The sequence below is a fragment of the Ostrinia nubilalis genome, chromosome Z, assembly GCF_963855985.1.
Source record: "Ostrinia nubilalis chromosome Z, ilOstNubi1.1, whole genome shotgun sequence".
Lineage (NCBI taxonomy): Eukaryota > Metazoa > Arthropoda > Insecta > Lepidoptera > Crambidae > Ostrinia > Ostrinia nubilalis.
This window is the reverse complement of record NC_087119.1, coordinates 18,373,935-18,446,023: the sequence shown is the minus strand read 5'-3', so window position 1 is coordinate 18,446,023 and position 72,089 is coordinate 18,373,935. Positions and strand designations below refer to the sequence as shown.

At 36.6% G+C, this 72,089-nt stretch overlaps 5 protein-coding genes across 9 annotated transcripts; 3 read left to right on the top strand and 2 right to left on the bottom strand.

Annotated features, from left to right (window-relative positions):
* Positions 1-15,627: 15,627 nt before the first annotated feature.
* Positions 15,628-21,740, top strand: LOC135086665 (macrophage migration inhibitory factor-like). Its single transcript, XM_063981439.1, has 3 exons — positions 15,628-15,786; positions 19,898-20,073; positions 21,598-21,740. The coding sequence occupies exons 1-3, from the start codon at positions 15,679-15,681 to the stop codon at positions 21,674-21,676; spliced, it is 363 nt and encodes a 120-aa protein (XP_063837509.1). The 5' UTR covers positions 15,628-15,678; the 3' UTR covers positions 21,677-21,740.
* Positions 21,741-22,234: 494 nt separating this feature from the next.
* Positions 22,235-54,741, bottom strand: LOC135086650 (probable 3',5'-cyclic phosphodiesterase pde-5). 3 transcript variants are annotated; one of them, XM_063981404.1, is made up of 15 exons: positions 54,627-54,741; positions 34,764-34,912; positions 34,434-34,580; positions 33,945-33,983; positions 31,450-31,577; positions 31,265-31,342; positions 31,007-31,165; positions 30,432-30,602; positions 30,009-30,229; positions 29,412-29,696; positions 28,689-29,253; positions 28,445-28,603; positions 28,069-28,247; positions 25,514-25,706; positions 22,235-23,053 (listed from the first exon to the last, which is right to left on the bottom strand). In XM_063981404.1, exons 2-15 carry the CDS (start codon positions 34,834-34,836, stop codon positions 22,529-22,531), a joined length of 2,922 nt encoding a protein of 973 aa, XP_063837474.1. In that variant the 5' UTR covers positions 34,837-34,912; positions 54,627-54,741; the 3' UTR covers positions 22,235-22,528. The 3 variants fall into 3 exon arrangements, with proteins under 3 accessions (XP_063837474.1, XP_063837475.1, XP_063837476.1); XM_063981405.1 differs by having other exon boundaries at positions 33,945-33,980; XM_063981406.1 differs by lacking the exons at positions 33,945-33,983; positions 34,434-34,580; positions 34,764-34,912.
* LOC135086567 (uncharacterized) lies at positions 36,431-38,365 on the top strand. Of its 2 annotated transcripts, XM_063981319.1 has the most exons (3): positions 36,431-36,500; positions 36,611-36,882; positions 36,978-38,365. In XM_063981319.1, exon 3 carries the CDS (start codon positions 37,329-37,331, stop codon positions 38,187-38,189), a length of 861 nt encoding a protein of 286 aa, XP_063837389.1. In that variant the 5' UTR covers positions 36,431-36,500; positions 36,611-36,882; positions 36,978-37,328; the 3' UTR covers positions 38,190-38,365. The 2 variants fall into 2 exon arrangements, with proteins under 2 accessions (XP_063837389.1, XP_063837388.1); XM_063981318.1 differs by having other exon boundaries at positions 36,457-36,882.
* Positions 54,742-56,419: 1,678 nt separating the features above from the next.
* LOC135086624 (mitochondrial thiamine pyrophosphate carrier-like) lies at positions 56,420-61,837 on the top strand. Of its 2 annotated transcripts, none has more exons than XM_063981374.1 (5): positions 56,420-56,785; positions 56,859-56,950; positions 57,279-57,474; positions 58,129-58,356; positions 61,510-61,837. In XM_063981374.1, the coding sequence occupies exons 1-5, from the start codon at positions 56,552-56,554 to the stop codon at positions 61,732-61,734; spliced, it is 975 nt and encodes a 324-aa protein (XP_063837444.1). In that variant the 5' UTR covers positions 56,420-56,551; the 3' UTR covers positions 61,735-61,837. The 2 variants fall into 2 exon arrangements, with proteins under 2 accessions (XP_063837444.1, XP_063837445.1); XM_063981375.1 differs by having other exon boundaries at positions 58,129-58,360; positions 61,510-61,600.
* Positions 61,838-61,942: 105 nt separating this feature from the next.
* LOC135087145 (uncharacterized) lies at positions 61,943-71,874 on the bottom strand. The gene is made up of 4 exons (XM_063981983.1): positions 71,719-71,874; positions 71,286-71,347; positions 62,547-62,868; positions 61,943-62,112 (listed from the first exon to the last, which is right to left on the bottom strand). The coding sequence occupies exons 1-3, from the start codon at positions 71,857-71,859 to the stop codon at positions 62,580-62,582; spliced, it is 492 nt and encodes a 163-aa protein (XP_063838053.1). The 5' UTR covers positions 71,860-71,874; the 3' UTR covers positions 61,943-62,112; positions 62,547-62,579.
* Positions 71,875-72,089: the final 215 nt, after the last annotated feature.

The window sequence follows — 72,089 nt, the reverse complement described above, 5'->3', positions numbered from 1 at the left end:
TTTGGTCCAACTGTAATATTTGCCATCTTTTCAGTCTTGTGGTGGTCTTGTGGGTTTGTTCCACTATTTCTCTAGCGAGTTGGTTTGTGTGATGTTTCAGCCTTTCCTTATATTTGTAGATGTAGTAACAGCGACATATGCAGATGACACCGCATGTCTTGCAAGCCATAAAGATCCGGCTTTGGCATCAGAAAAACTACAAAATCACCTGTATGAAATTGACGAATGGCTGGAAAAGTGGAGAATAAAGCCAAATGTTACTAAATCTCTACAAATAACGTTCACACTCCGCAAAGGAGACTGCCCAGCTGTAACGTTACGGGGGCAACAACTGCCTACAGAAAATTGTGTAAGATACCTGGGACTCCATCTGGACCGGAGGTTAACCTGGGCAACCCATATAAAAACAAAAAGAAAAGAAGCAGATTTACAATTTAAGAAGTTCTACTGGCTGATTGGGAGACAATCATCCCTCAGTTTAAACAACAAAATGCTGGTCTATAAATGCATAATAAAGCCTGTATGGACTTATGGGATTCAACTCTGGGGATCTGCCAGTAATTCCAACCTTGAAATTCTCCAAAGGTTTCAGAATAAAACACTGAGGGCAATCTCAAATTCACCATGGTTCGCTAGAAATGTAGAGATACACGAGTACTTGGAGATGCCGACAGTCAGGGAGGAGGTGAGCAAATACTGTACCAAATATAAGGACGGGTAAATCTCATAATTTTCCTTAATGTCCTGAAGTTATTTGCGTTGCAATGCAGGAAACCAGTTACAGCTTGATCAAACAGGAGCTCGCTGCACAGTGTAGTAGGTACATCAAAGGGAATGCAATATCACTGTGAGAACAGCAGTCACTGTTTGCTGTTGCGGTCTTTGACGACATGGACAGCGTTATGCATATAACATACCTCATGGTAATGTACGTACCTATACACCGTGTTACTTTGCATTCTTGCCATATTCACAGAGATAAAAGTAGGGAACAATACTTATTATTTAAGATAAACAAGAGACTCCCATAAAGAAAGTACACTAAGATTTTAGTAAATTTGATTTTTCAGTACAAATTGGAATAAACCAATTTTGTCTCGCACGTTCTACAGGTGCAAGTGGAATAAACCTAGTGGGCGTGATCTAGTTCTTAATAATCTGTTGTTTTATGGCTCTGTGTACCAGCCTTTTTATCCAGTCATAATAATTATTTTATAATACTCTTCAGTTGATTTCAGATTTTCCTTTCTACTTTACGGGCTTAGGACCGTCAAAAATACGTAATAATTATTAGGGTTTTAATTAATTTATAACATTGTACCCTATTTTTACAAATTAATAAATTAAGTATGAAATGAAATCACCTTATTCACAATTAATTATTTATTTATAAGTTCCTACTTACAAAGTTTACGTACTGCGAAGCAAGTGTTCAAAGTGTCCTCCGTTCTGATGAAGGCACAGTCTAGCACGGCGAAGCGTAGGTTTTTCGCTTTAGTTTTCGCAACACATAAACGTTTTGTCTCACAGTTTCACTAAAACAATCCTTTCATGTAACGCGTTTAACACTGTTTATCTCTTCTGCGCATACCAGTCGTTTCAAGTCACTCCAAAAATCAATTGGTGTTAGGTACGAGGGTCGTGGTGGCCAAGCTACTGGACCCCTCGTCCAATCCACTGTTCACCAAACGTATTATTCGCGCACTTGACGTCCTTATTGTGGGGGAGCACCATCCTGCTGGTAGATGTCATTGGCTGGTAGTAGAGCATTTGGTGTAACGCTAAGGGTACGTCATCAAGCATTTCGTCTAAGACGTCTTGCAGACACTCCAAGCACCATTTTGATTAACACGTTCACTGCGTTACGGGGCCCTTTAAGCCCCATGCACGACTTTTCCCCAGTGCGGGACTAGAAATAGTGTTTGTTCACTCTGGTGCGGGAGTTGTATCTCTGGTGTTTACAGCAGTGTGAAAGAGATAACTATATTTTTGTGTTGTTTGTGAATTATGAAGCTTTTTGACATTATAAAAATATACGGGGTCTAATGAACCCCGTACCGACCAGACAGTAGAAATTACCTTTTAGTGCGATACGGGGCTGAAAACCCCCGTACGAATTTATCGTGCGCCCGTACGGGGTTGTCGACTTATTTGCATTAGTGCAGTGACAGACGTGACGTCAAATATCGATAATGAAGCGCTCACGACGTATGTTAGAAATGTCACGTAACGAAAACGATGACGAAACTCCCGTTCCACCAAGGTCATCCCACCGACAGTCAGCTTCTTCACCAATGTTGCGAAAAGTTTTCCAGCGGCATTCAACACCTGTTCAATATGATATTATCACGAGCTAAGTAGTACCGAAAAAAATTATCAAGAATTACGTAATGTGAATCAGAGTGAAGGACAAGTCTCAGAAGTCAATTTTCCGAGAAGTCCAAATAAAGAAAATTTTAAGCTCACAATTTTGAAGAATGTCTGTCATAAAACCAGCAGACTCGGCTTTTCAACCGCTTTTCAACTTGACCCATGTTGAATACTGATTAAACTTTTTTTTTAATAAAATTTATCGTTCGTATTTACTCACATCACTACTATTTTCATCGATAAAAAATATTTTTGTTCGCTACGGGGCACAAAATACTCGTATTTTAAATATGAATAGTGCGATACGGGGTTCAATGTGTCCCGAATTTTCTTTGGTTTTTAATTTATTTATTAAACTTCGTATCTACTTACGAAACGAGATTAGCATAGCCTATGTAATAATTTATTGAATAAAAAAATATAAATAAAAAAAAGTAAAATTTCATAAAGTTATAGGTGATTAACACATTGTAGGTGTACGGGGCATTTTAATACCCGTAACGCACGTTGAAGTAGTAGGTACATTAAAGGGGTGCAATATTCCCCGTGACGCACCAGTTTGAAGACCTTAGTTTGAAGCTCCCGCAGTAAACGTGTTAAATTATTCGTTGTTTGAATACGCTTCAGACATTTTTGTATTATTTAAAACGTGATTTGTGATTGATGGATTTCTCAGTTTTTTACAAGTGTCAAAAAGACATTTTAAAGACAATAGATTGCAATAGATATTTAAAAATACAATAAAAAGTAAAAAAGTCTCCATCGCCATCGCCAATAAGTGATGTGCATGCATTACGATAATTAGTGGTGTGTTTAACAGATTGTCGATAAAATAAAATACTCAAGATTAAAAAAAATTTTTTTCGGGCATTATTTTTTTACGGATTTGTGTTCAGTATCAGTAATATAGTAACCTCTGTAAATATGGCAAGAATGCAAAGTAACACCCTGTATAAATAGCCAGGCACTTCGTAGGTCTGCGGATATAGGATGCGTCTGTAGGGCACTATGTAATGTAACAAGTGGGACGGCGTAATCGGTTCTTGACAGTATTGTAAACGATAAAAGAGCTTTATCCCTAACATCCATCTACATATTCGATTTCTTCTCGGCTTTGCCGGCTAATTCCTAATAAGCTGGTCGGAACATCTTTAAATGTACGTTGGGGTCTGCCTTCTAAAATATCTTTCGAATTCGTCAATCTTTTAACGCGAGACACACCACAACTGCTTGAAACTACTTTTACTAAAGTACTTAAATATCGTTGCTTTTGCACTTAACTGTGCTGCAGGCTCAAGCCTCAATACACTTACGCATTATCATTATACGACATTTCAACGCTCTTCACGTCTGAAACGATTTTATATAGCCATTTAAAAGATGCGTCAAGCTATAAAAATACTATTACGTTCGTGATTTAACATATTTAATTTCCATACAACTACTTTAGACGATTTTTCCAACCAATTGATCATTATCATCATTTGACTGCTCTTTTCTTTCATCCTAGAATGACGCAGGATGTTTACCACTTACTCAAACTGAAAAAAGGTCTTGACTTGATTTTATAGTCGGACACTAATCCTCTTTTATGACTGCTTTGATTGATGATAGGACTTATTTTTACGTGATATGTAATCATAATGTGTTAAAGGATTTCTTCTGGGTTTATAAACTACCAATACTTGTAGGTCGTAGAAATCATGATGTCAGAAATATTATTATCTCAAGCTTTAGTCTCTGGGATAGAAAACACAAGCTACAGTAAGCGATTCCTATGCAACATCATTATTTGTTCTCCGCTGCTTAAAGTTTAAACCTCCGGTACTTACACTACATTACGCACTGAAATTTAAACTCCAAAAGATCTATGATATTCTTACTTATGTTTATTACAATGTTTACCATATTCTGTTGGTGTTAAACAGACGTTAGTGGTTTTGCGGTTGACCAAAAAGGTGCTGCACCAATGTTACTTTATGTAAGTAACAATTGCAACCAGTTAGAAAACTGCGAGTGATCTCTGCACTTAAAGTATAGCTAGTAACTTCTACACGACACTTCCCTGATTACCAAAACCACTTGTGGATCGGTCACACCTAGTGGTTCCGTAATTATCGACACGAAAAATGGACAACAGACCTTAAGTTACACATTTTAGATAGGTATTAGCTTTTGACCTTTTTTTAAGTCAATGTTGATATGAAGACTCGAATCTAGAACAGCCAGAGACAGGAACGAAGCTGAGTCTAAGCTGAATTTAAATCAGTTAAAGCTATTTGATTGTTGAACAAATTGAAATCGATTTACAATCTAAATTCATTGTCTTAAGAAAACCTAACTTGGTATCTCCGTACATTCCAATTAAACAATCAAGTTGGATGTATAAATAAACATCGGTCACACAATACCAGATCTCACACATTACGTAAACTTTCGATCGCATAGAAACTCAAAGACCTAGGAAGTCTAACATTCTTGACCGCGTTCTTTGGACCGCAGACGCGCGGGATTATGCACATTGACATGAAGACAGGTTTAGTTTAAATATCATCTGCAAAAAGCGAAGCTGTACTGAATTTTATCTTCATTGACTGAGTAGTAACTGATAACGAACGTACGACGTTATTGCTATCAGTCACAAAATGTCATCGCAAAAAATTTGGTCACTATCGCAGAATGTCACTTTCGCAAAACGTCACTTTCGCGAAAGGTCACTTTTGCAAAAAGTTATTACTGTTCAAAAAATATACAGTTAAAAAAAATTTGAATGACATTCTGCGAAAGTGACTAACTATTTATGACATTTATTGGTTATCTACTGCTAGACTTAATCATGTCATTCGTCCCATGGGTGATGGGAATGGGACGCCCGGACGCCACAAATCACAATCTCCTGCTTTTTACATCCAGCCACTGCCAGCGTCATCTTCTTAAGGTCGTCGGTCCATCCAGCAGTAGCAGCATCCATAATCTCCATTTCTTTATTTCTCGAATACCCCCTTACAGTCCTATCAACTGAGAATTGCATTTGTGTGAGTGATCGCCAAAAGTACCGTTAGTAAAACACATACAAATAAAATTAATGTTTTATTAAAAGGAAGTCTATAAAACACTTGCTACCAATTGGGCCGATGTAACGACACTTGACACATCCTTTTAAATAAATAAATAAATAAAAACAGGTCCTCGCTCAGCATATGCCAAGGCACGAAGTACCTCGACGCTGATATTCTGCGAGCACCGTTTATAGAGAGGGCGTCCAGCCAGCCTTACAAAATACAACAAAAAGACAAACTTTATAAAATTACAAAATAAAAACAGACTAAAAACTTTTCATTCACACCTTTAAAATACGTATTCAATTTGCATAAAATTTCTTTCACTTGGCTGCTTAATGGATTTCGTACAGGAAATTCACTTACAGTAGGAGCCATTTCACTAATATTTGGAACACAATTACATAAAATTACACGTATCTGCTACCAGTACCGGGGTGAAGTAAAGTATGTGAGCGACAAGGAAGCGGTGCGTGGCGGACGCGCCGCGCTTCAGGCCGCTTGCTATAAATAAACCATGCGCGGGACGCGCCGCGCTTCAAGCCGATTGCCACTCTAAACTATCGGTGTGCACTCACACAAATGCAATTCTCAGCTTAAGTTGAGAGGACTGTACTCTATCTTTCGTCGATTCTCCGAAAGATATAGATGTCCACGAATGGACACATTATTGTAGCATTTATACTTTTTGTCTATTATTATTTCGATGTTCTTTTTTTATTGCCGTCAGCTTGCTGAATAGAAGAAAATACGTTTTCGAAAATTGCGTTTTAATTTATTGCTACGATTGGAATAGTTAGTCAATAACATCATAGACGATCCACGACCACTTGAGCTTGCTACATTTATAATAAAGTAAATTTACAAGTGGTAAAAGTCATCCAATGTATGGCTCTTGAACTACATTTAGTACCCGAATGACTCCATTTGCGCTTCGAATACAAACATGGTGTTGGACATGTCATAATACGCAGAATACGTACATATTGCCAATTGATCGAAATCAAAATTAGTGCAGCATTGCATGCAATATTATTTAATTAGGGCAAGTGACCCGGTTGTGGCCACCGACCCCTTTGTGGCCATTTAGAACTTCAAATCGTTAAAACTAAGGCAAAGACAAAATATATTCCCTGTGGTTTACGGGAATAAAAATATCTAATATTGGCAACACTGATAGTGTTGATAGCTTTGATGTGTAAAACTTCACTTCAATCCAACAAGTCATTATTTTTTGACGAGCACCAATTGTTTTAAGTCTTAGCAAAAAGGCTAAGGCGAGCGGGTGAGTAATCAATCATTATTTTGTAATGCTTCTTATTTTTTTAATGTTTATGTTACTCCTTCATATAGAATACACTGTCTATGTGGTACTATTTATCGCTATTTGTTTATTAAGTGAGGTTATGAGAGGTGGCCACTAATGGAGCCAAAATGAATGAATTTTCCCATCTTTGGCCACATGACTGGCCAAAATGGTGCACGTAGAACCCCACTTTTGGCCATTTAGATTTTATCGTGATTTTTTAACTTAATTACTTAGCTATTTTGATATAAGTAATCTACTTATTCATTTTCAGAGTTACGATTATAATGCCTCCAATGGCCTCCATCGAAACCAAATACTAAAAAAATCGGTGTCGTGAAAAGAAAATTGTTCCAGACTGGTCATTATAATATTATACATAGATATCTACCTCATATAGGTTAATCTTGATCTCGTTAATTGTAATTTTAATTCAAGCTGAAATATTATATTTCTTATTAAATTTGTCGTCAATATTATGTTAGCTATTTTTCTCTAAATAAAGACTTAAAATATGCGATTTTCGAATAAACTTTTTATTATTTTGAATTATCTGCTTTTTATTTTTGATGAATTTTGATGGCCAGAAATGGGGTAAATCTGGCCAAAAATGGCACAAATTCCAATTTTTTTTCTATTCTACAGGATTATTTATTTTCCATTGATTCATTATGAAAAAAAATTATCCTTAGGCTAGATTTATAGATATTTAATCACTTTTTACAAGAAATATGTCCGTGATAAAAAAAACTGTATTAAAATGATATAGCCTCGAAAGTCTACAAAATTCTTAAAAAGGCCAAAACCGGGTCACCTGCCCTATATGACTACGCCACTTTAATTTTTAGATTTAAGAGACACCGATTATATAATTCGTTGGACTTAAAGGTAGACAGAATTTCTTCTCTATTCAAGCTTGAAAAAGATACCTATGCCGTAAAAGTTTTATTTATATGACTGTTCGTAGGTTCCTAACGCCGTATTTTTGGATCGATTTATTTCTTTCACTTTTAACGTGACATTAGCATTAGCGATAGCGACAAACAAAACAGAAATGCAAAAACAAAAAATATGAAGAAGCTGAAGATATCTGTGTCACTAAAATATCACTAATTACTTACACTTATTATATTTATCAGACACTTCAATACCTTGGTTCGATATCGTGAAGTAAATATGAGTACATCGTACCAAAACACTTCAAAATCTATGATTTCGTTCAGTTACATATTTGTAAACGTATGAAGTTACTCTTACTAAGCTACTACTAAAGCGTATGTAAAATAGTCGATCCATTGACTGGATCATGGTAACACCGTCTGGTACTTCAAAACCGGTTAGACCTCAGATCATATCTATGATCTGAGGGTTAGACCGACCCTCTTTTCGTTTGATGGGTCATTCTTAAAACGCGAGACGCCTCAAACGAATTGTAATGGATGGCTAAACTAATCAAGTTTTTCTATGACAGCAATATTGCAATAACAAGCATACGGTCTTCTTTAATTGTAGGTCGTGACAAACAAACAACTTGAGCTCTCTGAGGTCAGACTGTCGACATGACACGATACGATCGAATTTTCTACATTTCTAGCGCTAGAACCGAACTCAGTACTGTGTAAGTAAACGAGTACGTAACAATTGACTGTCATATCTTCGCTTTTAATCATCATATAATTATGAGTACTTAAATGTACGCCTGTTGTCGTGACCAGGACTTGAGGCGATATTCTATCTATTACAGGATGTTCGTGTTTTAAACCGGCATAATAGACCGGCGTTTGCATGGAAGGTAAAGGTTCCAAGGATTTAACCAAAAAACTGAGATAGAGTAAACAAAATAGTATGGTACTCGTAAGATACTGTCAAACTAAAAATTGTATTATAGTAGTTTCTTTTTGATTCTATAGTTTATAATGTTGTATTTGAGAAAAGTAGAGAGCTATATTTTTGTTATATGAAGAGAAGAAATTCTTCTGATTTTAAATCTAATTTCGGTAGAACGATTAATCAGTAACTAAGTGATAGGTTATCCAGTAGTTCGTTACACATTTTTAATTCATTCAAAAATAGGTGTGCGCCCTAAAGCCACCTTAATGGTTTAGTACATTATTCATGGAGAGCTTATAACAAATGGCTGGTTGCGATTACGTAATGCGACTTTCTTTGCAAATGCCACGGGTTCGATGCTCGCGCAGTGCGATCCGCGGACATTGCAATGATGGACATTAACCTTTGTACACACTTAATGCTAGATATACACTTTCTTCTAACTGTTAGGCCTCTTTGAAATCTTTTGCAAATCCTTCGGAAATATTATTTGATTAGTTTACATTGTCATGAATAGAGCTTAATGTCTTGTCAGTTTTAATTGGCCTTTAGATACTTACTTAATACAGTATGTCACTTTGGCATAAAGTTAAATGTCACGTAGATGGCAGTTTTACCAATGCACTAGTGATACAATACAATACAAAGGACCTTCCATGGAAGGATTTAATTTGTTAAGGATCGTGAATTAAAAACTAATGGCAAGCAAGTACCTACCTAGATACGCCTTTTCCGTTCACCTTCCTGCACTACACTCCTCCTTACCTATGCCTGACTAGAATCCAGCACTTTGAGCCCCAATTTGAACCACCACGTTCATTAAGTTTTTTGGTAGCCCATTTTAAGATCGATCGATGATCGATCGATCATATCGACCCGTTCTCTCTCTTTTCCCGTGATATTTATATTCTATATTGTTGAGAGAGAGAGAGACAAATAATAATGTTACGAACGGCCTTTTTTTGATACTTTATGGTTTTACACTTTTATATTTTGTTTTATGTCAATTCCGTCTTCCTTCTGTTGTCTATTAATGTCTTTTTCTATGTAAATTCCTTAATTCCTTGAATATATCGCTATCCCATTCCCAAGAGCCTGGTGTAACTAATTATCAGAGTCATTGTCATCTTTATACTTTGCTGTTTGTTAGTAAACATAAGCCTTATTGTGGTATTATATTCTGTCGATCTCATACCACTCTATCGTTTCAAACTCTCATAAATACACTCCACATATCGTCATTAACATTTTGGTCTCCAATAATTTATAAATTATTTTAAACCGTTGATACGAGTAGTATCATGTTAGCGCCTGCAATTATTAAGTATTGTGCTATCATTTTCACTTTCAGTTGATAGCACCTCCAAGTTTTTTAACACGGGAAATGCTGGCGCGGTCAACATATTCATCATCTAGCTAGGCAGCCGCTGCTTCCTACTCGCTTTGTTCCCACAGTTAAGATTAACTGCGCAAAGAATAGTTTAACAGAAGTAACACATTAAAACTCTGCCAACATTTTTGGTTGGATTTGTTTAGCAGGCGTTGAAAAACTCGTAAATTTGCAACCGAGAGCAACAGCTCAGGAATCTGTAGACCATTCAGTTAGATGAAAGTGTGACTTTAGGGATTTATTATCCAAAATCAGATAATATGCCTGCCTATAATTGATTTTGTGTGAGACAATGTCACTATTCATACTGCCAGAAGTTTAAGAAACTGATTCAATCAAAATCAAGCACATTTATGTATAAAACCTATTTCTTGGCCTGCAGAGTACGAAATGCAGATTTAAATCTAATTGAAAATCTTGAGGGCTTTATGGTCCAACCAAAGATGGGACAATCAAAATGAAAGAAAAGAACTACGACAGAAACACTCATTGATCATCATAGAATCTGGTAAGAATGTCGTGGCACCGACTTAAGTCGCATTCATGTCTCTGTCATGTTGCGGCCATTATTATGTTCGCGCGTAACTTAGCTTATAACCCGAGCCCTCTTTGATGTCTATGTTAACGCTGCTTAGTAACAGTTAAATATAGTTCTTATGGTGCCAGCCAATTATTCAATCTAAAGGGGGTCACGAATTAATTCCTAGACTATACATTAATATAATCAAATTTAAACACAAAGGACTGGTGTATCTGCCACGCGTACTGTAATAATCTATGACCGACTATGGGAAAAGATTATACCCACTCGTACTTGAACTTACACTTGTTATTGTCATCGACACAATGGTGTGAACACAGATCATCGCGGGGATCGGTGGAAAGTAAATTGGTCTGATTTGCATTTTCGACAGTGAAAATGATAAAAAGTAACGTAATCATCCGTAATTGTCATTAGGTTAATTGAGGAGGTTGTTAAATAGCTGTTGGAGTAAAAAAAAAGTGATAACTGTTACTGGTGTTACTTGCAGCAATAAATGATACGTTAATGACAATCCAAGCTAAATATATTATTTTAATTGGATGCTACTTTTGATTCCAATTTTACCTGTGAAGAAGAGTTTTAACAGGTATCAAAAAACCTTTTAGGATTCGGCACTAAAACGCGTCTAGAACGCGTTTCGAAAGGTTTCTTGAATTGTTTGTCATTGGTTTGCAATTTATTTGGAAAGAGAGAATAATATTTAATTCTACAATAGTTCTAAAGTAAATAAATAAAAATAAATATGAGTACCAATAAACCAACATTTCAACCAATTGTTTCTGATCATTAATATTACGCGTATATATAACGTTCATTCGATGCAATTGCTTAAACATTGAGTCATCATCATCATTATTTATATGTTTGTGTTTTTTATCTCAGCTTTAAGGGCTGGTAATTATAAGATCAGCTACGGGCATGGCCAAGTAACTGATCCCTAGTTGATTTTAAAATATTTGTATTACGATGGGCCCCCTGAGGCAGCAGGCTCATCTTGAAGGAAACGCCGTACTATTCTGCAGGTGTTTAGTATAGCTGCTTATTGCATTGTGATAAAACTATTTTCCGGAAGATCCAATAAGTTTGAGGCTATGGTGTAAGTGTTTGCGTATAACACCCGTACTAGAGAGAACCAGGGGTACAATGTAGGCTTTTTGTAAGTTCCATATTCTGAGTATTTCTTCTTTTAATTCGGAGTATTTATTATTGTCATCATCGGACTGCTTCCGGTCTGTCCATTGGTACACATAACCACTGGTTAAGCAGACGCACAGTTTTATTTTTATTTTGATTCCCAAGTAGTCTTCACTCCTCCTTCTATTCGAGGTATTTTTAAATTTTGTACACCCTTTAGGTCATAAGTCGTACGTAACGTAATATACTATTTAGCAATCGAGACGTCCGCTAGAAAGTGATGAAATCAGTATGTTCACGTTGTTATTTCAACGTTTAGCAATTAACTTAATAACAACATGAACATTAAAGCCCCAAAAATACCTATGTTATACAACATTACACGATACCAAAAGCAACAGAGAATAATTTTGTAAGGGTCATAAATAACAAACGCACACAAACTTTGGACTTTGATCGCGAATGCAATTAATCGTAAAATGGTTGATTTCTTTGCGCATACGATCATCGGGTTTTGGTAATATCTTTGTGCAATGTTACTACTCTCATTTACTTTACAATTATGTTGAGTAAGGTCAGGTCATGCTTTGATGTTAGCCTGTGGTAATCTTTTTTTATGTAATGCTCTTACTAACATTATTATTGTGTTGGTTAGGGTCAGTTTAGACCTTTATGTTAACGCGGACGAATGCTTGAAACAAAATGCCGATAGTGATCTCCTGCTTTCCTGACCAAAACCCAAAAATCCTGGGGGGCACCAGACCATTCTGGGGTGCCTTAGCTCCCCGCTATATGTATAGTATACCCATCTTAAATTTTATGGACTTGCCTTTGGATGGGGGGAGTGGGGGGGAACCGCCCCAGTGCCAAATCAGATAACTACATAATTATAACAAAATCGACAAAAGCGGGCATTTGGTGACGTTTTAAACAATACGGAACAGCTACAAGTAAAAATCCAGTTTCCAGATACGTAACATATTTTATGAGGTTAATGGAACATATTCTGTGCTTACCTCAAAATGAACTAAAGTTTTGTCGATTGCGATACTCCGTTCCCGCCCACACTTGCATTGGCATCCGATGAATTCTTTGTCAATGACGCGTATGATGTTACAATAGCAATAAAATATTTTTATGACCATTTATAACTCAACGATGCGTTTTGTAGACGTTGATAAGTTTTGTTTTGTTTTATCTCTAGGAGTTTCCCTGCGTGATCGAATCAGAAATAAGGAGATCCGTAGGATAACCAGAGTGACTGACATAGCCCACAGAATCGCTAAAATCAAGTGGCAGTGGGCAGGGCACATACGGCGGCTGACAGCCGCTGGGGCAGGAAAGTTCTTGAGTGGCGACCACGAGCCGGAAGACGTAGCGTGGGCAGGGCTCCCACTAGGTGGACCAACGATCTGGTGAAGGTCGCGGGAGGCGCCTGGATGCGAGCGGCGTAGGACCGGTTTTTGTGGAAATCCTTGTCCAGCAGTGGATGTCTTTCAGCTGAAACGAACGAACGATCTCTAGAGATGAGACGGGAGATGCACGTTATTTTAGGAGCGATGTTATCATCAAGCAATGTCAAGTTACCAAATAAACAATTGTATTTTTGCAAAGTGGCAATATTAACGACAACAAAATACCATACCATAATAAACATTTTTCAGAAATTCAACAAGACCAAGTTTCAGATATTAAGTATACTGTATATGTTCGTTTCAGCCAAATGACGTCCACTGCTGAACAAAGGCCTCCTCCAAGGTTTTCCACAATGAACGGTTCTGCGCTGCCCGCATCCATGTATATGTTCACTAGGAACAATTTCCTATTTGCTTAGCACAAATCACAAGACCTTAGCCTTGAGAGTGCTCTTCTCGACATAGGCTCCTCTATATTTAATAAAGGGCAGGCTTACGTTGGACTCTCCAGAGTTAAAACCTTAGATGAAGGACATCTTATCATATCAATCAAGGCACAAGAGAACTCTATTGTAGAGTACAACCGGTAGGAACACAATTGAAGACTGAGAGTGAAAAATTTAGTAATGAAACAGAATTGTTCGGATGTAACTTAATCTTTAACTAGTGACACGTAGTCTCACAGGCGTCGCATGTTTTACAAATTCTTAGAATTGACCACTTCCCTCGCTTGCCGCGACCCAGCGTCTTTAATAGCTTTTGTTTTAGTGCTAAAACGACCACAGAAGAAGGCAGACGTGTTATCGGTTCGGTCGTCAAGGTTCAAACGGGAGGGGGGAATTGTCATGTCACTAGTTAAAGGTTAAATTTCAGGAGAAGACTCAATAGCTGAGGAGGAGCAGACAGCAGATACTTCCTATGAAGAAGCTCCGGAATTTCCTATTCTGGCCAACTTAGTGGAACTGGTCGACGGCTACCCCTGATGAACTTCAGACGACAACTGAGGCGCTGAACGGACCAGATTCAAGCAGCTAGCGGAAGGCCATGACAATAAACTAAAATGTTGGGACTCTAGGGAAGCCTGAATAAGCGTGCCATAAGCCCATTCAAAGCAAGTGGATTTTAAAGAGGAACTTTTATCCCATCATACTACCCAGTCATCATACTATCCATTAATTCTATTTTAAATTTTGGATATGGAGATAAGAGTGCAGACGAGAAACCATGCTCAAAAGTAAACATTTGCAGTTATGCTGCGCCTGAGTAGAGTGCACTATGTAGTGCGTATTGATGATGGCTCGATCTGGACGCGCCAATTGAACCAGCTGATGTCAGCGCGCTTGTGCCGCAGCCAGGAATCGCGGCGGATATTGAAGATAGAAATTTATTATATCTTCAATAATGCGAAATTTATTTTAGGCAAACAATAAGTATGTATAACTAATGTTTGCAGAATTGCAGATAACAACAACACAACACAACAACAAAATGTTGTATAGACGCATCAATCAGGCCAGTAGTCTGCCAAACTGGTCAGGTGGCCAAATTTTAGGTTTTTGGGGTTGTATGAGCTCTATGGGCTAAAAAAAAGTCACGGCAGTGAACTGCAGACTTAACGCACTTCAATATTTGGAGTTATTTTGTTATAGCTACATTGAGCAGTATCTATCGTGTGGCTATTATTTATTTGGCCAAGGACAACAGATCATAGGTCACGGGCGGTGCAAGAGTTCAATTGTTACAATGGCCAGCTAGTCTTCTTGACTTGAACCCAATTGAACATCAACCAATGTATAAATAGGAACAATATACAAGTCGACAACTTTTGTTTACATATCCTTGTAAATCATTAAGGGCAGCGAAATGTGCTGGAACATAGTGTAGTGACAACAGAAATGAGAACTAGAATGGCATCTACATTGGAAATTATCGGTGGGCACATTCCTTATTAATTCCAAATTGGATAAGATACTCGTATAATGTTCGCGCTACTATGATGGCCTTTTATTCTCTCTTTTGACCATTACCATAACCCAATTTCATTACTTCTAACTGCTCTAGAGTGAGTGAGACTGAGGAGTATGAACAATTTATGAACGTATGACTGAGGGAAAGATTGCTCAGAGATGAAGGACAATCAGCGATTGCGATATTTTTAAAGACGAAAATAAACCTTTTCCGATAAAATGTGCCTTTTTTGCAACATTTTATTATTTACATACTAGCTGTCCCCGCGAACTCTGTTCCGCCTTAAAGGCAATAAATAAGCCATCGCAATTTTTCCTTATTTGCTCACCGTTTAGACCTACCCTGGACTACGACAAACATTTTAAAACCAAAATCAGCTCAATCGGCCCAGCCGTTCTCGAGTTTTAATCAGACTAACGAACAACAATTCATTTTTATTTATATAGATAGATAGATAGATTTCGTGCACCAGTATAAAATTATATACACGTGATACTATTCTTATCAGGTTGTCTTATCACTAAGTGCTCATGCTATACGTAATACTATGATAAATATAGCTTGTTTTTATTCAAACAAACTGATAACTCAATCAATATCACTTAAACACGGTGTCTCGTATCAAATTGTCTCAATCTAACTCCAGCTGTTAATCAAGAAAGATGCCTTGCTTCACAATTCTGACAAATGTACCGAAGAGCAAAATACCAGTTGATTTTGCTCATAAAATTATTCCTGTATTATCAAGAGTTGTTGGCAAATCTGCTGATGTGAGTACCATTAGAAAACTATCACAAATTGTGCATGAAAAATTGATAAATATTTGAGAAATAATCATTTTGAGTGCAAGTGATAAAAACAAAAGCATGTACCTAGTGCCTGTGTACAAGATCTTTGAAGTGTGTTTGAAATTTTCGATACCTACGATCGTGATTTGTAATATCTTAGCTGTAGGTAGCATAATATTAGTCTTGCTAGGTTTCTTTTTTTTCTCTTCCAATAGTCTTTGATATAATATTTAAACTGTTTGTTAAAGTGAAACTACATTTAATAAGAAAAATGTGTTTCCGTCTTATTACCACGTAGACTAAATAAAAGCTTGGGCGAAACCATGGAATTACTATTACTGCCTATTCCTTAAAACCCCACATCCTAAACTCTTCTTGTACGATTATTTTGACGTTTTTGAGATTTGACCATCAACACACGTGCCACTTTTTAAACGTCATTAGTGTCATTTTAGCGAATTTTGGTGATTGCCGCAACGTAAAAATAATCGTATTATCGTACTGCAATCGCAAAGTAATCGAGTGATGTCGTGTGACTCGATTCGATAATTAATTAAATCCGATAAAACTGATATTTTGATAAATTTATAGCTAGTCGGAATGTGGATCGAAATAATTTTGTAGCGGTAAACGTCATTCTATAGGGTCCTTCTAAATCAGCTACGTTCCGTTTAATGGGAGCATGTATACGTCACACTGAATACGTTCCCAAAGTTTGAGCCAAAAATTCAGGCTAGTTTCCGAGATAATTAAGGAAACAACTTCATTTCTTATCAACCCAATACAACACCCTGTTCAGCTGATTCACTACTACACTGACAAAAATCCGCACGCACACGAGCTTACGTAATGGCCGCCATTGCGCTTGTGCTGCCGTTGGGCCACTGGCCGCGAACACAAGAGTGCCGCCGGACGACGGACCGGGCGCCACACAAGCTATTCTAGGGCTACTACTAGTTATTTAAGGAATTAAATTAAGCAGAAAATTAAAGTTTATTTATTTTTGGTAACATAAAAAAATCTTATGTGGTAAGTACTTATTTAGTGGCCTTAATGGAATGATGTTTATTCAAAAGTTCGTTAAAATACTTTTGCGCTTGTAAAAATCTTTTATTTCAAACGTAGCAACGAAACGAAGCAAAAAAGTTAGTTGCCGAAATCAATGACTTATTTTTATGCCATACACAAATGGGATAGTTACCATGACTATGAAATTTAGAATTACGGTTATTATTACGATAAAGCAGGCACATTTTTCATGTTAATTTTAATCGCTTAATATCCCCTTAGCAAATTAAAAATGTGATTCGTAATTGACTCGATCATAGCAGAAACTAAACGCTATCGAATTATCTACCTGTGATTATCGGTATTCCGAAGTAAATAAGTAAATAATTGTTCCCAACTATCAATTTTAAACTGAAATAATAATCATTAAAATCATCGTAGAAACAAAAAAAAAATATAAAAGTAAATAATGATAGTTTTATTATTATTAAGATTAGAAAGAATTTTGGAGTTGACATCCTTATTTATGCGTGGCGGAGTCGGTGGTATCAAAGACAGCCGTCCCTCACAATAGCCGACCGCGCTAGTGTTGTAAGAACCTCGAGTCTTTAAAGTCTTTATTTTGAGACTTGAGTTTATTTTTAAGACTAGGACTCGTTAGTCACATGAATAAGGGAATAATTGAGTCTTCCGAGTCCTTTCGAGTATTTTAAGTTCTTTGAGCTAGACTGAATCATGACATGAACTTGAGTTGGTGTATACTAATAGGCAATAATGAGTGATTTCATATCATCATCCGTATGTTATATCCTTACTAATTGAAAATAAAATAAATCGCACAATACAAATGTAATATCAATAAAATTGCATTAAACGCAAATAATCGAATCAGAAGTATCCATCTAAAGACTGACGATTTTCGTAATCAAAAAGTTAAAACGGTCCAATAAAATAATAAACACACAGTCTTAATTCATAGCTATTTTATTTTCTTCAAACTTTTAATAAGTAAGATTCCAAGACTCGAGTGTCGTATCGTACAACACTAGCCGGCGCGCAGCAAACGAACTTTTAGACACGTGCCGCCGCCTTTTGACACGTGCCGCCGGCCGCCGGCTAGCGCAATGTACACTCACCAAAATAAAATTAAGAAATGCAACAAACTTTTTTTTACTATTCAAATTAAAATTGTGTTTATTGTTAAATCACAGGTACATAAGATAGGTCATAAATAAATACCAAGTTGGAACGGAAATGATTCGGAAATTTTATTTAACTAATTAGGTACCTACCTACCTCATCTACTTTTCTATTGTAATAGAAATGATGACATTAACGATTAATTTAAGAATGGACTTTGATTTAGGATAAATGGAATATCAATACAAACAAATTGAAGAGTTTTATTTGCTTCAATAGTCTAATTTCATGTTTCTAAATAATTGACTAGGCCATTGAATTACCTTCACAAAACAATAAGTTCGATTAATTTTTAATTATTATCTGTTATAGGATATTTTACCATGAAATACTCAACACCATAATTTAGATTCGAATCAATTGAAATCGAAAGCAAGCAGATAAAATAATAAACAAATAAGTTTCTTTTTTGTCGACTGTACGCTTATGCCAACTTTTCGGCTCTTGCTTTGGCGGCGTCGGCGTCTTTGTGTCAACAAAAGGCGTGCGGCTTGTTTGTCGGCATTTGTCGGCGCGTGCGCTTTGATTTAATTCAGTTTTTGACTAGCTTTCTTGTGTGAAGGTGCGTTTTGTAGTGCTCGTGAAGTGAACTATGACGCACAGATGCACAAATGCAAATAAATTTACTAAAACGCGCCTTAAAAATCATGGCCTTTGCTGGTTGATTTTTCGATGGTATCGTGAGTCCGTTTTACTGTGATTAACATAAGATAATAAGGATAGACAACGATATGAGAGTAGGCCTGCAACAATCAGCTGTGACGACTGCTGTGAGTTGTTATGACGTGAGTGTAAACAACAAAAAAGTGTGCAGTGGTAGTGAGCGTTGTGTGTGTTGTGTCTCGTGTTCCTGTGCAGAATGAAAACACTACAGCTTTGTTGTGTGAGTAAAAAATACAGCATGTTCCATTATGTAAGACGAAATGAATTTTTATTTTTGTTAGAAAATGTAACTTTGTAAAATCATTATTAAACACATACTCAAATTTGGTGAACTTGTTCAGTGTACCGTATAGATGCCCCCATTAAAAGGAATGTAGCTAGTTTAGAAGGACCCTGTATATTATTGATTTTCTTATTGATTTGCAAATAATATTTTTTATTGTGCTTCTATCAAAGTAATGTTCGTTATTCCATTGTGCTAAATAGTACTAGTGGCGCCCTCTTTGTCAATGTTTTGTCTTTGTCAATGTTATGTTTTTGTTTTGTTTTGTATAATGTTATTTTTTTATTTTTATTTATAATGTTGGTTGGAGAGGCGCCCGCTGAAAACCAGCGTCGGGGCACGCGTGCATGCACGCGTGGCTCGATTAATGCTGAGCGGGCACCTTTTTGGCACAAAAATATGCGTGTATAGTTTTAAGTCCCTTTGTTCTGTTTTTTATTTTTTTCCTTTTTTGTGTCAAATAAAGTTTTTCTTATCTTATCTTATCTTAACACCATTTTTATTAAGTGAACTCATTGACAGAAGGTCGAATTAATATGCTCGTTTTAGTTCTGATTACTTCTTATTAATAACTAATGGCCGATTCAGGCCAGCAATCGTCTAAACTATTGAGCTACAAACTAGTTAATAAAAGTAATTATAAATAAATACATCTTCAATTAAAATCGATGAAGTATCTCAAACGCCTGTTGTAATATTTTAGCACCTTAGTCGTAATCAGAAATAGTGCTGAATGAACTTCAAAGTTTTACACTGACAGTGACATAAGTATTTGGTAAATAAAAACCTACCTACCAGTGCTTTTAAGACTTTAACGTATTTGTAAAAATGTCTATCTTTGTAAATGGCTAATAGCGGGTGGACAAAAAGGTCTATTAATACACAAGTAGATGGAAAACTCAAGCCAGGCTACTAGTATCACAATTGATCTTATTTCAGAAATTCACATGCATTATTTCCGGTGACTGCATAGCATCTTTTGGTGGGGACTCCACTAGCCCGGGAGCAGTTGCGACCCTGGAATCCATTGGAAACCTGAACTCCAAGCAAAATAGAGTCATTGTCAAGGAATTGTCAGACTTCCTGGCAAAAGAAATCAACGTCATGCCGGAGAGGTATGTATTGTAACTATGTATTTATGTATAAAATCTTGTGTCATATCATACCTCCTGGTTACGCCATAAAAGCAATTAGGTACTCTGTAGAATAACTTTTTGTATGTTGTCTCCTGTTAAATCGCCGCGTCTGACTTAATGTAAGCGGATCGGTAGCGCCCCGGCTTCGTCGTCTAGGCGACACGCCGCGCTTACGGCTCCCCGACCGCTGGTTGACCTGGCACCTGAGTGCTTAATGCGAGTTTTTTTAACTTCTTCTTCTTTTTTATTTTGGAAACGACTTGGTTGTGAGAACCATGATATCGCCAATGTCATAACTTCACCATCGCGTTAGAGTTCATTCAGATATGTATAGCACTGAATTAGCACTTATCTGTAGACATACGCGAGAGCTAAAACATACGCCAGAAGTAAGAATTGGGTGTAAGTTTTTTTTTACTTCGAAGATGGTGCACGTTTATGTTTTACTTGGAAGATGTTTGAGACCAATATAGCGCAAGATGACCGCAATTGTTTGTCCAGTGTTTGTACAAAAACCCATACTTCTGGCAATATCCTAAGAGATCTTTCGGAGGTCGAATTTAAGAGAAGATATCGGCTGCCGAAGAATTTCATACAAACAATACTGAATAGTTCGAGTTGATACGTTGACCATTCCTTTCAGAGTTAATAAGTGTGCTGCGACCTTTTAGCGTAAACGTTCCGATCGATGTCTGAACATCAGGTATAGCGTCTGCGGTCAATAAAAGTGCATCTCAGGCGAACAACGATGTCTCGTTCACAACAGTGTTCGCGTGTATGATATAAAATGGATATAAATTCGACATTTCGGTGCTTTTGTTACTTGGAGATGCAGAAGATGGCCGTATACGAAGAAAAGTGAGGATAACAAGGCAACTGAATATTTATGAAGAGAAAGACAGGGTGTTTCCATATTTTGATAATGAAACACTTAAAATACAGCAACCACAACAGTACATTTCTGTAGTAAGCAATGACAATGTGTTCAGGAAAGAAGACCACAGCCTTAGCTAGAATATGCAATTGTTACAATCCCTGACATTAACAATACATTCAATGATTTTAAAAAGAAATGTATCATAAATTATTTTTAGACATATATTACAGAGACACTGCGTATTCAGTGTATGCTGTTTGTTTTCTAAAAACAATACAATAAGATTTTCAAGTTACAGTCAAAACTCATAACCTGTCAAAATCACTGAAACTGACCAAAAAAGCTGCTATCGATAAACAATTTGATCGCACTTTGCTTTGGTGACATGTCCAGGAAGTATGACAGAAAATCTTACAGCCTTATATTGTATAAGACAAATTTGATTAGAGAAACACAAACAACAGATATAAAGTTTTATTGCACAACATTACTAAATAAATTGGTTATATTACAGAAATTAGTACAACAAGAAGATATATCTTCCTTGTCATTTCATTCACTTGATTTTCTCCAAACAATTGGAACTAAATATTTTTTTTATAAATAATATAATTTTATGTTTGCAGATTTTTCATAAGTCTCTACGATATACAGAGCCACAACGTTGGACGATTCGGAAAAACGGCAGAAGAACTCCTCGGATAAAAACAAACTCCAACAAACATTTATATCTAAGGAAACAAACTCCAACAAACATTTATATCTAAGGTGCATTTATACAAAAAGAATTTTATTGTACAGTCACGGAATGAAAAGGTTCGTCAGTTTTCAAATTGATTCCTTCAACGAATCGCGAGCACATATTACCTTTTGAAACTATGTTACAGAATAATCTCAAGTTAGAGAAAATAATCTTTACCTGTTCGTCAGTAAAGTTCAAAATTATTCAGATCAAAGTTGTTTGACGGTTTATCTTGTCAAGAAGAATATTATGATTGGTAAACTAAAACCTTGTTGGTTCAACCTGCCATTATTATTTCTATTAAATAAAAAAACTATTGTCAATTGGTCAATGTCATCATTGCATTGCACTGATGGGATAGAAAAATAAACAAGCAAAACCTTATTCGTTAGCAAACGTCATATTTATTTAAATGTTAGCAGCACTGTTTCTTGTACTGTTATGTTGGCAGGTTTGACTCTTACAGTACCTAGTGCAAGCGAAAAACGACACTAAGGTGACGAACCTTTTCATTCCGCGACTGTACATAGCACAACATAACGATTTTAAGCATTTTACTCGTTGGGGTGAACAAGAACTGCCTAAAGACGCTTTATTAAAATTTAAAATGTATGCCAGTCAAAACTGAAAATGCAACCTAGTTGTAATGCTGTAACAGAATAAACAGTCACAACGATGTTAAATTTGTAAGATTTTCAATTTCTGAATACATGTTTATTACATAATCGGCTTTATTTTTTACAATTACAAATAGACAATAATACTCATCTACACTCTAGAAACATCCATTAAGTCGCTAACAATTTTGTAAGTTCTTATAGTTTTGTGCTATTTACCTCACTTTCACACACGTTGGTAACAACCCCTTTTAAAGCGTTGGATTTGACGACTACTCCTTCCTCGTCAATCCACGCTACTCCATCACCATCTCTCCAAAAGACAGTATTTTCTGTTATAGCATTTTTAATCGATTCTTCTTCTTCCCATGAAAATGTGTCCACAGACTGACTGTTTTCTAGTGGAGGTTTTCTTATTATTTCTTCCACATCTTTATCGACTAAAGTAACATCGACCAAACTTTTAGTTTCTTCTTCATCGGTCTTTACAATATGCTTGATATCATCGTCTCCAATCTCATCGACGGTTTGTAATAAATGATCATCATCATCATCATCAAAATGTTCAATAGAGTCAGACTCAATACTGTTCAGAATTCTCTCAGCCCTGAACTTCCATCTTTCAAGATTTTTATTTGCCATTTTGTACATTGCTACTGTATTTGGAAGTATTTTGTGCAGCATAGCATAACACGGTATGCATATTTGGCTCAAGAAACCCACCTGGAACAAGTAAGTACTACTTTCATAATTACACTAGATAGTATCTTGAAATTATTTAAAATTATTTGTTAGTACCCCCTTACCCCCTACTGAATACGATTCGATGTGTAAGATCCGGTTTCCATTAGATCTGATCAGACTCCTGGTCGGATCCGATAGAGATTCGGAAGTTATAGGGGCTTAATAATTTGTGTGGAAACCGCGGGTCAAGTGTTCCCGTGTATCCGGATTGGACACCAAGGCGGAGCGGAGCTGGTAGATTATTTCCACCAAAGCGGAGCGGAGACGAGAGGAGATTTGTGAACTGTGAGTAGCTGATAGCTGTCAGTCTATTAGCTGTATTTACGGCTTGAGGAAGAAGAATTAGAGGTTGAAGAAAGAAATTGGACAACCTTATCAGTATGACATTTACGTCAATACTGGGCTACCAGTTCCGAACCCTGCCACTTCAGGTTTCAGAATCGCTTGTTAAACGTCAAATGGTAAAAATCAGAACTATAGTCTATCCAATATAGGTAGCTTGATTAGAATGACGGCTGTCAAAAGAATGTGACTAGTGCTGGGTATGTTTCGTACGGTTCACATAGATGTATCGATAAGTTTTCGAAAAAATGATATAAAAAAATGCACCCAATTTTTCTTTATATCTTTATTCATAAAAATGACAATTATGATTTAAATTTAAAGAGTAAAATTTAAAATTCATGTCAAGGGTGTACAACCTAAGTCGTAGTCATTATCATCAGTGTTCTTCAGTGGTTTTTTCCTCTCGCGGTGGGCATCTCTTCTAGAGCAACGGTGCTATGAATACCCAAAAAATTACCGGTAATTGATTTTCGATGTTTGATTAATTTAAGAATGAAATGTTTTTTGGTTTTTAATAGTGAACATTTAGAAAAACGTATAACTTGACTTAAATATGTTAAAAAATTAGTTAGAATTTTTTTTTGTTAAATATGTTAAACAATTAGTTTTAATTTAATATGACATTTGTCGATATGTCCCAACACTAACATTTTTGTAACTCGAGATAACCTTGTAGAGACGTCGTTAATACTATAGCTTGATTTTTATAATTTCGAATTACTACTTATTGGTGTAATTTAACGCTGCATTTACACGAAATTAACATTTTCTTTGGAAGCACTGTCGTCGAAAATATTGTTTGTAGGTCAGACGTGAATTATTTCTTGTCCGCCAATATTTAGCTCTCATTGATCGCTACTACAAAGTTATGTCGTTACTTTTGATGGCAGCTGTCATTCTAATCAAGCTATATTGGATAGACTATAATGATGGGCCTGGCATATGGTCAATAGTACTTCAGCTGTCAATAATTTCAATCCTGTCAAGTATAATTATTACAAAAAATAAAATGACAAATAAAATAAGAATCGATATAAAAGATAATTATAATTTTCAATATCAAACAGTTTGATTCCATTTACAAACCTTTGAAACATTACAGACAATACAGCAGTACCTAGAGGTAATTTTTATCGATATCGATACAATGCTTGAGGTGAGTAAGGTAGGTAATTACGGCGTTTACCCGTGGTCCCCCCAACATGTCCCCCTGGTGGGTCCACGGGTAATTTTTTTTACCCGTTGTCCCACCGTTCTGAACAATTTTTGCCAGTGGGTCTACGGGTAATTTATATTAACCATAGTCCCACAGCACAGTGGTAAACGTTGCATGTCACCTAGGTATAATTATAAAAAATCTATAATTATTAATTAGAACTGGCCCCATATCAGACATTTTCCTACATCTAAAGGCCTTTTGAAAAATATATTGGTTATGGCTATTGGAGCGGGTACCACTTTCCATACATTTGTGCCCATCATCCTTTACTTTCAATTTTATTCCAAGAAGAAAATTTATTTTATTTTATTTTATTTCCAATTATTTTTTAATTAAAATTGATGTAAAAAAGAATAGACTTTCTATTTTATTTTATCGATTTTTTTCCAAGAATATGAGGTTACATGCAACGTTTACCACTGTGCGGTGGGACTATGGTTAAAATAAATTACCCGTAGACCTACTGGCAAAAACTGTTCAGAACGGTGGGACAACGGGTAAAAAAAATTACCCGTGGACCCACCAGGGAGACATGTTGGGGGGACCACGGGTAAACGCCGCCACTTAGGTAGATAATTAGCTTACTCTTTTTGTCATGTGCTCTTTGGCCAACATCTCGTCTCCGCTCCGCTCCACCTTGGTGGAAATCGGGCCTTATTTCTGTAAAGTGCAAATCTTCAAGATACCTAATACCCTTTGGATTTAATCATTCAAATAAATTGCTATTCAGCATTATGAATTCTATTTCAATAAATTTATTATAAGACAAGTCAATATTATGCATTTACGAGTATGATTATAATCTCGTTATTGTAAATGTTCATATTAAAATAAATATCGCCGTTGAGTACAAATAAGGCGAGTGATATAATAACCTGACTGGCTGGCTGCTCCTCTGGTTTGTTTCGATCCATCATAGGAATAGGTGTTTTCCCAATAGCCCGCTCTTTATCACCTTGATCATAGAATTCTTCAAATATGACTTTAACAGTTTTTATTTGAACCTCCCAAGGCTTTGCTGAGGCTGACAAATCAGCTGCGGTCATTGATATAGCCATAGCTAAATCTCTAAAACAGAAATGAACTTTGTTTATTTTTATATGTTTATTGTTCAGAGCCTTAGTCAAAGCTCGATAGATCGATATTATTACATACATTCGCTGAAGCGCTTTAATTTAGTTAAAATGCACATGAATTTGTATAAATAAAAAAACTAGGCAACTGCTCGCATTTATTGCCCAAAAATAAAAACTTGCCAAACAATCAAAGCCGTGATGGTGACCTAACGTTCGCAAAGGCAATGAAGCCAACAGATGAAAATACACAAGCATCGCGTTATAAGGGGTAGGCCCCTTCGGCCGTTAAGGAAACCGAAGTTAGGAAACTAGTTTCCTAAAAGCCTTTTTTTATACTTCTACGTAACTGGTTTCCTAAAAGGCTTTTTTTATACTTTTACGTAACTGGTTTCCTAAAAGGCTTTTTTTATACTTCTACGTAACTGAATTACTTATCAACCTCTTTTGTATGTCTGGCCAGTTATCGTTTTAGAAGACGTCATCTATCAGTTAATTACCTATGATGCACTTGACATTGATTATATGTCAACAGATAATTTTGTAGTTTGGCTTATGTATTATTGCTCGGATTCATTAATATAAATTATTTACAATGGAATTAAGAGATGTGGAATTCATATCAACGAAAAAAGGAGGAGTTGCCGTCCTACATGAGGGACACAAATATCACAGAAAAAAAAAAAAGAAAACGGTAACTCGTTCTGGCTTTGTAGCAATTATAACCGAGGGTGCCATGGCAGTATAACATTGAATGAAAAAAACGAAGTCGTAAAATGTAATCCACATTTTGAGTGTATGGCAAACAATGAACAAAATTTAGTTTTGAAGCAACTCGATAATCTAAAAGACGCAACAGGATCTAATTTTGAGTCCATACAAAAACAGTACGACGAGATGGTGTATAAATTAGAATGTGAAGGAATACATTTGATGGCTGACATTCCTTCATATGAAAATAAGAAAACAGGATTAGTTAATAATCGGAATAAAGTCTTGGGTGTACCTAACTTGCGATTTCCAACTTCATGTGCTGTAGTAGTGCCAAAAAAGTTTGAAGAAAAATTCCTTTTAGCGGACTACATCAATGAAGAAGGTGATAAACGTATTCTTATATTCTGTAACAAAAATGTCCGGCACTTAGTAAAAAACTTCAAACATATATTATGCGATGGGACGTTCAAGTCCTGTCCAAAAGTTTTTAAACAATTATACTCAATACACGGTTATAATCAGTAACACCATTAATATATTGTCTACTCCCAGATAAGAAGCAGCAAACTTATGAAGTCCTTTTCAGACTTATCGAATCGATTTTTAAAGATTGGAGGCCGTTAAAAGTTACGATGGATTTCGAAAAGGCTGCTATGAAAGCAGTAGGTAAAGTTTTTAGAGGAATCGAAATCAAAGGCTGTTATTTCCACTTTAACAGATGCCTATTCAGAAAGAGTAAAAGGTTGAAAATATCAACCCCTGCCAAGAAACGCCATGTATCACGTTGTGCCGGAATAGCACGATTGCCACGAGATTTCATATAAAGTGGTATTCAGTATGTGATGCTAAAGTCGCCCGCCGGTGAAGACATAAATAAATTCAATACATATTTTAAAAAAGAGTGGCAAACCAATAGTGTCATTGAGAAAATTTGTTGTTGTGCTACGGAACAGATCCGAACAACCAACAACTTGGAAGGTTTTCATAGCCGGATCAACAGATACATTGCCAAGAAAAATGTTACAGTAGCTCACTTGCTAGAAATTTTGATTAAAGAGACTAAAATTACTAATATTTTTAAAAGTAATACGAAAAAAAGTATAGCCTACCAAGAAATAGATACTGAAATTAATAATGCATTAAATGATTTGGAAAAGGGACTAATAACTGTGGGGCACTGTATAGAAGTTATTGCTCCATATGCATTTTTATTTTAAGTTAATTAATATTTTATTTTAGTTTTATTTCATGTCAAAAAGAGTATTTATGTTTTATTATGTGCCTACTAGACTAATGAATTTGTTATTATTCTTGAATAGATTGGTAATACTTATTATTAATTAATGTCACATACATAGTTATTACTTTAACGGCCAAAGGGTACTGGATGGAGGGTAAATCCGGTTATAGTTTCATAGGCGGCTGAAATAACAGAAACATAGTACTTTTAGGAAACCAGTTACGTAGAAGTATAAAAAAAGGCTTTTAGGAAACTAGTTTCCTAACTTCGGTTTCCTTAACGGCCGAAGGGTAGTAGGCGCTACAAATATTATTTTACTGTGATACTGTTACTGTGTACAATAGTATTTTAGTGCAATTTTTAATTTTCAAAACATTGTACGTGGCATATCCTAAACACTTACATGTGACTTGAAACCTCCCAATTAAATTTCTGAGTGCTACTATCATTGTGTAGTTCTTTAATTTTTTCTAAATTTGGGAAGAAGGCTGCGAGATCAGTTGCCAGGATAGCTTGACGAATATAGCCTAAAATTTCTTTGTACTCTTCACTTGAAATGTGGGCGAAAATATTATGACCGTCCTGCAAATAATTATAATACTTTTTAGAATAAAAAATTCGATATTCTGCCTTTGCTTTATAATTGCGATTAGAATAGTAAGTAAATAACTTATTATTGTCGTTCATCTACATTTTACTGTCTTAGAATTTTAGAAGCAAGGGAAATTATTTAAACGTGTATGATTATAAATATTTCAATAGTTATTTTTATGGTTTACCTGCTGCAATATCGTCACAGTGATATTAAAATGATGATGCTCTAGAGTAGACGTGGTATACATGGCTGCAAGAGGGGATGCAGTCTCGCTCATGTACTTGTTAGTGTAGCCACGATGGTCTAGATCGTGACACAAACTAGATACAAAAAGCGCTAGCCTCTGAAAAGAAAAAAGCTGTTGTTTGGTAACATAGCGCAATAACCTATAGTCATGTAAAATTTTGCAAATTAAAATAAATACTAACCCTTATATAATCAAATCTTTGTTCTTTGTCATTCTTTAAAATAACATACATCGCATGTGCAACCGACCAACCATGGTCAAAGTTATGATATGGTACAGTACGGTAATTTTTCTTTACAGTAAGAACAAATCTTGTCAGAGTCAACAAATCAAATTTAGATAACTCAAAGAGATCATCAAACATTTTTATTACACATCTACATTTTTGATACTCATTTAACTTATATGGATCTAAAGCAAAATCATTCAGTTTTACTTCAATATCTTCTGAATTTTCAAGCATCCTTTGTACCTCATATTCCCTACAAGTGTTATGGTAACTCAAAACTTCTAATGCAACTCTGTATTTTTGCTCTTTCCTCATTATTCTGTCGTATAAGCGGGCATGGTGTAAAGCTAAGCCAAAAAATGACGAAAAAATCTCAAAAGAAACTTCATCCTCACGGTCGAAGTTGTCTTCATTTCTTTTGTTGACCATTTGGACTACCCCAATTACTTTCCCTTCTACTTTAATTGGCATACACAAAATACTGATAGTTTTATATCCTGTAGCTTCATCGACTTCCCTGTAAAAATAAAACTCATAAACGACAACCTTATTTTACGATTCGGCATACGCACCAAAATTGCAAAATAATCTCTTCAACTAATTATGATCAATGTGGTAATAAAATAGCTTAAGTCAGCAAGGAATTAAAAATATAATTAAAACTCCATCCCATACCTATTGAACCTGTAATCTGAATAAGCATCAGGGATGTTCATAGTCTCACCGGACAGTGCAACATGCCCAGCGATTCCTCTATTTATTGGCATTCTAATTTCTTTCTTTTCCAAATCTCTTTCGTGGCCTGGCTCAAATTTCAGATCAAACACTGTGGAGACTAGTTCGAAGTTTCTGTAGTCGACCAGGAACAAGGATGCTCTATCGGCGTTGACCAGGCGCTGTGCAAACTCTAAGATTCTTTTAATCAGCTGGTCTAATGACACCATTTCCTCGAATATTGCCCTTGAAATTAAAATTATTTTGTTTATATGTATGGTTTTATTCCAAAATGCAGGATGATAAATTATACTAAATGTTAGAAGAATATTTAGTGCTCTTTTCAGATCAAGTGAATAATATCTAAGATTATAAAATCTAATCTTTATAACGATAGATCCAATTACGTAGAAGAAGAAAATAGAAGATTGTATGCGTAAAAAATGTCGAGAAAATAAATCATTTATCTACACAATCCTATTACTTCAAATGTCTTATACGTTTTACTTTTACTACAGAGAAAAAAGAAATGATCATTTTTTAATCATCATGACATACTTAACCACGTCCAGTAAAAAGTCTGACATATTCCGCTCTCTCTTTTTGTCAAGATACATATTGCAGTAGTGGAGCGCCAAACTACCCCAAAGCATGAAGCTGGAGCTTACTTGTTCATCTGGTTCCCTAAACCTATCATGGACTCTCCACATTTCAATAACATAACCCGTCTTGCCGTTCGAAATTAAAATGGGCTGATATAAAATGTGGTTTGCTTCTATCTGAAAGAATTATTTTCTTAGATTATTAGTGTTGTAAAAATACTGGAAAATCTCTCAATCAAGCAATGGAATGAGGTACTTTAATCCAAAGTCAAACTACTGATTGCTGTAGATTTCTTAATTTTGACAGAGACAATCATTGAATGAAAGAAGAAAATAGCAGAAACAAACAATTCGCTGATTTTAAAATGAAAATTCTCACAGATGTATCCATATCCTTTAAAGTTTCGAAAATAGCTCGAGGTGTTTTTGGAAATCTGGCTGGATCTTCATGCCGTGACACTCTTAATGAGGTCATTTTCTTGGCAGCTTCCAAAACTAGCGTTACCTGATCAAGGTCAACTCGATCCAGTGTCAGTGTAGATGTATTACTCTGAAAATTATGTTGATCTTACTTGAATAATACTTCGTTCGTTCGTTTGTTTCAGCCAAATGTCGTCCACTGCTGGACAAAGGCCTCCCCAAGGCTTTTTATAACGACCGGTCCTCAAGATAGGTACTTATTGAATAATATTATGGGGTGCAATTTATCGTAATTTGAGAAAGTCCAACACTATAGAAGTACACTATTACCTAAATCAAAAGTAAGTATAATCTGTGAAAATATATAATAGAAATCGACGTTAACGATGACACATCAAACTGAACACTGGCATCTTTAGTGGTTGTAAAAGTTTTCACCAGAAATGTATGATGATAATGATTCAACAAAAAAAATGTCATTAAAATAAACTTTATACCTGTATTGTCACAATTAGCAGAGAATTGTATACTAACTTTGTCATCAGCTACAAAACACTGTACGAATGTAGGATGATCGGGATAAAGCTTGTAAATTATGTACGCATCCACACCAACTGACAAGGCAATGGTTTTAGCAAGTTCCCATAGCACTGTGTGTTCACTTAATTCATTTTGTAGATCCTTCACCAGACTCTATAAAACAAAAATGGTAAAAAATATATAGTAGGTATGTCTGGAATTTATAACTTTTGTTAATTACACGTTTGCTGACTCGTGTTATTAGAAACTTACTACAAAAGTTGGCATTGTAGATGCACTTTTATGATTCATCTTTGTTCTGCTCTCATACCTTGGTGTGTCATCATCAATCTGCAAAATGTATTATTTCAGTAGTCCATAAAACCCAAAAGTAACTTAGCAAAAGAACATTCCATTATTAATTTAATAGGTACTTGCAATGCGCTCTCTTCACTTACGAAATTTTGTTTAATTTTCCTAAAGAACCATCGCTCCATCTCCTCTATAGGCACAGACTCAAGTACGTAGGTTTCTAGAAAGTCCCTGTTGCGGTCCAAATAGTTCAAAACTTCCCGGCTGTCTGCATCTGATAAATTACTTAATAGCAGTAGTTTATTTTCTTACAAAGGATAGTGCAAAAATGATGTGTGATACGACGCAGAAAATCTCTTAGTAACCTAAACAAAAGTTACTGTGGCACCAAGTTCCGATTGTTAGCCCGTTCAGAACTACATATACAGTATAAATAGCACTCAGTTTTATGTTTAGATGATGATAAAATTCCCAAGATTTACTGAAGAGCAATTTTGTAATTGCCTTTAGGCACATCAATTGACGCTTGCATGATCTTACTACAATGTGCACTCAAACTCAATTTTTTTTAACGATCAGTGTATTTCTTTTTCTGAAACTAAGTTTTAATTTAAATAAAAGAATTATTACATTATATGCTTGGGGCTGTCGAGGTAATAATGACAAACACTATAGAAAGGAATCAGAGTTCTAATATCCTGAAAGACAAGTTATGACAGCTGTCAGCTACAAGTACAGATAACTATTTTCAATTTTAAGATTATAAATACCTATCGCATGTTTGGACAAAAGTGCCCCATCCCCTTGCAGCTGAGTTTTCTGCTCAAATGTCGTGTAGGCAAGTTTGAATATCAATTGTGGTTTTCAGTTTCAAATAAAATCAGCTGTTCCGCTGTCATTTTGTTCAACGTGACGGTTTTCACGGACGAAACATCAGTTACTACCGTTTACAGGCACCCAATACAACAGAGCTAACAGGAGCCTAGCAACCTATTGTAAATTACTGTCATTTTGTCATCTATAAATTATCATAAAAGTTATAAGTCACGTATAGGGTTTTTGAAGCCTCTAGCAAAATCACTTTCTTCGGCTCTAAGTTCCAATATTAATAATGGCACTTCTCGGTGGAGGTATTACAATAAATATTGAAAAGTGTAATATTGTAAGGAGCTCCAAGCATAGTTGCTCTTCACAGAGAATTGAAAATGAAGTATTATTAAAATGAAATGCTTGCAAAGAGGAGGTCTGTTATAACTTCGATCGAACCCATATAAAATTTATTTAGAGACACTTCGAAAGCCTAAAAAATTTATGTTCATCTGATGAAATTTAATTTATACCAACGTTTGGCTCATTAAAAGATGCACTCTATCTACGCAGAACTAAATTATAAAGCGGTTGAAATTTTTTTTGTTGCAGAAGGCTTAGGTTATAACTGTGGAGATGGATGTAAAGAAAAAATCTTTTTTTTTTCTACATACTATAAGGACCGTTTCTTTTATTAAATGAAATAAAAGTAATTTTTACATGCCTGACTAGAAGATAAACCGCAGGTACCTGTGGTGCTCACGTCGTGTCTATCGTGGCTAGGATACATCAGACATATTTTTTTTATTTGTGTTGAGCGGCTATTCTAGTTCAATAAAGTCCTAGTATCACTGCGACCGTTATCGATCTATTGTGATCGCCGCTGTTTTCCTTACAGTTCGCCTCCGAGTCCTGCATCCATTAGGAAGTGCAGTATCTTTTGGGGGGCGATATGTTTTACATCTTGTGGGCTTAGGATGTGTTTGCCCAGGTGTAAGCTCCGCTTGCGCATCAGAGGTCCGCAGTCCGTGAGAATGTGTAGTGGCGTTTCATCTGCCTCTTGGCACATCCTGCACGTTCTTGTTTCGGACAGTCCCATAGTGGACAAGTGCTTGTTTAAGCTGCAGTGTCCAGTGAGGGCTCGAACTAAGATGCGCATTTTGGTCCTACTCAGTCCTATGATCTGCTTAGAGCTTTTTCGATCATAGGCTTTAATGAGAGCTTTGGAATGAGTTAATCCTGGCGTGTCTGACCATGCCATAAAGGATTTATTTAAATAGATGTTCTCCATCAGACATAAGGGATTTGTAGCTGTTGGCAACAGCAAACCTTTTTTAAATTGTATTTTTAACTTTTAGTAGTTTTTTTTATAATTCTATTGTTTTTAAACGTCTTTTTGACTTTTTTACTAAAAAAAGTGAATGCACTTGTTTTTTACAAAAGTTTTCTCGTTTTTCTTTAAATTAGCTAATATTCCTACACAAAGTAATATACGAAGTAGGTACACCCACAGTTTTACATTGTGTAGATTGATATCCACAACAGTAGCCCCTGCCTTTATTTTGTGAACGAAAAACCACATTACTGGATTTGATTTGATTAATAAAATTAATCAACTTCGACAATTAATCAAGGCCTGTAAACATAATATCACACATCACTACTGGAACGGGAATTAGATTTCATACAAACGAAATCTTGCATCATCCTTTGGCCTGAATACAATAAAATGTTTTAAAAAAAGTTATAATAACTACGAGTTTTAGATCGAAGCGAGAAGACTGTAAAGTGACTTTAGTTTTTACAATTATTTGTCGCTCCTTATTTTACCCACCTCTGATAAATTTAAATCGTCTGGTGATGCGATCAGCTACTGAAACAAAAGCACTGTTAAACAATTTTATCAATAGTCTACTCTTTAACAGTTAGCCAATCTGGAATTCTGGAAGAAAATGAAAGAAAGTGAAGGGCACAGAATTCAGCGTGCGCGCTACTGACAAGTGTCACGGCTGTGTGTCCGCCGTGAACGTGGGATAATAAATGATACACGTCGTATTTAGTAAATTCCGGTTTATAGGCGCAGCGCCCGAGCAATGCGCCTGCGCCTCCACAACTAACTCATACACATCGGGAATAACACATGCGATTACACAGACATAGATAGGTGGTACACATTACATCATAATAGGTAATACGACCCCACACAAGAGTAGGTATCATCTGAAATCAAGGTACGAACCTTGGATTTCATAACTAGCTAAATGACTGGATAACAATTTGAACAACTGAACTTATCATAAATTAGTTAGAGTCTTTCACTTACTTAAAGACGGAGTTTTCTTCTTCTGTGACTTTCCAGGAACACAGTCAAATCGTGTCGGACTTTTGTCGACACATCCGCTGTGGTATTTGGACCACATCTTTTGTTCTCCCAAACACGGCTTTAGATAAGCTTCTGAGGAACTTTCTCCTACACAAAACATAAAAGTTATAAATTGATAATTGAATTATTCTCCCAATATTATTTTATTATTATCATCTAATAAAATTTGTATGAATAAATACAATTGATATTCATTTATTTAGGGAAACCAGGGCTTTAAAGATAGGTATGAGAATTTCACTCAAAAGACAAAAAAGAAATTTCACTCACCAGAACCATTCGGTATAGGTGGCAACAGTCTTGGAGAACGGTAGCCCGGCGCACGATTTCTACTTGATTGCATTATGAATTGAGCTCACGCCTCGCTTGTCGACGCTAGGAGTCTACCCCCAAATAAAAGCGAGCTACTACAGTAATTTCTGCGAACAAATTATAATTTGAGAAATTCAACCACATTTATCGTATCAACCAGAGAATAATGGTTGGGTACAATTTATAATAATAATGTTATGAAACAAAAATAATCTTTATTATGGCATTGACTGATATAGGTCACAATATTTGTTACAACACTGTCCAACCAATGTGTACATAGATTGAAAACTGTTTCCAGTGGAGTTGTCAAGCAAGCCCACCCACGTGAATTCTGTGTAGGTGACCAAAGAAGCCGAGGATAGAACTCGAATCTACAAAGAAAATCAAATGTTTATCTTGTACCAGAGTATCATAACATTTTGAAGCCATTATTTCCACCGATTCATAAAAAGAGTTGACGGGATAAATTTCCAAAGCATCCGCTTGGTGGTCGTGAACTCTGCTTCTGCTTTTATCAGGTCCAGATCTGCTTCAACCGCTGCTTGCTATAGTTATGACCTGAGGACCGCGATGTAACAACTTTTTCAGAACCAATGTCTTGTTAATGGCTGTAATCACAGACGTCCGAGGTTTGATCCTCTCTCAGAAGCAGCGACAAAAGAATGTTTTGCTCCATACCCTGAGGCGGGGTTATAGTGAACTCTAGGCCGCTGACTCACGTGTCCTGGAACCCGATGCAGACCCGACGGAGGCGCTTACGCCATTTACATTCCTTATCGGCACCCCTTCTAACGATCTTCAAACACGGCCTTTTGACGACTCCGATCTATCCAGCCGGGCACAGTGGCGGAAGGCACAGCTGTTGTGATGTTGCTGCGTTCAACCTCTTTGCACTATTCTGTGCAGCGTGGCGTTTTCATTTTAATTTTTATAAGGCTTCTTTTGTTTTTCACTCTACCATTTTTCTATTGTACTGAACTGTCATGATTGTAATATATTCGCAAAAACCGTAAAAAGTGTTATCATTTAATGGCACCATTATGTTCTACGAAACATAATTAACATCCTGAATGTGATTTAGAGTTTGGAGGTAGCAATCGTGCTTGACGCTTGCCACTCATGATTTCATTAGTGCGAAATACATTCGAGGCGAAAATACAAAACACACGACACCAGTGGTAAGCAGATTAGTTGGCAGCTGCTTATAAATTTAGTCAAGCTTCAAAGTCAAACAAGAGATTTCGGAGATGGCGTAACAACAATAAATTGAAAAGTGAAATCTCGGTAGGCCACGCCCTCGATAAACTACGATGATTTTCCTGTGTTGTTTTGTATAGTTTCATGTTAATTTTGTTTGCATTGTTTTGTTTGCATGTTGTTAAACATACAAATTCGCTATCACCCGTATTCACAAATGATACTTACCTATGTGAAGCAGAAACGCTATGCGAAATAAGACATTTCTCAATGCGTTCCATATGACAAGCCTTTCAATTCATAAACAATACTTAGACGACCCTTGACTATGCAAAATCAGAGTGTTGAATAGTGCTCTGTGATTGGTTCGCTTTGTTACGCACTTCACTCCGCTAACTGACATTCCTGTCATTCAAACGGTGCAACGGTTTTTATGTGTCATTCAATTTGTGGATTTATGAATTAAATAAATATGGATAAAACTACAACTATCAGGTTAGTATGAATACTTCGATTTTATTGTTTATTTTCATTCAATAATAAAACACTGTCTTGAGCAGTAATAAAAATAGTGAAAATCATGTGTTTCGATCATTATTTTTCAGATCAAAAAAGCTGCCGTTTTCTTCTTCCGAAAGAGAGCTGCTGATTGTAGAACGGCCTATTATTGAAGACAAGCATACCTATTATTATCCTCTCTAAAATATCGAGTTGAATAAGCAGGCCTGGGAAAATCTAACAGTGACTTACAATTCTCAACCATATTTATGTTTCACAAAGGCTCACACATCAACTGAAAACCTGCTGGAATAATTTAAAGACCCAAAGAAAGAAAGAACTTTCTCAGGAATCAATCAAACGTTCTCAATACCCACTAGTAAGTAATGTTTTTAAAATATTAGTAGGTAGATTTATGAGGAATAACTAAGCAGAGTATACTCAAAGGAATTAAATTCATAATTTGCTTTTCAGGTATCAAGAAATTAAGATTAGTAGTAGCAAGAATGAAGATTAAGACAGAAACAAGAATCAAACGCACCACATTGAATAATATACAACAAGACCAGGCTTCAGGTTGCGTCAACTCGGCGGGCCTGTCGGGCAACCCGTAACCCCCCAACGGAGGGGGGCCGGGGGCCCCGGCTACGGAAGTCGGGGCCAAGACAAGGAAAAGTCTTTAAAACCCTCAAACGCCAAGGTCTGGGGGGGGCCGAGGAGCAGTGTCGGGTATTATTAGCTCGACACGGTCGGTGGAGTATCACCGGCCGTTACCCCTACCGGGAGTGAGGGGGGGCAGCTGCGCCCGCAAGCAGTTTGAAAAAAATGAATAGTGTCAAAACGGATAAAACTACCCGGGCGGGTCCCAGCCATGCTGGGGAATCCCGTGGCCGCTCACAAGGCGGTCGGCCCTGTGTATACGGGGGGGGCAACACTATTCCGCGGTCTCGACCGCGCCACGACGACAAATGCAAACCCACAACGGACTCGAATTCGCTCTACGATACGGAACATGACGAACAGGAGGTGGAGGCCTGTGCCCCGAAGGTACACGCCGAAACCAGCGACCACAGCAAGAATATGACGGACTCTGAACTGGGGTCGGAGGCTTCTGCAACCTCTGCGTTGCCGGATAAGAAGGTTCGACCCAAACCAACACGCAAGCGCCGGAAAGAGATTGCCTCTCTGCATGAGAACTCTTCTCTTTCGGAGGAGGAAGTGGCCCCAGCGCCTAAATTCAGCACTGCCCGCCGCGGTAAGAAGGCCGGCAGTGGCCAGCGGGCGGACTATTATAGGAGAGTGGAGGAGCTGGAGGAGCTCGACTTTAATGCCGACCTCGATAGGAGGGCCAAGGCTAGTCTGGTCCGCCGAGAAAGGAGTCGGGCGGGTTCAATCCCGCCGAACCTTGAAGATCCCAAGTCCAAGGTGGACTATGAGAGGCTGGACCTGGAGCAGCTGAGGGCTCGCGGGGGACTGTTCGTCTCCGAGATCGCCCGCGTCTCTCAGGCATCCGGACGTTTACAGGGTCCTCTGAAAGGAGCCCTCAACAGGTCAGCGGATAACCTCGCCGGCATCCTCGACCAGCTGGCAGCCCGCTCCGAGACGGAGGAAAACCGCGGGCTGAGGATCGACAACGCCAACTTGAGGCGAGAAATGGAGTCTCCATGTGGAGATCCGCGCCCTTAAGCGCGAGATGGCGGAGCTGACTGCCAATGTCGGCAAAAGGAATGTGATGCCCCCGCCGGCGGTCCCGTCAACTCACGAGGACTACATGGAGGCCCAGACCCACGAGGACGAGATGGAGGCCCAGGCTCCCGCGAGAGACCCCCTCCCCCAGGGCGCATTATGCGCCCAATCTATAGAGGAGCTCCTGCAGATGGCCTGCCAAAGACTCGGCGGCCAAGCTCATAGACGCCAGACTCGGAGATCTGGAGAGCCGTTTGCCGCCCCAGAGGACCCTCCGCCCCCCACTAGCGGCTGACTCAAGAACTGCCTCGGCCCCTACGGCAAGCTCAGCCCCTGCAGCAGGGCCAGGGGCCCACCACTTAAGCACAACTCCGTCGAAGTCGAAAACCTAGGAGAGTCTTAATGGGCAACCAATGAAGCCATTAAAGCAATAAAATCTTTTGTAGGAATTATTTCCGATTTAAAATCTAATTCTACTGGCCTATGCCCTGAATTTCATTAACTAGAGAAAAATAAATGACACCATATGCATAGTAGACCCCGACACAAAACAGGAAATACAAGACCCCAAAAGACCGCGCATGACATTGGACACCGATAAAAAAGTAAAATGTTTAAAAGCGCTTTCATCAGCATATTTAAAGATAGTGGATATGCTGGCAGAACTAATTTATCCCTCGGGGACTAGAAGCGCAGTGTAAAATGTCCAAGGATATTTATTATTATTATTATTTGTACGCTTTGGAGCTCACGGGTCAAAAGTGGCCCGGTCCTTTATAAGGCTTGCGTGGGGATACAGATCCAACACGTAGAGGCCGTTTTAAGCGCAAAATAATCGACAAAAGTGAAAGTGGTGCACATGCTGGATCTAGTCTCTGACTATATAATGGGATGTAGCCAGAGACCATCCCCAGCCTGTGCACAGGAGCTATTGCAGTTATTGGAGAATGGACTAGGGTTATGGATGAAGGATGGATGGACTGGTTACTGGGCTATGGATTATTATTAAAAGGACATCATCCACGTTTCATACATTTTTGGTCCAAAATCAAAAGTGCCGGCCAACAAAAAAAAGTGCTGTATATTGACAGAATACGTCTGCCTTAGCATTTGTTACTATGGCACCAAAGCTGTAGCACCACTGTGCGTCGAGTATTTGAGATCTAAAAGTCATCGACGATTCATACATTTTTTGTTCAAAATCAAAAGTGCCGGCCAACAAAAAAAAAGTGCTGTATATTGACAGAATACGTCTGCCTTAGCATTTCTTACTATGGCACCAAAGCTGTAGCACCACTGTGCGTCGAGTATTTGAGATTTAAAAGTCATCGACGATTCATACATTTTTTGTTCAAAATCAAAAGTGCCGGCCAACAAAAAAAAAGTGCTGTTTATTGACAGAATACGTCTGCCTTAGCATTTCTTACTATGGCACCAAAGCTGTAGCACCACTGTGCGTCGAGTATTTGAGATTTAAAAGTCATCGACGATCCATACATTTTTTGTTCAATATCAAAAGTGCCGGCCAATAAAAAAATAGTGCTGTATTCTGACAGAATACGTCCGCCTTAGCATTTGTTACTATGACTCCAAAGCTGTACCACCACTGTGCGTCGTACAGCGTACTATTTGAGATCAAAGTCATCCACGTTTCATATATTTTTGGTGCATAATAAAAAAATGCTGGCGAAAAAAAATGTGCTGTTTTCTGAGAGAACACATACGACAACTTCGCTCTCGGTACTAAAGAAATAAACAGACAGTGACCGACACACGCGGGTGGAGCGCGAGACCAGCGGTGAAGGGTTGAGGGAGGGAAACTCCTCGTTCTGTCATGTAACACTGTTGAAGCCGAGACCATTAAAGTGTGTCGCCTGTTAGGGCACTGGCCACACGGCCTTCAAGTGCGCCGCTGGCATTGACCGCAGTGGACTCTGTTTCCGCTGCGGTGAAGAGGGCAATAAGGCCAAAGTGTGCTCGGTCCAAGTTCTCCGCTGCTTATTATGTGACACTGAGGCCCGAAGTGCGTGCGGAGCCCGTCCGTTTCGGAGGGAGTTGCCTTGTTGAGGGCGACTATGTAAGTGAGGCTACGGCCAAAGCGTGGGGGTACGCACGTAAAAAAGAGGTGTTGTGGCGAGTCTTAGAAAGAGGCCGCAGAGCGAGAGCGTGAGGATGATCCAGACGCGCCCTCGCTCCGGCGACGGCGGAGGGATCAGAGGAGGCGACAATATAATCCCATCAAAAACAATACTTGTCAAAAAAACCAAGTCTCGTAACTCAGTTGTTCTACGGTAAAAAGTTGTGAGATCCATGTAATACCAAGTCCAGGCCAGGAAATCTTTAACGTTTTACATAAATTATTGACTTGGCCATCGCACTAAATAATTTAATTTACACGTGTTTTCATACGATGGCCAAGTCAATATATTTATGTAAAACGTTAAAGATTTCCTGGCCTGGACTTGGTATTACATGGATCTCACAACTTTTTACCGTAGAACAACTGAGTTGCGAGACTTGGTTTTTTTGACAAGTATTGTTTTTGATGGGATCTCATTTCTTTTTGTATTTTGTAGACAGCAGTTATGTATCTAGAAAACTGGACCGAAATTGAAAAATTTTACTCGACTTGGCGGTTGCACTACCGTGCCCCCAAATCTCATTTCTTTTTGTATTTTGTAGACAGCAGTTATGTATCTAGAAAACTGGACCGAAATTGAAAAATTTTACTCGACTTGGCGGTTGCACTACCGTGTCCCCAAATATTTTAGTTTTTCCTTGATTCATACACCAAACACTACTTATATTCCAAATTTGAAGCTTCTAGGTCTGCTAGAAGTGCCTTAGAATTTTGATGATCGGTGAGTCAGTGAGTCAGTGAGTGACAAAATTAAGTAACTTTGACCCGTTATAATTCTTAAACTACTGGTTCAAATTGAATGAAATTTTAAATATAGCCGTGTCTTTACAATGCCTGCATAGCTAATGAAAATTCAGCCTTCTAGTTTTATCCACAACGAAGTTACAGGCGGTCGAAAATGGCCTGAATTGCTTCGAGAAAAGGATGGTACGGCCGTGCCGCTTTTTTGCTCGACTTGGTGGGGGCACTGCCGTGCCCCCAGATTATGATCGCCTCCAGTTTCCTCTCCTCGGTGATGGCCAGCGGGCCGAGGGCGCCCCCACCTGATTGCACAGGTCAACACCACAGTCGGACGGAAACAGCTGAGTGCTCCCAGCTGCTCCTGTCGCCCACCCACCCCCCCCCCCCCCCTTCCTGGGGGGCTTGTAGGGCCGGGAGGGGCTGTGGTAGAGAAGGCTTTGTCCGGAACCCCACAGTTTCCTGCCACTTAGGGCGAGCGACGGGGTACCGGGGTCTTAGTGGGTATGCCTCGTCCTTCTGACCCTGTCCCCGCAGGGTAGGTATGCACTTCAACGCATTTTTACCCGTAAAAAATGGGTGTAATGGTGCGGTGCGGCGGTGTTCCCATTGTATGACGGTAGGGTAAGGCTATTGGTCTAATTCCTAGAAGTCATAAGCCGCGTCTAGTTTTAAGATTCCTTTTTATTGTTTGTAGGTAGGTACCTACTCATGGTGCATTTTTTTGGGTATGCAGTGTATGTGAACGACAATAAGTACATCGTGTTAACCAGAACATATTAAAAACGCCATGTTTCGGCAAGATACTTCATTTGTTTTAGTAAATAGCTTAATCGTAAATGTTAAAAAGACAAGACTTTTAGAACTCAAATACTACGATGCACAGTGGTGCTACAGCTTTGGTGTCATAGTAACAAATGCTAAGGCGGACGTGTTCTATCAGAATACAGCACTTTTATTTTTTGGCCGGCACTTTTGATTTTGGACCAAAATGGATGATGTCCTTTCTCAATATTTAATAAAATTACTTCAGGACAGTCTTGTATGGACGATTTTTCAAATAGCAGAGAAAAGAAACACCCATTTACTAATGAAAAAACAATGATTTTGCATGTTAACTGTTGTTATACTAAAAAGTAAAAGATGTTATTTAATTCCTACTGATAATTTTGTTATTATTACAAAAATTAAAATGTTGTATTTATTTTTTTGTTATAAATACTCAAAACTTTTAACATGTCCAGACAAATCTGAATGGATGGTAACTCTAGAAATGTTATATTATTATGATTGTTTGGAATAACAATTTTTATCACCTTGCTGCATGGAAAAGCAACCAATGTCACAAAAATCACATAATTAAGTAGGTACCTCTTCTGAGAACCTTAGATGAATGCTCTGATGCCAGACAGTACTATGTTGCTATCTATTATAGCCTGACCAGGAACATAAAAACCCTCGCCATGTTGCGGAAAACTAATGGTACTAATTTCTTTTAATGGCAACAGTAACTGAAAACTTCATTGACATGTCACCTTGCATGTCAGTCTATTGTTGTCAAAGTGTAAACAAACTTTATTTTAAATGTGTGCAATTGATTTTGTGAATTAAATTGCTAAAATATTTTTATAGTCGTGAAAGAAAAGTGGTTCACAATGTGTTAATGTATTTGTCGAAGAGAAATACTAAGGGTTCGGACAATATTTTCATTGATTAATGTTTCCGACAAAGGTTGTCAAATTGACTGACATGTTTATCGTATAGTACAGTCCACTATGAAAATTGGCTGTAGTCTGTTTCAACTACCTATTTTAAAGTTTTTTGTCACTTTCTAAGTTTTGAATTTTATGGAATTGGGAAAGAAGTACCGAGTTTGAAGCGTTAATGAGCAAACATTGCAGTTGAATATTCAAGTTCTGAATTTGATTATTGATGAATAATAAAATAAATCCTACTAGCTAGATTGATGGTTTCATTTAATTTATTTAAACCAGGTTACCTTTAATAATATTTTTTCGTTAATTTATGAAAATATCAGATTAGCCCCTAATCCTGAATCCTGATACATAAATTTAGCCTATTTTAATTTAACACATGTACGACTGTACTCAGTGTTGCACTATCAAATGCAATTGACGCGCCTCTATGCCAGGGTTTTTATGTTCCTGGTCAGGCTATACACAAAATTATTTCTGTAAGCAAATATTTATGACTTATTGTGTAAAATATGTTTAAAAGGCTTTAGGTAATATATAGTAATAACACTTCCAGCATTAAGGATCACTGAATATCACAAAAACACCTACCACCTTATTCATCACAAAACAAAGAACATGAAAAAGAAATGATGATGACGTGGCCTTCATTTTTTACATACTGTATTTGTATAATTTTATGGCACCAATTTCTCCTATTGAAGAAAATAAACATGAATGCAACCCTGCGAATCACTCAGCACGAAGGAATTGAGAATTTTTAAAAGCTAAACTCATAATTTTTTTGTATGAAATCACCCTATTTGTTCCAAGCGATTGTAAGAACAAAATTACTGATAGAACATTATACATATAAATTGGTACCATTTTAAATACTTTAAATTGATACATACATAGTCATTCAGGGTCTCCACAGAAGACCAGCTTTGTGAGATGGTCAAAAGGGCATAAATGCTGAGCGGGGGCCTGTTGGCACAGTTTTCACCTAAACCTTTGTCATGTACCTTCCTAAATGTTTTGTGTCAATAAACTATTTCTATCTATCTATCATTCAGTTTTTAAGATTGCTCGGCACAAAACGCAACGGTAGTGTGAATCCATACTTTTACTCGTAAGTACACTATCCAAGGTTCCGATTTTAAGGGTTTATTTTTTAATTAGTCAGCTTTTATATGAAGAATAAAATTGTCAGTTTGGCATATTTTCCATACTTTCATTGACAGTTTCAATGTACCAGACCTATTAATCGGTTGAAACTTATTTGATTATTGAAAAATCACCCCTAATTATTGTATTTTGTTGACCATGTAGTTTAAAATTAAATCATCATTGAATAATAATAATTAAGTGCTTTGGTTTTTTTTCATGACATAAAAAATAAATTATTACACTATATTTTTAATAGAATTTATTATTTATTTGAGGCTGATGTCCAGAGAGATTCTCAATCAGATTTCTTTAATTACAATTTTTAATCGTCAAGAAATTATCTTTTCTGTAATAGATCTTTTTAGGTTTTATACTAAATATCAACATTTAACAATTTAGTAATGAACATTATGAATAAATTTCTTATTCTTATTCTTAAAACATCAACACTATAAGACCCAACAACAAAATCTCAACACTTCAGAATGTCAGCAGCTCAGTAAGTCAATAGTTCACAAGTTCAAAGTTAAAATCCATGTTTCTGTTATTAGATCAGTTTCAGTACTAGATCAGTTTCAGTATTAAATCACTTTTAAACCCATTGAGTTATAATGTACTTTTAAACCTTTAGAACTTTGAATAATGCTATGTCACACAAACTGCATAACCCATAATCATAGATTTTTGTGTTATTATGAAGCTAGACTACGACTGGTATGGTCACGTTATGAGAAGACCAGACGATCACGAATAAAAAGGTGCCTTTCTATCGCCACAAAAAAGGGGTAAGATATCAAACCACCTGAAACCATCTGGATGACGAATGTCCAAAAGGACATGAAAGTATGTATTGTATTGCGACTGCATGATCGGCCCCGTGTGAGGGAGGCAGAAGAAGAAGACGATGTAGATCAGACAAGACAAATCCGGGAGAAGAGCTAATAATCGCAGAAAAAACACAAAACAGTTTCAACAAGCATGGCAAAATTAGCAAATGAAAAACAAGTGACGGATGACATTGACAGCGAGCGAAAACAAACTGACAGTTTTTTTTTTGCAAAGACAATAAGCTATACAGCTAAGTCTTCAGTCTTTATTTTCAAACATGTTTACGAAAAAAAACGGCTAAAAGGCTTTATAGATGACCCACGCTGAACTGTCCCACCAAACTCAATGACAGGGGGGCGCTACCATCGTTCAACTAGATGGTTTCCAACATGGCAAAAATCTGAACCAGCGATCCGGTATAGACGGTGACGCCCCACTGTCAATGTCATCGACAGGACAGTCCAGTATTTTGGAACTATACTCGACTTCTTGGCGGGAATCTGAAGCGTCATGTTAACGGTTTTGATTTATTTCCTCAAATTCGTGTTTGGGCGACTATTAATGTGTAATAATGGTGGATTAATAACCATTAAGTGTTCGTGAACGTGCATGAGTGTGGGCAAGTGAAGCAAAACAGTGCATCGTGATTCTTCTGGTTCTCTCAAGTTGTCCATGGGAGGTCTCAGTAAAGCACTACAACTTTACTGAGACTCAAAGGGTGGGAAGGGGTATCATCTATCATCCTTCGTTATATCATTACTTGATCTCATTTTGTAACTCGTATCACATAAATAAATACTTGAAAATAGCACAAATAAGTAAGTCGACCTCGACGTGTATTGCCAACATCATCAAAAAAGAAGAAGAAGAAGAAGAAGAAAGGCTTTACTCGGACTTCTTGGCGGGAATCTGAAGTGTCATGTTAGCGGTTTTGTTTTATTTCCTCAAATTCGTGTTTGGGCGACTATTAATGTGTAATAATGGTGGATTATTAACCATTAAGTGTTCGTGAACGTGCATGAGTGTGGGCGAGTGAAGCAGAACAGTGCATCGTGATTCTTCTGGTTCTCTCAAGTTGTCCATAGGAGGTCTCAGTAAAGCACCACAACTTTACTGAAACTCAAAGGGTGGGAAGGGGTATCATCTATCATCCTTCATTATATCATTACTTGATATCATTTTGTATAGCCTGACCAGCCCCCCTAGACAAAACGCACTTTTTGATCGAATCGAAAATCGAATCCGTCAAATTCCATACAAAAAAGGGGCTTTTCGACCACTTTTCGACTGGTTTGCGATTATAATGGCACTTTGTCTAGACCCACAGGAACATAAAAACCCTCGCCATGTTGCGGAAAACTAATGGTACTAATTTCTTTTAATGGCAACAGTAACTGAAAACTTCATTAACATGTCACCTTGCATGTCAGTCTATTGCTGTCAAAGTGTAAACAAAGTTTATTTTAAATGTGCGCAATTGGTTTTATGAATTAAATTGCTAAAATATTTTTATAGTCGTGAAAGAAAAGTGGTTCACAATGTGTTAAAGTATTTGTCGAAGAGAAATACTAAGGGTTTGGACAATATTTTCATTGAATAATGTTTCCGACAAAGGTTGTCAAATTTACTGACATGTTTATCGTATAGTACAGTCAACTATGAAAATTAGCTGTGGTTTGTTTCAACTACCTATTTTAAAATTTTTTGTCACTTTCTAAGTGTTGAATTTTATGGGATTGGGAAAGAAGTATCGAGTTTGAAGCGTTCATGAGCAGACATTGCAGTTGAATATTCAAGTTCGGAATTTGATTATTGATGAATAATAAAATAAATTCTACTAGCTCGATTGATGGTTTCATTTAATTTATTTAAATCAGGTTACCTATAATAATATTTTTTCGTTAATTTATGAAAATATTAAATTAGCCCGTAATCCTGAATCCTGATACATAAAGTTAGCCTATTAATTTAACACAGGTACGACTGTACTCAGTGTTGCACTATCAAATGCAATTGACGCGCCTCTATGCCAGGGTTTTTATGTTCCTGGTCAGGCTATAACTCGTATCACATAAATACTTGAAAATGGCACAAATCAAGTCGACCTCGACGTGTATTGCCAACATCATCAAAAAAGAAGAAGAAGAAAGGCTTTACTCATAGAGTGTGGTTCCCAAACTTATTTTGTCTACTGCCCACTTTGAGAATAAATTCTTTTTAGCGCCCCCATTTGTAGTCGAGTGTCGAGTGCTCAGTCGGTGTCTAAGAGTCCTCCTAGTAAATGACGCCTCCCGAGCTTCTACACAACGTCCCGATTTTTTTTCTGGGTCTCTTACCGCCCCCCTTTAAGCCTGCAGCGCCCACAAGGGGGCGTTATCGCCCACTTTGGGAAAGACTGTCATAGAGCAAAGTAATGGCTTTACTCATGCTTTACTCGATTTACTTTTAGTGTGTTTTAAGTTATCTTCGTTAATTTATTAATTACCATTTGTTTAGTGAACAAAATGGCAACGAGAGTAGAGGACAAACAATTCTCTCCTCCAGTGGTTTTATTTAGGTTTTTTCGCCGTAGCCCTGGTAGAATAGGACCCGACCCCGAGGGTTATGGTCTGCATAAGTATTATGTCGCGTCGCTGCGCAGTCAGCTCTGCTGATCAGAGAAATACCAAGAACGGCCCTCCAATGGACGAGGCATTGTTTGAGCGGGCCCATTCTTTGGAGAGCCGTTCGAACTCTGTGTAAGGTAATTATTTGCTGGTTGTAACCTACCCAGGTTTTGTAAATAAATGTAAGTAGGCATGTAGGACAGGTATGTACCTACAAATAATCATATTAGTAACTAAACGTGACGTATCCCTGCGACACGTCACTTTCTAATGTATTTTTAGGGTTCCGTAGCCAAATGGCAAAAAACGGAACCCTTATATAGATTCGTCATGTCTGTCTGTCCGTCCGTATGTCACAGCCACTTTTTTCCGAAACTACAAGAGCTATACTGTTAAAACTTGTTAAGTAAATGTATTTACGTAGCTCAATTTTTTTTACATCAAACCCATACGTGTGGGATATCTATCTATGGTAGGTCTTCAAAAATGATATTGAAGTTTCTAATAATTATCATTTTTTTCTAAACTGAATAGTTTGCGCGAGAGACACTTCCATAGTGGTAAATAAGATAATGAAAAAAATATTATGATGTAGGTACATTACCATATAAACTTCAATTGAAAATTAGTTTGAACAAGATCTAGTAAGTAGTATTTTTTGATAATTAAAAAAAATGAAGTTACTGTAAGTACTCCTTTCCTCATGAACACGTAGAGGTATTCAATTGAAATTCATATCAAATACTCAGGTCTATAGTACCTTTAAGTTGTAACAAAATCAAAGTTAATACCTACAGGTTTGTACGGAACCCTCGGTGTTGAGAGGAGACCGACTCGCACTTGGCCGGTTTTATGGAATACTTCCACGCGACTTTTTACGAATGGTATTTCATAGAAATACATAGAAACCAGTACTTAGTGTTGCTGCGACATGTCTGCTGCTACCTCATGTCATGTCGTCCGCTTCCAACTTATACCTTAACTTAAGAGCCATTTCACAAAAATATTCCGCGCGAATTTAGGTAAAAGCTGTCAACGCTACGTCAAAAGAGTAAAAAGAACGCTGAAATGGACAAAAAAATCTTGAGCCGTGACCGTATTAAGACTTGATTTAAGTTATTAATTTTAAGGTAGAATGAGGTATTCAAACTTGATAAATTAATTTAAATTTTTAATAGAGTTTATTAAGTCTTTTATATTTCGATTCATAATGAAACACGAATAGGTATAATATGTAAAATATATATTAAGTACAAAATAAAGACAGTCACATAGCGAAAAAAAAATCTGCCCCCTTCCGGCTCCATCATCGGACCCTGGATACGAATAATGAAACACGAATAGGTATAATATGTAAAATATATATTAAGTACAAAATAAAGACAGTCACATAGTGAAAAATAAATCTGCCCCCTTACAGCTTCATCATCGGACCCTGGATACGAAATATTCGTCAAGGCGAATCACACAAGCCCTAACTCCATAGGATTCTATTGTTTTGTTACGGAGGTGGCCATTGCATCTCCTCCAGATCCATTATCAGACAGAGCTAAGAAATAAATAAATAAATATTATTATAAGTAAACAAATAACTAAAATAGTTCATCTTACTATCTTACTTCTTACTAGTCTTACTAATATTATAAATACGAAAGTTTGTGTGGATGTCTGGATGTTTGTTACACTTTCACGCAAAAACTACTGAACAGATTTTGATGAAACTTTACAGTACAGTACAGCAGTACTAGGCAGTCTGTGTTCAACTATCACTCGGGTCGGACGTTCCTATCGCAAGACCTTTGGTTCACTCAGTTCCGATACGACTCTAATGCTGTGTGTAATTATTTTCGTGAATATGTTACGGTCAAAGTGATAAATGTGAAAATTATGAATAATCGCCGGTTATTATGAATAATTACCGCATGATTTGGTAAATGTGATTAATATGGGGTAATTTATGTGTGTATAAAACTAAATAGGCGGCTTAGGGGTGGCCCAAGGGCCACCCCCGCCGCACCTTAACCTATTTTTCACTTTAAATCAAAACATTATGTTATAGACATCATGGAAAAGTAATATTATGCAAGAAACATTCCAAACTCATTATGCTAAATTATATTAATATATGATATCAAAACGTGTAAAAGTTTGGCTGTACAAGAACACGTACACAAGATGTTGTTCTCTTTTATGAAATTTGTTAGTACTAAGGTTGAATTATTAAATTATCACTGTTAAATGTTATTAATTTATCACTTTTACCGCGACTGTCGGGAATTATTCATAATAACCGGTTATTATTAATAATTTTTAATTTATCACATTAACCGTAACAAATACACTGAGTTTATTAATTTCTACGAGTGGATTTCATTTTGCCTGAGACCTACGCCATGAACCCTGAACCAGAAGACCCTGTCGCCAGCGACAGCGACGCTCATCCATCCCTGGCGTCGACCGGAATAGCAATGTATAGGCTATAATTTATGACGATCTGTGACAAACTAAATTTCAAGCGGGTGAAGCCGCGGGCAATCCCAACTAATATTATAAATGCGAAAGTAACTCTGTCTGTCTGTCTGTCTGTCTGTCTGTCTGTTACGCTTTCCCGCTTAAACCTCGCAACCGATTTTGATGAAATTTGGCATAGAGATAGTTTGAGTCCCGGGAAAGAACATAGGATAGTTTTTATCCCGGTTTTTGAAACAGGGACGCGCGCGATAAAGTTTTTCTGTGACAGACAAAATTCCACGCGGGCGAAGCCGCGGGCGGAAAGCTAGTACTACATATTTCATACTAGCTTTTTGCCCGCGACTTCTTCTGCGATGAAGTGGAAAATGGTTCTAATAGAATTAAAATATTCTAAGAAAATTAATTTTGTTAAATGATTATAATATTTTTTGATAAAAAATCTACAAATTAATATGTTTAAATATTTGAATACTTACAAAATTATGAGATCTTTCTAAAACAAAATTAAAACACTACACCTGCCGCAGATTTCTTTGTAAACAATGTTTTTTTTGTTTTTCCTTCAGGTGTTAAAATCACCAGGCTATTGTGTGCGCATACTCTGGAGTATTCCACATACAACTGGTCGTCGGAGAAGCATAGATTTCCATTAAGTCTACTCCCGCTACCATATGGAACTCCGCTAAAACTCGTGAGGGCGCCAACACTTGCTTTTGTATCGAAAATTAGTATGAGCAGCTGCGCACGCGGTTGCCCGTGTGTGACAAGGGACAAATTGGAACATATTGCTTGTGAAAGCAATGATGACAGTAGCGACGTCATTATGTAAACAGTTTATATTGCTTGCATAGTACTAAAGATTATTCGAACGTTGAATACTGATACCGCAGTGGATAATGAGCACATAATTTGATTTCTTTGTGTGTGTGAATTTCTAATACGACACTGAGTTTCGAACTCAGCGCATTACTTATAATAATAATATAAATAATAATAAAATCATTTATTTGCAAGCTTAGCATCTCTCTATATTTCTATGGAACCAAGTTATCTCCAAAATAACATTCCACACCTTTTTAACCTAGTCAGGTAATAATTTTAATAAAATACGAAGCACGTCATCTATCAATAGGATAAATGTATATTTTAGAAGTTAATAAATTATGCATAAAATATAAACACTAGAAGTTTAGTTAAATCGTAGAATTTCTGAAAAACAAGTACTAAAATCGTACTGAAAAAAAAGTATTAATAAAATGTTATCTAATTTATTTATTAAACGTCGAATTTTATCAAAGATTTTGGACTAAAGTTTTTGAAAATATTTTATAGCCTACATAGAAAAAAATTAGGATTCTAAATCGTGAAAGAATTTTTTTTCGGAGCCTATTGCCTCCAAACAAACAAACAATTAAATCTTTCCTCTTTTATTAGTATAGATTTAACAACAAAGCTTAACGCTTCTTTTTCTTCTTCACGAAACAAAACTCAAAGCGGATAAATCAATAAACAAATCTTTGGACAATTTCACAGCGCCATTTAGTCCAAAAGTAGGCAACTAATATGCTTGTGTTAAGGGTGCTCGCATAATGGATATTCTTTTTTATAATTTATTTATTAAATTAAATACATGGTACCTACATATTATACATAGTTACACCCAGATCCGTCAAAGAAATTAAAATTCATCATTTCAATTTCTGCTCGGCCGGCCGACTCGAAACAGCCTCTCGGCATAGTATCAAATGTATTTGGTCGCCGTACAAATCACCGCTTTACGACACGAACGCACGTAAACGTCACGGCGGGAAAAATGACACAGGTCCTGCCTTGACGGGCGCTCGCGCCATACTAATCGATGTCGGCTTGCGCATTGTAATTTATACTGATATTCACATCAATATTTTGACAAAGTGGTTACTAATATTTAAACAATAACTGTAGAAATCAATTCTACAATGAATATTCTTTATTTTGGGATACTTTTATTGCAGTTATTGCTGTGTTTTTAAACCAAAAACCACGATCAAAATGTGACGTTAATCTTCAAATTTGCCAAATTATTTTTATATTTTACTCAATAATGGTAATGAAATTCAAGAATCTATTTCATTAATGGACTACAAGAATATATGTCCGATGATTACTATATATTTTTAAGCTTATTATATGAGCATAAATAATAGATACAGGACTTTGAAAATGAGTCTGCGGCAATTTTTCCGTAAAATGGTTGTGGGAGATGGGGCACTGCGAATTAAGCAAAAGAGTTTTAGTAAATCCGTTTCATTAATGGTCAACACCAAGGATTGACCTATCTTTCGCAGTTATTAAATAATCTCTGAGTGTTGCTTAAGATAGTAATTCATGCTTCCAAAATCTTAGAAATTCGCACGAAAATGTAAAATGGCTCTTAAAGCATAAACTTCTGTTTCAAGTTTGCTTTTAAATAGTTCATAGCGAATTTACTAGTATTGGCTGTACTATGACTTTCTTACTATTCGTACTAAAAACGTTATAATGAATATACCTACCTACGCCATGATTAATTACTGGTAGTGGTAGGTAGCCATTAAGTCATTTTCTTATCTTCCCCACGTTCATTACTTTACCGGGCAAATATTTATTGGTTACTTAAAGTGCGGGCGGTTATTAATAAAATTGATTGCCCAAAATTGGTCGCGTGCTAATCAAGAACCGACCTAAATTAAGTTGGAAAACTACCGGTTGTATACATAGATGAGATATGGAAATAATTACTTTTCTTTTCGTAGGTAGGTACAAAGTTTTCTAACTTAATATACATATTACTTTGCCTCATTAACGTTTATTGAACAAAGGATAAGTAGGTAGGTAGGTACTTTGATACATTTATCACATGATATCTATGATATACTTGGACGAATAACGTCCAAGATGATATATGTATTTAGATATTTTTATTTTGTATTCTTATTAAGTAGTTTACTTTTTTACTAAATTCATTGTCATAAGTCGTAAATGCAAGAGATGTGCAAAAAAAAGAAAAGTTCTTCTTGCCGTCTTTGTGACGTCATCAACCAAATCAAATGTTTCTGTCTTTAAAAAGTTTAATTTAATTTTTTTCTGCCTCGGATAATAACCAGTGCGCAGTGCATTATTGAATTTGTATCGATCAGTTTGGGATCGGTTAAAAATAACTAAGTGAAGGCATATAAATAAACTAAATCCATCCAAAAGCTAAATGATTATTTAAAATGACGCCTTCTATACCCACTATTTTATTCTCTGTTTGAGGTTGTACCTACATTACGTAGGTAAGTAGGTACAGGTATTAAATGAAATTGTTGATTGCCTAAACACACTCATCCAAACTTAAAGCGGATTTTAAAATCTTCAATCTACTCAACTTCTTTAATGTGATAATAATGTCTAATATCAATTTGATTCGTGCACTGAATAACAGTTATATTAATTACCACCAAACTGTTGTTGTTTTGGTTCGAAGCCACCATTCTTTCAAAACGTAATTGGGCACAAGGTCAAACTTATAATAGTATGTGCATGAAGTACAATAATAATGTGTGTGACTATAATATTTATGTATGCGTATCATGTATATTTATACTATCAAATATTTGTTTACCTTTATAGTATGGTCTATCCTAACTTGTCTTCCTATACAGGGTGGCCAAAACAGTGAGGTCTAAAAGAAAAATTTAGATTCCTTACATTTACATCAAGGTGTATCTAAATCACCCCCATTTATGTTCTACGATTTTGCTTAGTTTAGGAAATAAAGTTAATTTTGTGATATTTTAAAATCTTATGACCTTGTAGGCTTATGAATGTTCTGGAAACTGCGCAGTTTTTAAAATGGTTTTGGACCTATAGAAGTTCTATTTTTTATTTAAACTTTTAAGTTGAAAATTTGATAGTGTTCTGCTAAAAGCATAATTTTAATGTCTGTAGCAATACTTTTGTATCTTGCATCAAAGATAGGAATGTGATTATTTTTTTCAAACATCTGCAACTAATAACGAATCTGTCAAAAAAAGAAATCTGAGAAAAGTCAACCAAAAAAAAAGATAAAAAAAAATTAAAGCCTACTAGGTCATAAGATTTTAAAATATCACAAAATTAATCTCCTAAAATAAGCAAAATAGTAGAGCATACATGGGGGTGATTTAGATGCACCTTGGTGTAAGGAATCTAAATTTTTCTTTTAGACTTCACTGTTTTGGCCACTCTGTATAATAAATATTCTAAAGCTTGTACAATCAATTGACAACGCATAGTGGGAAATAAGGCTGGACCTAATTATTCAAACATTCCGAAAGCAATAAAATGCTAAAAGTAAATACTTTTACCATTAAAATTAAAGTTGCTATAATTAATTTAACATTTCTTCAGTAATACCTAATAGGTCAGATTATATTATGAATAAAAGAACGAGACGATCTTAAATACACTCAGATTCCATAAAATCAATCGAATAACATTGAATAATTACCTCTAAACTTCTAAAGTCTAATTATATTATTGACCTACCTACCTAGATAGTTCAGCTAGACGCAATGAAATGAAAGCATACAAAACTTCTCTGGCAGAAGAATAGAGTGAAGCAGATTAGATAAATTTTAAAACGAAAATACTCATGTAACATATTATACAATAGATACTGCAAAAACATAAATAATAATTTAATTTAAATTACGCTTGAATTTTTAACAATTCTCAAGAAAGTACCAAAAAATGAAAACATTTCGCAAAAAAAAAAACAGTAAAAAAAGACAAATAGCCTTCTCACCTCAAGAAGCTCCTAATATCCACTGTCCATCTTAATCAAACGCATTGTATTATTTGCAATTATTTGTACTTTAACTTAATAATTTGTCACAGGTATGGAACGTCCGGAACACTACGCGGACTGTTCGAAGTGACGCCCCCGATATACCGACTAAGCAAGTAACATCACCTGTAAATGACAAGCGCTCCATTATGGTCCATTTAATTACTGAACTTCGCTATCAAGATAGGCAATGCTGCCTTCCCCATCCATTAGCCGCCCACATATAAAATTACCTATCAGCCCTTTGAAGAAAATTGGTGACACATCTCTGATAGATCTAAATTATTTTGTTTGCAAGCAGCCATGTGGAAAATTGACCTATTCATGAACTTTATCCACCTTTCAGGAATTATTACGCTTTATCCAAAAATAATATATTTAAAATGCATCCTTCTTAGGACATGTCACACTGGATGCAGTCTGCGGTCAGGTCAAAGTAATCATAAAAGGCTGCGTTAACTTTGACCTGACCGGAAATTGCATCCTTCCAGTGTGTCAGACAGCAAATCCCTTAGTTAGGTTAGTTAGACTAACAAATTATACAAATAATTTATTGAATTCAACATACATTAGCATTTACACTTGTATACCTTAACTAATACAGAAAAAAACAAACGGTGAACATTTTTGCTGTCTACCGTCTTGAGACTTGGCACATAGTCTACACTGTAGACTCTACAGAATATGAATAATTGTTTTAGGGATCCTAGTAGTCTACATAATGTATATTGTCAGTCAACCTCCACTGTAAAATGCAATTCATCTTTTTCTTGCCAATTTTAATTTCCATGTCCCCAAAGTACTCTAACTCTACAATCTTATATTGTCCTTTCAACCTGTTCAAAGTTAAACGAGTTGCAATCTCATTGATTGATTCTTATCACTCCATATCAACTCTCAATATTCAAATAACAGGAGAAATGACCAGTATAATGAGACATATAGATAGGAAATAAATTACTTATCTGTTTTTACCAATAAATATGAAAAATACTGTACTTATCAAGCTACGGATCTGTATAGGCTGGTCAATATGAATCGATCTGTTTACTTGCGTTCTCCAATTAGTTTTGATAAATTGATAGTAGCTTGCATTCATTTGTTGAATCATTCTATCGGTTAAATATATTTCAAAATTGATTTTATAATAATAATAATAAATAAATATTCTTAGACATTAAACACTTCGCCGCCGCGCCGTCTCGTCCCAGACTAAGGAGAGCTTGTATCAGACAACGGATACAAAAATACTGTAGATCAGTATAAACAGTTGAGTTCTTTCATGCACACAAATATTTGTACTGAACGAGGATCGAACCCACGACCTCGTGGCTTGGTACCTAGTCTAGTACAAAATCACTGCACACTGCACCAAACGGCAGTCTATTATTCTCTCAATTTTACCAACATTTTTTACATAGAACAGATGCCGAAAATGTCGTGCTCAAAAAGTTGATAAGACACTTGTGGGTATCAATTAAAGTTAAAGATATGAGTTTGATTATATATCAGGAGTGGGTTCACCACAATAGTCGAGGATTGACGGGGATAAAACTAGCGTCTTCTCCTCTCGAATCGGTTGGTTGGTTGGTTGGCGGTTATTTTATAAATCAAAAAAATACTTTCAAAAGCAGTTTTTATTAGAATTACGTTCATAGATAGTGATGACAAGGCGTGCATACTCTTTTGTGGCGAGTGACGGACGACAAGCCAGTCGTCAATGTCAGTCTTTCGACATTCCGCAAGTTCAATGTCAATGTGTGGCATGTTTTCTGTCAATACAGTCATTGGTGCAAGATGTGCATGATTGGAAGAAGGTATGAACCGACAGAGGAGCCCTAGTGAGCCTGCTCGCTGTCTCTGCCCACCATGCATCTACACAAATGGTGGGATACCAACAAAATGACACAATGACGCCACATCAAAAACTTATTGCCGGTTGCATATCTGGCGTGACTACGCGGTTCATAACCCAACCTTTGGATGTGGTTAAAATACGGACACAGTTGCAAAAGAAACAATCTCATGCTTATTCAGACAAGTGGTTCTCTACCACCAGGAAGATCTTCGCCGAAGAGGGGATTACTGCATTCTGGCATGGTCATAACCTTGGCCAGGTGAGAGTCCTTTAGATTCCTAGGGAAATTACGAAAATTGAAAGGACTTATTTTTTTATATATTTTTTTTCAGATCCATTCTATCCTTTCAGTGAGCAGTCAGTTTTATGTATACGAATTATCAACAAAATTTGTTTCAAATGCATCAATTGACGACAAATTCAAGTAAGTGCTCGTCGTAAGCATTTATCACTCATGCAACAATCCACGCGACAACAAGTTTGAGTTGATATTTCCTTCGGGCGTTCCAACACACAGGCATAATTATTATTATATTGAAGTCGAGAACTAAACTTATTGATGTAAAGCTATAAAGTTAAATAATTACTGTATTTAGGTAACGTAACTAGTTTTCTGGTAAAAGCCCTGTTTATTTCTAATTTTCCTATAGCGATATGAATTTTCAGATACTTTTTATTCCGCTTGCTTTTTGAATATTTATTATTATACTGTCACAAAATTAATTCTTTTTAATTGTATTTTTTTCTTGCAGACCATTTATGATGTTTTGCTGTGGGTCTTTCGCGGGAGGCTGCAGTGCTGCCCTTGTTATCCCCCTTGAAGTGGTTCGTGTACGGCAAATGATCGTCAAAGAGCAGTACCGAGGGTTCTTCAACGGGGCTAAAAAGGTCTACAAGTCCGGTGGCATCTTTGCCTTCTATGAAGGCTTGTCAGCTTCCTTGTTGCAGGTAAACCACTTGTTAAATGCTCTTTCATGGTCGCATTAGGCAGGTAGGTACTGCTACTCCTGAGTGTTAAAAACATTATCTCAGTCTTAGTGTTCAACAATAGCTCCGAAATCTTGATATGACACTTTACTTTCTAATAAAATAATACTACTTATTTATCAGTATGTAGGTAAATAAATGAACTTTCAAATATAAGTATTCATAACGCCCGATTAGAGTCAACGCGGCAACGGTACAATCACTTCCAGACCAAATGTGTCCAACTACTACTTTGTGGTATTTTTTGAACAAGGAGTATTTTAAAGCTCATACCTTTTAATAACCTTCTGACACCCATATAATTTTTATACGGCAAAACATTTGCTATCAAGCAAGAGGTACGAATACTAAGTATAATGAATTATTTACGAGTAGGATCAATCGTACTGACGTATTCCACTTTGAGCACCCTCCCAAATAGCACCCCCACGAATAGCACCTGACCTATTCCACTTAGAGCACGATACTGTGGGCAGGTGTTTTTCGTGAATTTTTATATCAAAAGATGCACTAAGTGGAATCGGCTTGGTGCTATTCGTGCGGGTGCTCAAAGTGGAATACGTCATCGTACTCAGTCAAGCTTCACCAATCATACAGAGCTTTGCAAACCCACAGATGGGTCCAGCCGTGGGCATCTCGTTCAGCGTGTTCCGAATGGTGCAGCAAGGAATCTTGCACTACCTGAGCGACTGCTCGGCCGGGGACTGCAAGCACGCGCCGGGCAACGTGCACCGGCCGGAGTATCTGGTGGTCGCCAGCACCCTCGCCGGGAGCGTGTCCGGCTTCGTCTCCAAGTCGCTGACCTACCCGTTCGACCTCGCTAAAAGGAGGCTACAAATCGCCGTAGGTAATCTGTTTTTATTCCATGTCAGAGAAAGCACTGTTTTATGAAAATAATCTAGCAATCATACTATTTTCAATATGTATAACGCAATGTCTTAATAGGTATTTCTTAACTTAGACCAATTTAACCATGGCAATAGCATGATCATAGAAAATTAAATCCTGAAATATTAACTGTTAGATAGGTAATTGGCCAGTTTAGTACACTAAACATAAAATGCAAAGAAACTACTAATGTAATGTAAGCAAGGTCGAAAATGTTATTAAGAGAAACTATGAAACGTTATTTAATAGAAACTTGGCATAATAATTGAAACTTGTTACGAAATGCATATTGTTTTACATTTTATGCCCAAAATTACCATTAACATTGCAAAATTTTTGAGATTTTTTTTTCCGTTTTATGCTTAGGTAGGTATGTTCCCAATAAGCATACTAGGTAGGTACTCGTATTATTGGTTTGCTTTACTTCCATAAATATAAATCTTATACATTTTACTATCCGCTTTACAAAGATTTATTAAAAAGTATTTCAGCATCAATTTTTGTACAATGAATGAAAATGCGGGAGATCATGCTCTGTGGTGTGGTGTTTCTTTGAGAAAGCTGCTATGGACTACCATTAGAAGAGATGTAGAAAATTTTCCAATTAAACGAGCAAACCCACGTTTTGAGGCCATAAAAGATGATAACCAATGTGTTCATTATTTTGCTATTAGAGCACGCCAGAAGCAAGGGGAAAAATTACGAGTCCGCCATCACAGTGTTGTTTGTATCGCGTGTCGCCTGCAAGCATTGCGCAGCCTAGACCATTACTGCACTGACAATAATTTACCTGAGTAATGATCATGTTTCCATGATATTTATTACTCTACATGATTCTTGCTTACCATTATTGCGTAACATTGCAACAGACCAGTGCGTGTCTTAGAAAGTAAATCCAGTGAAACCCTACTTCCCGAATTTGATAAAATCGTTGGCATCTCCGACGCTCAGCCGGTACAACGAACCACACCACATTAAAGTTGGTTGCGCAATTCCTGATTTAGATTTCAATCTAAACTAATGAATACATAACAAATTCCTAAAAGGGCTTGGCTGAAATAATTAATATTGATATTGCCCGTAAAAATAATGGAATTAATGGAATCTCATCAAATGCAACAGCTCTACACGCATTACCACGAAAGATAATAGTCATTGTTATACACTCGCGAGCAAAAGTATGGAATCACTTACATGAAGTTGTTTCCACGCGATCTTGTGTACTAACGAATTTGTTAGTAACTAAAAAAAGTAGCACCATTTTAAAGATTAAACTTTAAACTTTAAATTGATACCAAATTCATTTAAATCACACCGGTATTTAAAAAGATATCCCGGCTGATGTGAAGAAGTAAGAAAAAAGACATGTACCAACTGTTTGATTCGTCGCGAGTTGCGGCCTATTTACCCCCTATAAAAGCACGTGTTCGGATTTTTGCGTTCACACGTTGATCCATACACATATCGGCTTCTTTTGACACTTTACCTGGGATTCTACACCTGCAGATGCAGCACAAATCGTTGCACTGTTGCAAGAAGGGCTCAGCCAGCGGGCTGTCGCACGTCAGCTCCACATAAGCCAGTTCTGGGTTTCAAAAGTTTTAAGACGCTTTTGGGATACTGGTGGCTTTATCCCGAGACCAAGTTCTCAACAGCACCGGTGCATATCGGTGACCTGCCGTCAGTTTCAAGCCTGTGGCAGGCCTTTTTGGAGTAAAATTCTATTGTTTATATCTTAAACGAACTGTCCACTTGCTAACAGCTAACCTACGAACATTTCTGAGCTCTTGCTGGACGTTGATACCAGTCAAATGACGATTTCGTAGAGAAGTTGACATGAAAAAACGGTTTTCCCTCTGCGATGTGCACCGGCAATGTTCAGAACTTGGTCTCGGGATAAAGCCACCGGTATCCCGAAAGCGTCTTAAAACTTTCGAAACCCAGGACTGGCTTATGTGGAGCTGACGTGCGACAGCCCGCTGGCTGAGCCCTTCTTGCAATAGTGCAACGATTTATGCTGCTTCTGAAGGTGTAGAATCTCAGATAAAGTGTCAAAAGAAGCGAAGATGTGTATGGATCAACGTGTGAAAGCAAAAATCCGAAAACACTTGCTTTTATTCAACCGACTTCAAAAAAGGAGGAGGTTCTCAATTCGACCCGTATGTTTTTTTTTTTCTATGTTTGTTACGCGATAACTCCGCCAATTATGAACCGATTTGAACAAATCTTTTTTCTGCGTATAGGTAATACCTCAAGGGTGGTCCCATTTAAATTTAATAATAGAAAAAACAACCCCCAAGGGTGGAAAATTGGGGATGAACTTTTTTATACGCAATATCTCCGCCGATTATAAATCAATTTGAACGATTATTTTTTTGTTGAATAGGTATTATCAAAAGGGTGGTTTCATGCGAATTTGAAGAAAATAGTTCACCCCCAAGGGTGGAAAATTGGGGATGAACTTTTTTATACGCAATATTTTTAATTTTTAGTTTTTTTTGTGTTCACGCATTTGAAGTCGGTTTTATTTTTTTTTAAAGTTAATTATGGGGGGTAAATAGGCCGCAAACCGCGACGTATCAAACAGTTGATACATGCCTTTTTCCTTACTTTTTCACATCAGCCGGGATATCTTTTTAAATACTGGTGTGATTTAAATGAATTTGGTATCAATTTAAAGTTAAAAGTTTAATCTTTAAAATGGTGCTACTTTTTTTGTTACTAACAAATTGGTTAGTTACACAAGATCGCGTGGAAACAACTTCATGTAAGTGATTCCATACTTTTGCTCGCAAGTGTATTACCTATTCTTATGTATGTTTTTTTTATTTTGCGGATTTTGCCATGCAAAACAGATGTGTTATAGTTATCATCAACAATCAGTCATTTATTATGGAGACCGTTTTTTTTTTTAATTTAGGTAATTTTCTGTGGACAAAGTAATTTAATTTTGTTTGAGAAGTAGAATCAATCCTTTTTGTTTGATCAAACTCTTTACCCTTCTCTCGATTCAAGATACTTATTTAAATCGGGTATTAGATAATTATAAACCTAATCTACTAGCACAATCATTCAAATCAGTCTTACACGACCAATGTTTCCTTGCAGACTCATAAACAAGATGCGCAATACAAAACCCCCAGCACATCGAAAGACCTGTTGAAGTGTAAGAAACTGACCCATTGTCTTGTGGAGACCTATAAGTCCGAAGGTTTTACTGGACTGTACCGAGGCTGGAAGGTTACCATCTACAAGGCCCAACTAACCAGCGTAGTCGCGTTCACGACATACGAGCTCATCTGCTACGCCATTAGAGAATTTGATGCCGCTTGAATCAGTGACTATGTACTATGTAATTTGTGAATAGTGCAGTGTTTAGAATTGAAATTAGGAAGCTTTACTATCGTTTTGAATATTATATGTTTATTTACTCTTATTTTTGACTTTTAATGGTAGCTAGCCACTTGGTCATTTAATTTTATAGATGCTTTATCCTATTCAACTTGTATCATTTGCATCAGGGTAAGGTAAATGAAAGATATTATTTCATTTGTAAAAAAATACTATACACATCTTTATTCTTCTTTGGTTCTTATACCTATTTAACAATAACGGTAACGAGTTTCACAATACTGAGCGACGGGATCTAGATGAACGCAGTCATCCATTGAGTCTTCCACCGTTGTGATGTGTTTGTGATCTTATATAAACCTGTGGACAAACACCATGTCTTTAATAAACAAGACTGTAAAAGTCAGTGCTGTTACATAAATAAGTGATCACGTAAGGCACTTCTGCAATTACGGCAGTAGGTGAACGATAAATGATATGTTATTGACATTTTTTCTCCGCAATCGAATCATGCGTTTGTTCAGCACTAAAAACTGCTGATTCTCATCGCAAGCTCTCATGTTACTTCATTGAAGTGATTTTTTCTATTGCACATTATGACTTACTATGGGAACGGTAGGTACTATAGAATTTAAGCAGTTGCGACTTTTTATATTGGGCTTATTATCATATATTTTGGTATGGATCTATAGATACAAAACATTTCACTGCATCATTCATCCATAAATTCCATAATAAAGATGTGACGTACAAAATATTTTATTGCATGAGCCTTAAATGGTGAACTTACTGACCTTAACCTACAACTTTCGAGGATGATTCAGAAATCAGTGCCAGCCATGCGACAGCGACTCGCCCTCCCATCCGTGGTGCTCCTCAACATGTTCGTGGTGCGTGTGGACGGGCACGTACACCTTCTTCTCGACCTCCACCTTCTTGATCACGGGCACGGGGACGTGTTTCACCACGTGCACCGGGACGTGCTTCACCACCGGCACCTCCTTGATGACCTGCACCTCCTTCACCACGGGCACGTGGACTGGCACGTGCACCTTGGAGACGTGGTGGTGGTGGATCGTGTGCACCTTGTACGGCACGTGGATGGTGACGTGTTTGCTGGAAAGAAAGAAGTAGGTTAAGCAACCGCATAGTTTGATCACTATTATTGGACACTGGACACCATTTGGAAGTAACATTTAGGCAGTGTTGCCAACTTAGCTACTTTATAGCTAGATTTAGCAAGTTTTTGATGTCAGGCAACTACAATTTTTTTTTACTTGTAGCTAAACTTTTTAGCTACTTTTTCTAGCAACTATTGATTATGATATATTTTTACATAGTATTTGAAGACATAAGTGAACTCGCTATAACTAGCATGTCTTTCACTTCCGCATTGAAATGCTGTGGTAGAAAGATTGTTCTCCCAAATGAATTTAATAAAAAATAAACAGAGGAATACAATGAGTTTAATAACTCTGAATTCTATTTTATGCATAAAAGATTCGCTCAGGAAAAGCGGCCAGTGCTGTCACAATTACGTTTTTCCTAAAGCCGTACTTGACAAAATGGGTAACTATGGAGAAATATTCCAAACCATGTGCAGCTGAACCTTCTACGTCATCTTCTCAACCTTCTACATCTTCTTCTCTTACATAATTAGATAATCATAATATTCGGTAGATAATCAAAATATTGTCTTCTTTTATTTGTTAATTAAGTAGTCACAGCATTAAAGTTAAGTTGATTAAAGTTTATAGCTGATTTATTAACTGCAGTGTTTTATTTCTTTAGTATTTTATTTACTTCGGAATTCAGCTACTTCTAGCTACTTTTTAGGGAGAAAAAAATACTCAATCTAGCAACTTTCTGTTAAATTCCTAGCTACGAGCCTTTGGTAGCTGTTGGCAACACCGCATTTAGGTAGGTAAGTATTTTTATTAATGAGTTTCAAAAGAAATGCCTAATAAACATTAAAATGTACCTGTATCTGTATGTACAAATGCGTACATTGTTTTTGTACGCATTGAATTATATTCGAAATGATCATGCACAATAGTTATAAGGTTATTTAACTTCGCTTAAAAATCACTCAAATAATAAAGCAATTTGAAAACATAAAAATCAGACCGCAACAGTAAACGGCGATCGTGCAGAAGCCCTTGAGCTTTTACAGCAACAATTGTAATAATGGGGAAAGCAGAATAGGCAGCCTTAATGTTTCTATTTCAATACGCTGCCCGCGACAGTTTTATTGTTCTTTTCCGTTCTTACAAAAGATCACGTTAATTCCATTTCAACTAAAATTACCGTAAGTTCCCAACCGCGAAGGCTGCGCTGTAGATAATTGCTTGACAATTTTATTATAATTCGTCCGGTGATTAGCCAATGACAATGCGTGGTCAGAGGCGAGCGAGTGCGCAGCGTACAAATTGACTTTCTCCGCCCTAATGTTACGTTTGTTATAAAATTCGATTCGTTAAAATTACATATTTTAGTCTACTGTTTTACGTAGCTTGAGGATGTAGCGAAACTACCACGAACTCGAATTGAAATCGAATGATGTATCTTTTACAAGAAATGGTCCATACATTTTCGTAGTAAGTAGAATTCAAATGGATTTGCTAGATGCTGTCTCGCAAATCCATTTGAATTCTTCTTGTTTTAATCAATCATCATAACATAAGCTCGGCTAATTGAAAAGTGAAGCGGAATGAGAGTATACTGTTGATGAAGTGACTGTTTAGTAAGTCTAGTAGGCAGTCTTCCTGTATTGGTTGCAGCGAGATCAGCTTTAATGATCTTTGAAAGTAAATACAAAGGCGAGGAGATTATCGCATCATGTTTGGCATTTCAAAGGCCGTGAATTATACCTACATTTACTACATCAAACTGTTCCACTGCACTTTAACTTCCTGGTGTCGGCGTTCGAGAATATTCGCAACTCATTACAAGGTCATCCCAGTTACAAAACAAATTGTCTAAAACTATCTCGACCCGGCTCGAACTGAATGTTTAGTGCATTTGAAAGTGGATCAATTATGTTTTTTTACGTAACCAACCAGCCTAAACTAAGCAGTCACTTTTGTTTCTTTTTGATCGTTACAAGGCCTGATCTCACACGTACCGTGTAATTAGATAGTCATTAGCGTGGTCAACATTCCTCGAATCTCTCGACACTAATTATGTCAGTAGGTAGGTAGTACTCGAGAGTAGTAGCGTAATTACAAACGTAAACTGGCTTGCTTTAATTGAATCTATAACATTCATTCATTCAATGTTTGTATGATGTCTCTCTATAAATCTATTAGTTAAGAGCCATTTTACATTTTCGTGCAAATTTCTAAGATTTTGGAAGCATGAATTACTATCTTAAGCAACACCCAGAGATTATTTAATTACTGCGAAAGATAGTTCAATCCTTGTTGTTGACCAATAATGTAACGGATTTACTAAAACTCTTTTGATTAATTCTCAGTGCCCCATCTCCCACAACCATTTTACGGAAAAATTGCCGCAGACTCAATTTCAAAGTCCTGTATCTATTATTTATGCTTGTATAATAAGCTTAAAAATATATAGAAATCATCGGACATATATTCTTGTAGTCCAATAATCAAACGGATTCTTGAATTTCATTACCATTATTGAGTAAAATCTAAAAATATTTTGGCAAATTTTTAAGATTTACGTCACATTTTGATCGTGATTTTTGGTTTTAATACACAGCAATAACAGCAATAAAAGTATCCCAAAATAAAGAATATTCATTGGAGAATTGATTTCCACAGTTATTGTTTAAATATTAGTAACTACTTTGTCAAAATATTGATGTGAATATCAGTATAAATTACAATGCGGAAGCCGACATTGATTAGTACGGCGCGAGCGCCCGTCAAGGCAGGACCTGTGTCATTTTTCCCGCCATGACGTTTACGTGTGTTCGTGTCATGAAGCGGAGATTTGTACGGCCACCAAATACTTTTGATACTATGCCGGGAGGTCCGTTTTGAGTCGGCCGTTTGGTGGTTCGAAACGGACTAATATGCCGAGAGGTCCCGGGTTCGATTCCCGGCCGAGCAGAAATTGAAATGATGAAATTTAATTTCTTTGACGGGACTGGGAGTAACTATGTATTTATGTATGAATTTAATTTAATAAATAAATTATAAATAAGGTTGTAAGTACGTACATAGTATATCCATTAAGCTAGCACCCTTAACACAAGCATATTAGTTGCTTATTTTGGGACTAGATGGCATTGTGAAATTGTCCAAAGATTTGTTTATTTATTTATCCGCTTTGAGTTTTGTTTCGTGAAGAAGAAAAAGAACCGTTTTGTTTCGAGAGGGAAGTTTTGTTGTTAAATCAATAGTAATAAAAGAGGAAAGATTTGATTATTTGTTTGTTTGAAGGCAATAGGCTCCGAAAACAAATTCTTTCACTAAATGTTTCCTATGTTGGCTATAAAATATTTTCAAAAACTTTACTCCAAAATCTTCGATAATTGGTCGTTTAATAAATAAATTAGATAACATATTAATATTTTTTTATTGTTTCCAGTACGATTTCAGTACTAGTTTTTAGAAATTGTATGATTTAACTAAAGTGTTATTTTATGCATAATTTATTAACTTCTAAAATATATTCCCTATTGATAGATGACGTGCTTCGTATTTGGTTAAAAAGGTGTAGAATGTTATTTTGAAGATAACTTGCTTCCATAGAGATATAGAAAGATGCTAAGTAATGCGCTGAGTTCGAAACTCAGTGTCAAAGAAATCAAAATATGTGCTCATTATCCACTGCGGTATCAGTATTCAACGTTCGAATAATCTTTAGTAGTATGCAAGCAATGTAAACTGTTTACATTATAACGTCGCTGCTGTCATCATTGCTTTCACAAGCAATATGTTATGTTTTTGGGCATATTGTTGCGACACCGGCTTCGCCCCCTTATCACATTTCCCTTTAGTTTCTGTGATCTGTGCTTGCTTCGAAGTTGATATCAATTAAATATTCCTTAGTGCTTTTGATTTAAATAATTTTTTTTATTTAAACACGTGTTTGAAAAATCAAGAAATAGTCAATAATACAACAAATGAAAACGAAACATTGCATTGCAAGTTGCAATGTTTCAATATTGATGAGGAGATTCCATTGGAAAGTCTGTATTCATTCCTAGGATTCCCCTAACACCATCAAATTCAAGAGAATTCTAGAGAGTGCAGTTTCCCATCTCATGCTTAGGGGCCACGGTTTAAAATAGCGTGGTTGCATAGAGCCTGCAACGGGCAACCGCGTGCGCTGCTCATACTAATTTTCGATACAAAAACAAGTGTTGGCTCACGAGTTTTAGCGGAGTTCCATGTGGTAGCGGGAGTAGACTTAAGGGAAATCTATGCTTCTCCGACGGCCAGTTGTAAGTTTTATGCTCCAGAGTATGTGCACACAATAGCCTGGTGATTTTAGCACCCGAAGGAAATGTTTCAATTTTGTTGTAGAAAGATATCATAATTTTGTAAGTATTCAGATATTTAAACATACCTAATAATTTGTAGGTTTTATATTATAATTATAAATCAGCTAGTAGTGCAAAGAGGCAAGGCATGTTTGTAAGATGGGGATAGCGGTGCGGGTTGTACAAACTAAATGTCGATGTATAACTTTACTGCATATCTGAATTGTACAATTGTTTGTTATCCTAAATAAAATAAAATAAATAAAATATTAAAAAATATTATATAACAAAATTAATAATTTCTTAGAATAATTTAATTTTATTAGAACCAGTTTCCACTTCTTCGCGGAAAAAGTCGCGGGCAAAAAGCTAGTATGAAATATGTAGTATTGCCCGCGGCTTTACTCGCGTGAAATTTAGTTTGCTACAGATCGTCATAAATATATATTTATGACGATCATCCATCCCTGGCGTCGACCAGAATAACAATATTGTTATTCTGGTCGACGCCAGGGATGGATGAGCGTCGCTGTCGCTGGCGACAGGGTCTTCTGGTTAAGGGTTCATGACGTAGTTCTCAGGCAAAATGAAATCCACTCATAGAAATTAATAAACTTAGTGTATTCACGAGAATAATTACACACAGCACTAGAGTCGTATCGGGACTGAGTGAACCAACGGTCTTGCGATAGGAACGTCCGACCCGAGTGATAGTTGAACACAAACTGCCTAGTACTGCTGTACTGTACTGTAAAGCTTCATCAAAATTTGTTCAGTAGTTTTTGCGTGAAAGAGTAACAAACATCGAAACATCCATACAAACTTTCGTATTTATAATATTAGTAAGACTAGTAAGAAGAAAGACAGTAAGATGAATTTATTTTAGTTATTTGTTAAATAATAATAATATTTATTTATTTCTTAGCTCTGTCTGATCTGGAGGAGTTGCAATGGCCACCTCCATTGCAACTCCATAGCAAAACAATAGAACCCTATGGAGTTTGGGCTTGTGTAATTCGCCTTGATGAATACTTAGTCTAGGTAAATGATATCCAGGGTCCGATGATGGAGCTGCAAGGGGGCAGATTTTTTTTCACTATGTGACTGTCTTTATTTTGTACTTAATATAATATATTTTACATATTATACCTATTCGTGTTTCATTATTAATCGAAATAAGTATAAAAATCTTTAAAAGACTAAATAAACTCTATTAACATTTTAAATTAATTTATCATGTTTTAATACCTTATTCTACCTTAAAATTAATAACTTATATCAAGTCTTAATACGGTCACGGCTCAAGATTTTTTTGTCCATTTCGGCGTTCTTTTTACTCTTTTGTCGTTGCGTTGACAGTTTGTAGCTAAATTCGCGCGGAATATTTTTGTGAAATGGCTCTTAAGTACAACTTATAATTTTTTGGAAACACGTATTAAATTTCCATTTTTCCTCATTATCTATTTACATAAAGTGAAAACACATAAGGACAAATTGCAAAACAATGCATCGCTAGTCTCGTTAAAATTCGCCTAACAAGCAAAACGTCGCACAGTAATGCTACTTGCTGTACTTATTACCAGAAGTGCAGCAAGACCGACACATAAACCAGTCGGCTCGTTTGATCGTCCGGTTGTGACACATGACGCGCTATTACGGCCCGGTGACGTCACATGCCATCAGATTAAGGGAGCGCAAGCGCATGCTACACCGCTCCGCTATTGACATTTGAGCTGCATTGCTACACACCTTATTCAATCTACCCTGTATTTTAATCATTACAAAGTGCATGACGAAACATTACAGGATCTTAAAATAGCAGAGTATCAATATCAAGACAGTGTCAACAAATATAAAAGTGGCACAATTGTACATAAAAAATATAAAATTCAGAAATATAATTCGCTATAAAATTGTTAGGTAAATTTAATTTTATTATTATAATTCCGTTATTTCATTTTTATTTGCTGCCACGCGATCGACCAGCAGATCAAGCGCCGCATGTGGAACTGGATTGGCCACACTCTCCGAAGGGACCCCGATCACATCCCTAAGCAGGCTCTGCATTGGAACGCCCAAGGAAAACGCAAACTTGGTCGCCCCAAGCAAACTTGGCGGCGTACTGTAGCAGACGAGGCGAAGAAAATCGGCAAGACCTGAAGCGAGATCAAGCGCGAAACTCAAGACCGAACGCGATGGAGGACTGTTGTGGACGCCCTCTGCCCCATCTAGGGGACATAGGACCTTAAAAGTCAAGTAAGTCATTTCATTTTAAAAACTTAATTTTAGAAAACTGTCTACAATATCATTTTTATTATTATTTGCTCTCGTGATAATAAATAATAATGAACCATGTTTTAATTGTTTAGATGTTAAACATTATGACTTTTTTAATTAAGTTTTAATCACGTACAAAAATAATCAAATCGCCAAAATATTTATCGAATCTAGTCTTTTGTCGCAATAAAAATTTATTATAATGTCCTGAATAAAGAATCACTAGCCTCACTACAATAACAACTTTTTACAGTTCACTGACTTAGTATTAATATTATATTGTTATCGGGATTAATCATCACGTCACTTGTAAGTTTCTTCATTGTCATTACTAGAGCATGAAACTGTAACGGATGCGCAGTAATTTATACATGTGTAACGCAGAAGGTGATAAGTTATGCAAAGTTATTTCGCATTTTCGCAGTGTTATTTTCTACATAAAATAATATTTTTGGAAACATATAATTATAACGCGGAAAAGTAAATGGAGTCGCATTCCTCATTGTAAAATAACAATTTATTTATTTAATTTAGTTTCATTCAATGCATATTTTCCATTGGAATTTTGTCATCAAAAGATTTACTATATTTAGTATAAAAGTAAACAATGGCCGCATGCGTTTCAAGTTCTCTTAAAGCTCATTGAGAACTTTTAAACCCATGAATGAAACTTTCGTAGGCTTCCATAGAATGCATAAATTGAAAGTGAAACTGGCTAATTCAAATCTGCATTCCTAAACGTAAATGTTGTGGTACTTTGCAATGTTATAATGTGATGATCACCAAGCAGAACTGTAAAATTAAAACAAATTACCAGATGGGTATCTAATTAAAGTCGTCTCATTACGCTACGTAATAATAAAAAGAATATGAAAGCTAATTTTAATGGATTATTATTTAAATAGACACTGATATGGTTAAAAATACGGCAGAATTATATATTTTTTTGTTTCTTATAGTCTATATTATCTTCTATATATATATAAAAGAAAGTCGTGTTAGTTACTCCACTTATAACTCAAGAACGGCTGAACCGATTTAGCTGAAAATTGTCAGGGAGGTAGTTTAGAGCCAGGAGAAGGACATAGGATACTTTTTATCCCGTTCGAAATAAAAAAAAAAGTCTGCTTATTTATTGCCATTAAGGCGAAACAAAGTTCGCCGGGTCAGCTAGTTCGTTATAAAGGCGCCTGAATGTTTTTACAATTTTTTTAAGCAAAATTATTACGTTACTATGCTGCACTATTTTTACTGTTCTGCAGAATGCAATTTTATTCGTTGATGCTTACTTCGTGCGACTATCGTTAGCTTCATTTTTTGCCGATCGGCCTTGACTGTTACCTAACAATCGTTATGGTTTATTTACTTTATTTTTAGACTGTACCGGCTGTAAAGAGTGAATGAAAATAACAACTCTTTTATGAAAAAAGTTTACAAGTTCATTGCCGTTCATTCTATTGGTTAAATCGTTTGTTTGCGACCTACTTAGCGCGACGTTTGTTCTTATGTCATTATCGCTGATTGGATTGCACATTGCATCAGATGAACTAGTTCTTTTGTTATTCGCTACATTGTTTCGATGTTGTCGGTTGATGAGTAAATAATCTATGTGTATCCATAAAAAGATTTTATATAAATAAAATTTGCTTGTTTAATTCAAAATATTGTGTGAAAACATAGTTAAACTGTTTGTAGAGAAAACTTTGCGAACTCTAATTTTGGAAATATTTTCTTGGTTTATGGATAAAAATTAATAATTAAAAGATATTATGATTTATCATAATTTTAGGTAACTTACTGGTGTCCGCCTCCACCGGGGGTGGGTGAAGCTACGACCACGGCTACCAAGACAGCGACGAGCTGAAAAAATATTATAATTTGACACATCTGTTTTAGGCACTTTCCTACATAACACGGGGATATACTTGAAGTCCTACAAGCTAGGATGCAAGCAGGTAAATAATTTTGTCAAGTACTTCTTAAAAACTAGATGTTTTCACTAAATTCCATGCCTGAAGTTACCTGACGGAGCCTGAAGTTTGGAATTAATCTAGATTATTACTTTTAAATTTTCAAAATCAACAAGATTTAAAAATCGCACTGAATTAATTTCTAACACTGAATTTATCAGGATCAGGTAGTTCGAGTTTAAGTTTTATCACTTGAATTCACTGAAAACTTCACGGTATCCTTCACTTTTCCCGATTTATGGTGAATCCATGTTAACTTACAGCGAGTTTCGCGTACATGATGACAATTGCTGGACTGATTCTGTGATACAGTTGGTCTGTTGAGACTGGGTTACTTTCTACTGTTTCCGAACGCTCCACAAGCTTATATACCTGCTCAGTTTGCAAGTCCAAGAGTTGCATAATAGAGCCCCTTGGTTCATCCCTACTAACCCGTTTTATCCGGCAATGTTAGAAAGGTGGAAATTGTTTCCTTGCAGTGCGTAGAGCGGCGACACTCACACTTGGTGGGGCTGGCGCAGGTGGGGTAAATCGCGGGCGTAGCCACCGGTGTCCACGCGCATTTCGAGTTTTTATACTACAGAAGACAAGTTTCGATACAAACTACAGTGAGAGGACACAAAGTGTTATTA

What these genes read in the sequence shown, in the direction of transcription:
- LOC135086665 (XM_063981439.1), top strand. Translation starts at nt 15,679, where the DNA reads ATGCCTTGCTTCACAATTCTGACAAATGTACCGAAGAGCAAAATACCA. An exon ending in TTGTTGGCAAATCTGCTGAT is followed by an intron (nt 15,787 to 19,897) that starts GTGAGTACCATT and finishes ATCTTATTTCAG; the next exon opens with AAATTCACATGCATTATTTC. An exon ending in ATCAACGTCATGCCGGAGAG is followed by an intron (nt 20,074 to 21,597) that starts GTATGTATTGTA and finishes TTATGTTTGCAG; the next exon opens with ATTTTTCATAAGTCTCTACG.
- LOC135086624 (XM_063981374.1), top strand. Translation starts at nt 56,552, where the DNA reads ATGGTGGGATACCAACAAAATGACACAATGACGCCACATCAAAAACTT. An exon ending in TCAATTGACGACAAATTCAA is followed by an intron (nt 56,951 to 57,278) that starts GTAAGTGCTCGT and finishes TTTTTCTTGCAG; the next exon opens with ACCATTTATGATGTTTTGCT. An exon ending in AAAGGAGGCTACAAATCGCC is followed by an intron (nt 58,357 to 61,509) that starts GTAGGTAATCTG and finishes GTTTCCTTGCAG; the next exon opens with ACTCATAAACAAGATGCGCA.
- LOC135086567 (XM_063981319.1), top strand. Translation starts at nt 37,329, where the DNA reads ATGAATAGTGTCAAAACGGATAAAACTACCCGGGCGGGTCCCAGCCAT.
- LOC135086650 (XM_063981404.1), bottom strand. Translation starts at nt 34,836, where the DNA reads ATGCAATCAAGTAGAAATCGTGCGCCGGGCTACCGTTCTCCAAGACTG. An exon ending in ACGATTTAAATTTATCAGAG is followed by an intron (nt 31,578 to 33,944) that starts GTGGGTAAAATA and finishes GTAATTTATCAG; the next exon opens with ATGCAGACAGCCGGGAAGTT. An exon ending in TGGGAGGTTTCAAGTCACAT is followed by an intron (nt 25,707 to 28,068) that starts GTAAGTGTTTAG and finishes TTTCTGTTTTAG; the next exon opens with AGATTTAGCTATGGCTATAT.
- LOC135087145 (XM_063981983.1), bottom strand. Translation starts at nt 71,859, where the DNA reads ATGCAACTCTTGGACTTGCAAACTGAGCAGGTATATAAGCTTGTGGAG. An exon ending in TCATGTACGCGAAACTCGCT is followed by an intron (nt 71,348 to 71,718) that starts GTAAGTTAACAT and finishes ATATTTTTTCAG; the next exon opens with CTCGTCGCTGTCTTGGTAGC. An exon ending in CCCGGTGGAGGCGGACACCA is followed by an intron (nt 62,869 to 71,285) that starts GTAAGTTACCTA and finishes CTTTCTTTCCAG; the next exon opens with CAAACACGTCACCATCCACG.